This window comes from Rattus norvegicus, chromosome 20 (assembly GCF_021556685.1).
Source record: "Rattus norvegicus strain SHRSP/BbbUtx chromosome 20, alternate assembly SHRSP_T2T, whole genome shotgun sequence".
NCBI classification, from domain to species: Eukaryota; Metazoa; Chordata; class Mammalia; order Rodentia; family Muridae; genus Rattus; species Rattus norvegicus.
Window position 1 is genome coordinate 40,557,322 of NC_141553.1, and position 72,089 is coordinate 40,629,410.

The window sequence follows — 72,089 nt, forward strand, 5'->3', positions numbered from 1 at the left end:
TTTGCCTGGCCAGTTCCTGCCTGTCCCAGAAGCTCGGGTATTTGTTCTTGCTGAAAGCTGATAGCAGGGCCTTCCTTTGCCAGGCCTGCCAAACCGTCTTCCTGCGCCGGGATTCCCGCAGCACACAGCTGCTATCCACATTGCTTCCAGCTTCCATGCTCCTAAGGATTCGATGCCAGGAGTCCTCAAGCTGAAGAATATAGTCAGGACCGCTCCAGAGCAAGCGCAAGATTGAGCAAATGCCAGCCGTAGGGCTGGGACCCCTGCCCTTAAATACCTCTCTCTCTGCTCCCGGAGCTCCGCCCACTCGAAAGTAGCCGTGGGCTACAGTCGTCCTCCTTGAATCAAGGTCATGCCAGGAAGCTCTACACCTGCCAAGCCTCCCACCTGAGAACGGGAGACCCGGAACAAGACCTCAAGAAACCTATCAGACTCAGCAAAGTCTCTCCCAAAGTCTCGCAGTCCCTTGCATGCCATTCTGGACACAGAACAAGGAAGCACAATAAATGTCCTAGGAATCAAGAATCCAGCAGACAGATCGTCCAAGGAGGGAGCACCATAGGTCCTTCCTGGCTTTGGGCAGAGTATCCAGGAAATCGTGGAGGTGGTAAGCCGGCTTCAGAAGAGGAAGGCAGAGTGGACTGTGCCTTAGGTGGTATCACTAGCCAAGTTGAATCCGTGCTGATTTCATCCCATCTGGATCCACACAGGTTGGAAAGAGAAGACCCCCCAACTGAGGATCCCAACCACTTGTCCTGAGAACCAAGGATATCACTTCCAGGGGTCATGCAAGTCATGGCACTTCTTTCCTTCTTGTAGGGCTAGGTGGTAGTTGGGAGCAACAGAACTCTATTAAACCGAGAGAAGAGAATAGCACATGCAGAAAGAAAGTCTTTTACACAGGCAAATAGGCCAAAAACCACAATAGTTCATGTAGAGATTCGGGAATGCGCATTCATGCATTTCCTGTCAGAACAGTTGGGCCAGATTTTCAGGAATTCTCACCATTAACATGTTAAATGCAAACAAAGGTGCAAACACACACACACACACACACACACACACACACACACGCAAACACACACACAGACACATACAAATAACACAAATAGAAATAGCACACACACAACAAAGCACACACACGCACACACAAACACACACAGGCACACACAAACACACACATACAAACACAGAGATAACACAATTACAAATAAAACACACACAAAACAAGCACACACACACAGACACTCACACATGCACATGCAAACACACACAAATAACAGAAATACAAATAACACACACATACACATACACACTCAGACACACACACACACACACACACAAACACACACGAGCATACACAAAAACCGGGCCAGCAAGTCTGACTTGTGAATGTGGAACAAAAGACCCAAACCTGTGCTGAAAGACCTGTATAAGCCCTATGCTCCTTGAGGCAATGTGGCTGCATGCACCCAAGGACAACTGCCTACCTCTAGGCAATTGCAGTCTTCAGGTGGGTTTGGAGGGACCTCACATTAGGGAATGCAGGGCCGTGCTAGGCTTGGGAAACTAAAGGATAAAAGACGGATACCTGAGAGTGTGGGATACACCTCACTGTGGGAGGAGGAAGGTATTCGGCTTGTCTGATTGAATCAGTGTCAATCCTGGAATGAATTGTTCACGATACTTTGTTTGCACTCCATTTCCAGGATGATGTTCATTTACAGTTTTGTGGCCTTAACACACTCTTCTTTAGGTTGACATTTTCCCTGCTTGTTTGCTTTAGCAAACAGTGCCATGTCTGCATTGAACACAGATCAGCTTTCCTTGTTATTTCCCTTTCAGACCTCTCATCCTGCCTCACTGCCTTCCCAAGTCTTACCACCCTTTGAATTGGAAAGCTCATGCCTAAAGCAAACAGCCAATTCAACCACCCATACAAACACACAAGCAAACAAGCAAGCAAGCAAACAAACAAACAATGCAAAACTTTTTGAATGCAATGGGAAGTAGAACAAAGCAAGACAAAACAAAACAAAAGTAAACTAAACAAATGTGCTAGGAGTACATATAGAATGGGTGGTTTGTTAGTCAACTCACAGCTAAGCATAAGGCATTGGTAAGAAGTGCAGCAGTTCTTAGTCCCAAGGAAGAAGTCTTCATAACTCCTTCCTGGTTCAGTGTCCTGAGATGTGTAGCCTATACCTGGTGACCCATGAGATTTCCTGGAGTCTGCTGGAGCCAGTTCAGTGGTGTGTTCTGTCAGTTGGGCTTTTCATTAGGCCTCCTTGATGTTTTAGGAGTCCCTGGCGATCTTGCCCTGTGCTCCTTCAGCAGAATCCCATGCTCAGAGCCCGTTTCCGCATCCCAGGGTCCTCATGTAGGCACTGCACATGGAAAACCCACGTGCATTTCCTCCTTCTAGTAAGCAAGATGCCTTCCATCGAAAGCACCCACTGTAATAGGGGTTTTGATGCATATACTTTTTGGGCTGTCTACATTCTCAAGTGTTGATTGCGGGTGTCTTCTGGATAGGAGCTTCCAGGCTGGGACTCAGAGAATATCCAGCAGAGCCTCATATACTTCTTGAGAGAGAGGCAGCTCAGGTGTTGCATCCATTTGCTGAACTGCACCTTCCAGATGTACAGGGCCTGGGGAGAGCGTCTCCACTCGAACTTCCATCAGCAGTTGATCCAGGAAGAGTTCCAGAGGGCCCCTGTTGCATCCCTGAGTGAGAGCCTGTTCTTGGCCTTGTCCTTCAGGCTGTGCCCATTGTGGTAGCTGAGACTCTCTGGAGAAATTGGTTGGGTCGCTATAACTTGAGGATTCCTTGGAAACACAGTCCGTGGCAGCCAGTTGCAAGATGGTTTCCTGGACAACCCCGTGCTCCTTGCCACCAGGATTTCCATCCAGAACCACAGGGAATGGCCTGTCACCCTCCACTTGGTCTTCTTCCAGCAGTTCATCAAGGAGGAGTTCCAGAGTTCCTGGCACGTATGCTTGAGTGGCTGTCTGTGATTGGCCTCGTCCTTCGGGCAGTGCCACTTGGGGATGCTGGACTCTTTGTGGAAGTGGGGCTGGTCGCTGGAGCTCGAGTTCTCCATGCCCACACCTCCTGCAGCAGCCATCAATAACAGGTTGTCCGGTGTGCCTCATCCTTGCCACTGAGACCTCCAGTTGCCACATCCTGCACTTGTGAAGCAGGCACATCTTGATATGGAGCGCGGGCTTGCCGCGCTCTTCTGTTCTGAAACCATATGTGGATCGTGTCCTCATTCAAACCTGTCCTTTGGCCCAGCTGCTCCCTGGTAGCAAAGCCTGGCAACGGGTTCCTCTCAAAGGCTTGCACTAGGATCCTTCGCTGTTGCAAGTTGAGTCGAGTGCGAGGCCTTTTGCTGTCCGAGGGCATGCTGCTACCTTGTGACTTGGAGCCAAACCCTTCCTCGAGCTCTTGGGAGGCTAGCGGAATGGAGCCTCTGCTGGACCGCTTTGGGCCGTGCCTCACCTCTCCAGTGCGACTTCTTTGGTTCTGAAACCACACTCGGATGCGGGACGCAGGGAGCTGTTTTTGCCTGGCCAGTTACTGCCTGTCCCAGAAGCTCGGGTATTTGTTCTTGCTGAAAGCTGATAGCAGGGCCTTCTTTTGCCAGGCCTGCCAAACCGTCTTCCTGCGCCGGGATTCCAGCAGCACACAGCTGCTATCCACATTGCTTCCAGCTTCCATGCTCCTAAGGATTCGATGCCAGGAGTCCTCAAGCTGGAGAATATAGTCAGGACCGCTCCAGAGCAAGCGCAAGCTTCAGCAAATGCCAGCCGTAGGGCTGGGACCCCTGCCCTTAAATACCTCTCTCTCTGCTCCCGGAGCTCCGCCCACTCGAAAGGAGCCGTGGGCTACAGTCGTCCTCCTTGAATCAAGGTCATGCCAGGAAGCTCTACACCTGCCAAGCCTCCCACCTGAGAACGGGAGACCCGGAACAATACCTCAAGAAACCTATCAGACTCAGCAAAGTCTCTCCCAAAGTCTCGCAGTCCCTTGCATGCCATTCTGGACACAGAACAAGGAAGCACAATAAATGTCCTAGGAATCAAGAATCCAGCAGACAGATCGTCCAAGGAGGGAGCACCATAGGTCCTTCCTGGCTTTGGGCAGAGTATCCAGGAAATCGTGGAGGTGGTAAGCCGGCTTCAGAAGAGGAAGGCAGAGTGGACTGTTCCTTAGGTGGTATCACTAGCCAAGTTGAATCCGTGCTGATCTCATCCCATCTGGATCCACACAGGTTGGAAAGAGAAGACACCCAACTGAGGATCCCAACCACATGTTCTGAGACCCAAGGACATCACTTCCAGGGGTCATGCAAGTCATGGCACTTCCTTCCTGCTTGTAGGGCTAGGTGGTAGTTGGGAGCAACAGAACAATATTGAACCGAGAGAAGAGAATAGCACATGCAGAAAGAAAGTCTTTTACACAGGCAAATAGGACGAAAACCACAATAGTTCATGTAGAGATACGGGAATGCGTATTCATGTATTTACTGTCAGACCAGTTGGGCCAGATTTTCAGGAATTCTCACAATTAACATGTTCCATGAAACACAGGTGCAAACACACACACACACACACACACACACACACACACACACACAAACAGACACACATATACACACAAATAACACAAATAGAAATAGCACACACACACAACAAAGCACACACACACGCACACACAAACACACACACATACACACACAGAGATAACACAAATACAAATAACACACACACAAAACAAGCACACACAGAGACACTCACACATGCACATGCAAACACACACAAATAACACAAATACAAATAACACACACATACACACACACACTCACACACACACACACACACACACACACACACACACACACACACGAGCATACACAAAAACCGGGCCAGCAAGTCTGACTTGTGAATGTGGAACAAAAGACCCAAAACCTGTGCTGAAAGACCTGTATAAGCCCTATGCTCCTTGAGGCTATGTGGCTGCATGCACCCAAGGACAACTGCCTACCTCTAGGCAATTGCAGTCTTCAGGAGGGTTTGGAGGGACCTCACATTAGGGAATGCAGGGCCGTGCTAGGCTTGAGAAACTCAAGAATAAAAGACGGATACCTGAGAGTGTGGGATACACCTCACTGTGGGAGGAGGAAGGTATTCGGCTCGTCTGATTGAATCAGTGTCAATCCTGGAATGAATTGTTCACGATACTTTGGTTGCACTCCATTTCCAGGATGATGTTCATTTACAGTTTTGTGGCCTTACACACACTCTTCTTTAGGTTGACATTTTCCCTGCTTGTTTGCTTTAGCAAACAGTGCCATGTCTGCATTGAACACTGATCAGCTTTCCTTGTTATTTCCCTTTCAGACCTCTCATCCTGCCTCACTGCCTTCCCAAGTCTTACCACCCTTTGAATTGGAAAGCTCATGCCTAAAGCAAACAGCCAATTCAACCACCCATACAAACACACAAGCAAACAAGCAAGCAAGCAAACAAACAAACAATGCAAAACTTTATTGAATGCAATGGGAAGTAGAACAAAGCAAGACAAAACAAAACAAAAGTAAACTAAACAAATGTGCTAGGAGTACATATAGAATGGGTGGTTTGTTAGTCAACTCACAGCTAAGCATAAGGCATTGGTAAGAAGTGCAGCAGTTCTTAGTCCCAAGGAAGAAGTCTTCATAACTCCTTCCTGGTTCAGTGTCCTGAGATGTGTAGCCTATACCTGGTGACCCATGAGATTTCCTGGAGTCTGCTGGAGCCAGTTCAATGGTGTATTCTGTCAGTTGGGCTTTTCATTAGGCCTCCTTGATGTTTGAGAAGTCCCTGGTGATCTTGCCCTGTGCTCCTTCAGCAGAATCCCATGCTCAGAGCCCGTTTCCTCATCCCAGGGTCCTCATGTAGGCACTGCACATGGAATACCCACCTGCATTTCCTCCTTCTAGTAAGCAAGATGCCTTCCATCAAAAGCACCCACTGTAATAGGGGTTTTGATGCATATACTTTTTGGGCTGTCTACATGCTCAAGTGTTGATTGCGGGTGTCTTCTGGATAGGAGCTTCCAGGCTGGGACTCAGAGAATATCCAGCAGAGCCTCATATTCTTCTTGAGAGAGAGGCAGCTCAGGTGTTGCATCCATTTGCTGAACTGCACCTTCCAGATGTACAGGGCCTGGGGAGAGCGTCTCCACTCGAACTTCCATCAGCAGTTGATCCAGGAAGAGTTCCAGAGGGCCCCTGTTGCATCCCTGAGTGAGAGCCTGTTCTTGGCCTTGTCCTTCAGGCTGTGCCCATTGTGGTAGCTGAGACTCTCTGGAGAAATTGGTTGGGTCGATATAACTTGAGGATTCCTTGGAAACACAGTCCGTGGCAGCCAGTTGCAAGAAGGTTTCCTGGACAACCCCGTGCTCCTTGCCACCAGGATTTCCATCCAGATCCACAGGGAATGGCCTGTCACCCTCCACTTGGTCTTCTTCCAGCAGTTCATCAAGGAGGAGTTCCAGAGTTCCTGGCTCGTATGCTTGAGTGGCTGTCTGTGATTGGCTTCGTCCTTCGGGCAGTGCCACTTGGGGATGCTGGGACTCTTCGTGGAAGTGGGGCTGGTCGCTGGAGCTCGAGTTCTCCATGCCCACAACTCCTGCAGCAGCCATCAATAACAGGTTGTCCGGTGCTGCCTCATCCTTGCCACTGAGACCTCCAGTTGCCACATCCTGCACTTGTGAAGCAGGCACATCTTGATCTGGAGCGCGGGCTTGCCGCGCTCTTCTGTTCTGAAACCATATGTGGATCGTGTCTTCATTCAAACCTGTCCTTTGGCCCAGCTGCTCCTTGGTAACAAAGCCTGGCAACGGGTTCCTCTCAAAGGCTTGCACTAGGATCCTGCGCTGTTGCAAGTTGAGTCGAGTGCGAGGCCTTCTGCTGTCCGAGGGCATGCTGCTACCTTGTGACCTGGAGCCAAACCCTTCCTCGAGCTCTTGGGAGGCTAGCGGAATGGAGCCTCTGCTGGACCGCTTTGGGCCGTGCCTCACCTCTCCAGTGCGACTTCTTTGGTTCTGAAACCACACTCGGATGCGGGACACAGGGAGCTGTATTTGCCTGGCCAGTTCCTGCCTGTCCCAGAAGCTCGGGTATTTGTTCTTGCTGAAAGCTGATAGCAGTGCCTTCCTTTGCCAGGCCTGCCAAACCGTCTTCCTGCGCCGGGATTCCCGCAGCACACAGCTGCTATCCACATTGCTTCCAGCTTCCATGCTCCTAAGGATTCGATGCCAGGAGTCCTCAAGCTGAAGAATATAGTCAGGACCGCTCCAGAGCAAGCGCAAGATTGAGCAAATGCCAGCCGTAGGGCTGGGACCCCTGCCCTTAAATACCTCTCTCTCTGCTCCCGGAGCTCCGCCCACTCGAAAGTAGCCGTGGGCTACAGTCGTCCTCCTTGAATCAAGGTCATGCCAGGAAGCTCTACACCTGCCAAGCCTCCCACCTGAGAACGGGAGACCCGGAACAAGACCTCAAGAAACCTATCAGACTCAGCAAAGTCTCTCCCAAAGTCTCGCAGTCCCTTGCATGCCATTCTGGACACAGAACAAGGAAGCACAAAAAATGTCCTAGGAATCAAGAATCCAGCAGACAGATCGTCCAAGGAGGGAGCACCATAGGTCCTTCCTGGCTTTGGGCAGAGTATCCAGGAAACCGTGGAGGTGGTAAGCAGGCTTCAGAAGAGGAAGGCAGAGTGGACTGTGCCTTAGGTGGTATCACTAGCCAGTTGAATCCGTGCTGATCTCATCCCATCTGGATCCACACAGGTTGGAAAGAGAAGACCCCCCAACTGAGGATCCCAACCACTTGTCCTGAGAACCAAGGACATCACTTCCAGGGGTCATGCAAGTGATGGCACTTCTTTCCTTCTTGTAGGGCTAGGTGGTAGTTGGGAGCAACAGAACTCTATTAAACCGAGAGAAGAGAATAGCACATGCAGAAAGAAAGTCTTTTACACAGGCAAATAGGCCAAAAACCACAATAGTTCATGTAGAGATTCGGGAGTGCACATTCATGCATTTCCTGTCAGAACAGTTGGGCCAGATTTTCTGGAATTCTCACCATTAACATGTTAAATGCAAACAAAGGCGCAAACACACACACACACACACACACACACACACACACACACGCAAAGACACACACAGACACATACAAATAACACAAATAGAAATAGCACACACACAACAAAGCACACACACACGCACACACAGGCACACACAGGCACACACAAACACACACACATACACACACAGAGATAACACAAATACAAATAACACACACACAAAACAAGCACACACACAGACACTCACACATGCACATGCAAACACACACAAATAACACAAATACAAATAACACACACATACACACACACACTCACACACACACACACACACACACACGAGCATACACAAAAACCGGGCCAGCAAGTCTGACTTGTAAATGTGGAACAAAAGACCCAAAACCTGTGCTGAAAGACCTGTATAAGCCCTATGCTCCTTGAGGCAATGTGGCTGCATGCACCCAAGGACAACTGCCTACCTCTAGGCAATTGCAGTCTTCAGGTGGGTTCGGAGGGACCTCACATTAGGGAATGCAGGGCCGTGCTAGGCTTGGGAAACTCAAGGATAAAAGACGGATACCTGAGAGTGTGGGAAACACCTCACTGTGGGAGGAGGAAGGTATTCGGCTTGTCTGATTGAATCAGTGTCAATCCTGGAATGAATTGTTCACGATACTTTGGTTGCACTCCATTTCCAGGATGATGTTCATTTACAATTTTGTGGCCTTAACACATTCTTCTTTAAGTTGACATTTTCCCCGCTTGTTTGCTTTAGCAAACAGTGCCAGGTCTGCATTGAACACTGATCAGCTTTCCTTGTTATTTCCCTTTCAGACCTCTCATCCCGCCTCACTGCCTTCCCAAGTCTTACCACCCTTTGAATTGGAAAGCTCATGCCTAAACCAAACAGCCAATTCAACCACCCATACAAACACACAAGCAAACAAGCAAGCAAGCAAACAAACAAACAATGCAAACCTTTATTGAATGCAATGGGAAGTAGAACAAAGCAAGACAAAACAAAACAAAAGTAAACTAAACAAATGTGCTAGGAGTACATATAGAATGGGTGGTTTGTTAGTCAACTCACTGCTAAGCATAAGGCATTGGTAAGAAGTGCAGCAGTTCTTAGTCCCAAGGAAGAAGTCTTCATAACTCCTTCCTGGTTCAGTGTCCTGAGATGTGTAGCCTATACCTGGTGACCCATGAGATTTCCTGGAGTCTGATGGAGCCAGTTCAATGGTGTGTTCTGTTAGTTGGCCTTTTCATTAGGCCTCCTTGATGTTTTAGGAGTCCCTGGTGATCTTGCCCTCTGCCCCTTCAGCAGAATCCCATGCTCAGAGCCCGTTTCCTCGTCCCAGGGTCCTCATGTAGGCACTGCACATGGAAAACCCACGTGCATTTCCTCCTTCTAGTAAGCAAGATGCCTTCCATCGAAAGCACCCACTGTAATAGGGGTTTTGATGCATATACTTTTTGGGCTGTCTATATTCTCAAGTGTTGATTGCGGGTGTCTTCTGGATAGGAGCTTCCAGGCTGGGACTCAGAGAATATCCAGCAGAGCCTCATATTCTTCTTGAGAGAGAGGCAGCTCAGGTGTTGCATCCATTTACTGAACTGCACCTTCCAGATGTACAGGGCCTGGGGAGAGCGTCTCCATTCGAACTTCCATCAGCAGTTGATCCAGGAAGAGTTCCAGAGGGCCCCTGTTGCATCCCTGAGTGAGAGCCTGTTCTTGGCCTTGTCCTTCAGGCTGTGCCCATTGTGGTAGCTGAGACTCTCTGGAGAAATTGGTTGGGTCGCTAAAACTTGAGGATTCCTTGGAAACACAGTCCGTGGCAGCCAGTTGCAAGGTGGTTTCCTGGACAACCCCGTGCTCCTTGCCACCAGGATTTCCATCCAGATCCACAGGGAATGGCCTGTCACCCTCCACTTGGTCTTCTTCCAGCAGTTCATCAAGGAGGAGTTCCAGAGTTCCTGGCTCGTATGCTTGAGTGGCTGTCTGTGATTGGCCTCGTCCTTCGGGCAGTGCCACTTGGGGATGCTGGGACTCTTCGTGGAAGTGGGGCTGGTCGCTGGAGCTCGAGTTCTCCATGCCCACACCTCTTGCAGCAGCCATCAGTAACAGGTTGTCCGGTGCTGCCTCATCCTTGCCACTGAGACCTCCAGTTGCCACATCCTGCACTTGTGAAGCAGGCACATCTTGATCTGGAGCGCGGGCTTGCCGCGCTCTTCTGTTCTGAAACCATATGTGGATCGTGTCCTCATTCAAACCTGTCCTTTGGCCCAGCTGCTCCCTGGTAGCAAAGCCTGGCAACGGGTTCCTCTCAAAGGCTTGTACTAGGATCCTGCGCTGTTGCAAGTTGAGTCGAGTGCGAGGCCTTCTGCTGTCCGAGGGCATGCTGCTACCTTGTGACCAGGAGCCAAACCCTTCCTCGAGCTCTTGGGAGGCTAGCGGAATGGAGCCTCTGCTGGACCGCTTTGGGCCGTGCCTCACCTCTCCAGTGCGACTTCTTTGGTTCTGAAACCACACTCGGATGCGGGACGCAGGGAGCTGTATTTGCCTGGCCAGTTCCTGCCTGTCCCAGAAGCTCGGGTATTGGTTCTTGCTGAAAGCTGATAGCAGGGCCTTCTTTTGCCAGGCCTGCCAAACCGTCTTCCTGCGCCGGGATTCCCGCAGCACACAGCTGCTATCCACATTGCTTCCAGCTTCCATGCTCCTAAGGATTCGATGCCAGGAGTCCTCAAGCTGGAGAATATAGTCAGGACCGCTCCAGAGCAAGCGCAAGCTTCAGCAAATGCCAGCCGTAGGGCTGGGACCCCTGCCCTTAAATACCTCTCTCTCTGCTCCCGGAGCTCCGCCCACTCGAAAGGAGCCGTGGGCTACAGTCGACTCCAGACCCTTGAATCAAGGTCATGCCACGACGCTTTACACCTGCCACACCTCCCACCTGAGAACAGGAGACCCGGAACAAGACCTCCAGAAACCTATCAGACTCAGCAAAGTCTCTCCCAAAGTCTCGCAGTCCCTTGCATGCCATTCTGGACACAGAACAAGGAAGCACAAAAAATGTCCTAGGAATCAAGAATCCAGCAGACAGATCGTCCAAGGAGGGAGCACCATAGGTCCTTCCTGGCTTTGGGCAGAGTATCCAGGAAACCGTGGAGGTGGTAAGCAGGCTTCAGAAGAGGAAGGCAGAGTGGACTGTGCCTTAGGTGGTATCACTAGCCAGTTGAATCCGTGCTGATCTCATCCCATCTGGATCCACACAGGTTGGAAAGAGAAGACCCCCCAACTGAGGATCCCAACCACTTGTCCTGAGAACCAAGGACATCACTTCCAGGGGTCATGCAAGTGATGGCACTTCTTTCCTTCTTGTAGGGCTAGGTGGTAGTTGGGAGCAACAGAACTCTATTAAACCGAGAGAAGAGAATAGCACATGCAGAAAGAAAGTCTTTTACACAGGCAAATAGGCCAAAAACCACAATAGTTCATGTAGAGATTCGGGAGTGCACATTCATGCATTTCCTGTCAGAACAGTTGGGCCAGATTTTCTGGAATTCTCACCATTAACATGTTAAATGCAAACAAAGGCGCAAACACACACACACACACACACACACACACACACACACACACGCAAAGACACACACAGACAGATACAAATAACACAAATAGAAATAGCACACACACAACAAAGCACACACACACGCACACACAGGCACACACAGGCACACACAAACACACACACATACACACACAGAGATAACACAAATACAAATAACACACACACAAAACAAGCACACACACAGACACTCACACATGCACATGCAAACACACACAAATAACACAAATACAAATAACACACACATACACACACACACTCACACACACACACACACACACACACGAGCATACACAAAAACCGGGCCAGCAAGTCTGACTTGTAAATGTGGAACAAAAGACCCAAAACCTGTGCTGAAAGACCTGTATAAGCCCTATGCTCCTTGAGGCAATGTGGCTGCATGCACCCAAGGACAACTGCCTACCTCTAGGCAATTGCAGTCTTCAGGTGGGTTCGGAGGGACCTCACATTAGGGAATGCAGGGCCGTGCTAGGCTTGGGAAACTCAAGGATAAAAGACGGATACCTGAGAGTGTGGGATACACCTCACTGTGGGAGGAGGAAGGTATTCGGCTTGTCTGATTGAATCAGTGTCAATCCTGGAATGAATTGTTCACGATACTTTGGTTGCACTCCATTTCCAGGATGATGTTCATTTACAATTTTGTGGCCTTAACACACTCTTCTTTAAGTTGACATTTTCCCTGCTTGTTTGCTTTAGCAAACAGTGCCATGTCTGCATTGAACACTGATCAGCTTTCCTTGTTATTTCCCTTTCAGACCTCTCATCCCGCCTCACTGCCTTCCCAAGTCTTACCACCCTTTGAATTGGAAAGCTCATGCCTAAACCAAACAGCCAATTCAACCACCCATACAAACACACAAGCAAACAAGCAAGCAAGCAAACAAACAAACAATGCAAACCTTTATTGAATGTAATGGGAAGTAGAACAAAGCAAGACAAAACAAAACAAAAGTAAACTAAACAAATGTGCTAGGAGTACATATAGAATGGGTGGTTTGTTAGTCAACTCACTGCTAAGCATAAGGCATTGGTAAGAAGTGCAGCAGTTCTTAGTCCCAAGGAAGAAGTCTTCATAACTCCTTCCTGGTTCAGTGTCCTGAGATGTGTAGCCTATACCTGGTGACCCATGAGATTTCCTGGAGTCTGATGGAGCCAGTTCAATGGTGTGTTCTGTCAGTTGGCCTTTTCATTAGGCCTCCTTGATGTTTTAGGAGTCCCTGGTGAACTTGCCCTCTGCCCCTTCAGCAGAATCCCATGCTCAGAGCCCGTTTCCTCGTCCCAGGGTCCTCATGTAGGCACTGCACATGAAATACCCACGTGCATTTCCTCCTTCTAGTAAGCAAGATGCCTTCCATCAAAAGCACCCACTGTAATAGGGGTTTTGATGCATATACTTTTTGGGCTGTCTATATTCTCAAGTGTTGATTGCGGGTGTCTTCTGGATAGGAGCTTCCAGGCTGGGACTCAGAGAATATCCAGCAGAGCCTCATATTCTTCTTGAGAGAGAGGCAGCTCAGGTGTTGCATCCATTTGCTGAACTGCACCTTCCAGATGTACAGGGCCTGGGGAGAGCGTCTCCATTCGAACATCCATCAGCAGTTGATCCAGGAAGAGTTCCAGAGGGCCCCTGTTGCATCCCTGAGTGAGAGCCTGTTCTTGGCCTTGTCGTTCAGGCTGTGCCCATTTTGGTAGCTGAGACTCTCTGGAGAAATTGGTTGGGTCGCTAAAACTTGAGGATTCCTTGGAAACACAGTCCGTGGCAGCCAGTTGCAAGGTGGTTTCCTGGACAACCCCGTGCTCCTTGCCACCAGGATTTCCATCCAGATCCACAGGGAATGGCCTGTCACCCTCCACTTGGTCTTCTTCCAGCAGTTCATCAAGGAGGAGTTCCAGAGTTCCTGGCTCGTATGCTTGAGTGGCTGTTTGTGATTGGCCTCGTCCTTCGGGCAGTGCCACTTGGGGATGCTGGGACTCTTCGTGGAAGTGGGGCTGGTCGATGGAGCTCGAGTTCTCCATGCCCACACCTCTTGCAGCAGCCATCAGTAACAGGTTGTCCGGTGCTGCCTCATCCTTGCCACTGAGACCTCCAGTGCCACATCCTGCACTTGTGAAGCAGGCACATCTTGATCTGGAGCGCGGGCTTGCCGCACTCTTCTGTTCTGAAACCATATGTGGATCGTGTCCTCATTCAAACCTGTCCTTTGGCCCAGCTGCTCCCTGGTAGCAAAGCCTGGCAACGGGTTCCTCTCAAAGGCTTGTACTAGGATCCTGCGCTGTTGCAAGTTGAGTCGAGTGCGAGGCCTTCTGCTGTCCGAGGGCATGCTGCTACCTTGTGACCAGGAGCCAAACCCTTCCTCGAGCTCTTGGGAGGCTAGCGGAATGGAGCCTCTGCTGGACCGCTTTGGGCCGTGCCTCACCTCTCCAGTGCGACTTCTTTGGTTCTGAAACCACACTCGGATGCGGGACGCAGGGAGCTGTATTTGCCTGGCCAGTTCCTGCCTGTCCCAGAAGCTCGGGTATTGGTTCTTGCTGAAAGCTGATAGCAGGGCCTTCTTTTGCCAGGCCTGCCAAACCGTCTTCCTGCGCCGGGATTCCCGCAGCACACAGCTGCTATCCACATTGCTTCCAGCTTCCATGCTCCTAAGGATTCGATGCCAGGAGTCCTCAAGCTGGAGAATATAGTCAGGACCGCTCCAGAGCAAGCGCAAGCTTCAGCAAATGCCAGCCGTAGGGCTGGGACCCCTGCCCTTAAATACCTCTCTCTCTGCTCCCGGAGCTCCGCCCACTCGAAAGGAGCCGTGGGCTACAGTCGACTCCAGACCCTTGAATCAAGGTCATGCCACGACGCTTTACACCTGCCACACCTCCCACCTGAGAACAGGAGACCCGGAACAAGACCTCCAGAAACCTATCAGACTCAGCAAAGTCTCTCCCAAAGTCTCGCAGTCCCTTGCATGCCATTCTGGACACAGAACAAGGAAGCACAAAAAATGTCCTAGGAATCAAGAATCCAGCAGACAGATCGTCCAAGGAGGGAGCACCATAGGTCCTTCCTGGCTTTGGGCAGAGTATCCAGGAAACCGTGGAGGTGGTAAGCAGGCTTCAGAAGAGGAAGGCAGAGTGGACTGTGCCTTAGGTGGTATCACTAGCCAGTTGAATCCGTGCTGATCTCATCCCATCTGGATCCACACAGGTTGGAAAGAGAAGACCCCCCAACTGAGGATCCCAACCACTTGTCCTGAGAACCAAGGACATCACTTCCAGGGGTCATGCAAGTGATGGCACTTCTTTCCTTCTTGTAGGGCTAGGTGGTAGTTGGGAGCAACAGAACTCTATTAAACCGAGAGAAGAGAATAGCACATGCAGAAAGAAAGTCTTTTATACAGGCAAATAGGCCAAAAACCACAATAGTTCATGTAGAGATTCGGGAGTGCACATTCATGCATTTCCTGTCAGAACAGTTGGGCCAGATTTTCTGGAATTCTCACCATTAACATGTTAAATGCAAACAAAGGCGCAAACACACACACACACACTCACACACGCAAAGACACACACAGACACATACAAATAACACAAATAGAAATAGCACACACACAACAAAGCACACACACACGCACACACAGGCACACACAGGCACACACAAACACACACACATACACACACAGAGATAACACAAATACAAATAACACACACACAAAACAAGCACACACACAGACACTCACACATGCACATGCAAACACACACAAATAACACAAATACAAATAACACACACATACACACACACACACACACACACACACACACACACACACGAGCATACACAAAAACCGGCCCAGCAAGTCTGACTTGTAAATGTGGAACAAAAGACCCAAAACCTGTGCTGAAAGACCTGTATAAGCCCTATGCTCCTTGAGGCAATGTGGCTGCATGCACCCAAGGACAACTGCCTACCTCTAGGCAATTGCAGTCTTCAGGTGGGTTCGGAGGGACCTCACATTAGGGAATGCAGGGCCGTGCTAGGCTTGGGAAACTCAAGGATAAAAGACGGATACCTGAGAGTGTGGGATACACCTCACTGTGGGAGGAGGAAGGTATTCGGCTTGTCTGATTGAATCAGTGTCAATCCTGGAATGAATTGTTCACGATACTTTGGTTGCACTCCATTTCCAGGATGATGTTCATTTACAATTTTGTGGCCTTAACACACTCTTCTTTAAGTTGACATTTTCCCCGCTTGTTTGCTTTAGCAAACAGTGCCATGTCTGCATTGAACACTGATCAGCTTTCCTTGTTATTTCCCTTTCAGACCTCTCATCCCGCCTCACTGCCTTCCCAAGTCTTACCACCCTTTGAATTGGAAAGCTCATGCCTAAACCAAACAGCCAATTCAACCACCCATACAAACACACAAGCAAACAAGCAAGCAAGCAAACAAACAAACAATGCAAACCTTTATTGAATGCAATGGGAAGTAGAACAAAGCAAGACAAAACAAAACAAAAGTAAACTAAACAAATGTGCTAGGAGTACATATAGAATGGGTGGTTTGTTAGTCAACTCACTGCTAAGCATAAGGCATTGGTAAGAAGTGCAGCAGTTCTTAGTCCCAAGGAAGAAGTCTTCATAACTCCTTCCTGGTTCAGTGTCCTGAGATGTGTAGCCTATACCTGGTGACCCATGAGATTTCCTGGAGTCTGATGGAGCCAGTTCAATGGTGTGTTCTGTCAGTTGGCCTTTTCATTAGGCCTCCTTGATGTTTTAGGAGTCCCTGGTGATCTTGCCCTCTGCCCCTTCAGCAGAATCCCATGCTCAGAGCCCATTTCCTCGTCCCAGGGTCCTCATGTAGGCACTGCACATGGAAAACCCACGTGCATTTCCTCCTTCTAGTAAGCAAGATGCCTTCCATCGAAAGCACCCACTGTAATAGGGGTTTTGATGCATATACTTTTTGGGCTGTCTATATTCTCAAGTGTTGATTGCGGGTGTCTTCTGGATAGGAGCTTCCAGGCTGGGACTCAGAGAATATCCAGCAGAGCCTCATATACTTCTTGAGAGAGAGGCCGCTCAGGTGTTGCATCCATTTGCTGAACTGCACCTTCCAGATGTACAGGGCCTGGGGAGAGCGTCTCCATTCGAACTTCCATCAGCAGTTGATCCAGGAAGAGTTCCAGAGGGCCCCTGTTGCATCCCTGAGTGAGAGCCTGTTCTTGGCCTTGTCCTTCAGGCTGTGCCCATTGTGGTAGCTGAGACTCTCTGGAGAAATTGGTTGGGTCGCTAAAACTTGAGGATTCCTTGGAAACACAGTCCGTGGCAGCCAGTTGCAAGGTGGTTTCCTGGACAACCCCGTGCTCCTTGCCACCAGGATTTCCATCCAGATCCACAGGGAATGGCCTGTCACCCTCCACTTGGTCTTCTTCCAGCAGTTCATCAAGGAGGAGTTCCAGAGTTCCTGGCTCGTATGCTTGAGTGGCTGTCTGTGATTGGCCTCGTCCTTCGGGCAGTGCCACTTGGGGATGCTGGGACTCTTCGTGGAAGTGGGGCTGGTCGCTGGAGCTCGAGTTCTCCATGCCCACACCTCTTGCAGCAGCCATCAGTAACAGGTTGTCCGGTGCTGCCTCATCCTTGCCACTGAGACCTCCAGTGCCACATCCTGCACTTGTGAAGCAGGCACATCTTGATCTGGAGCGCGGGCTTGCCGCACTCTTCTGTTCTGAAACCATATGTGGATCGTGTCCTCATTCAAACCTGTCCTTTGGCCCAGCTGCTCCCTGGTAGCAAAGCCTGGCAACGGGTTCCTCTCAAAGGCTTGTACTAGGATCCTGCGCTGTTGCAAGTTGAGTCGAGTGCGAGGCCTTCTGCTGTCCGAGGGCATGCTGCTACCTTGTGACCAGGAGCCAAACCCTTCCTCGAGCTCTTGGGAGGCTAGCGGAATGGAGCCTCTGCTGGACCGCTTTGGGCCGTGCCTCACCTCTCCAGTGCGACTTCTTTGGTTCTGAAACCACACTCGGATGCGGGACGCAGGGAGCTGTATTTGCCTGGCCAGTTCCTGCCTGTCCCAGAAGCTCGGGTATTGGTTCTTGCTGAAAGCTGATAGCAGGGCCTTCTTTTGCCAGGCCTGCCAAACCGTCTTCCTGCGCCGGGATTCCCGCAGCACACAGCTGCTATCCACATTGCTTCCAGCTTCCATGCTCCTAAGGATTCGATGCCAGGAGTCCTCAAGCTGGAGAATATAGTCAGGACCGCTCCAGAGCAAGCGCAAGCTTCAGCAAATGCCAGCCGTAGGGCTGGGACCCCTGCCCTTAAATACCTCTCTCTCTGCTCCCGGAGCTCCGCCCACTCGAAAGGAGCCGTGGGCTACAGTCGACTCCAGACCCTTGAATCAAGGTCATGCCACGACGCTTTACACCTGCCACACCTCCCACCTGAGAACAGGAGACCCGGAACAAGACCTCCAGAAACCTATCAGACTCAGCAAAGTCTCTCCCAAAGTCTCGCAGTCCCTTGCATGCCATTCTGGACACAGAACAAGGAAGCACAAAAAATGTCCTAGGAATCAAGAATCCAGCAGACAGATCGTCCAAGGAGGGAGCACCATAGGTCCTTCCTGGCTTTGGGCAGAGTATCCAGGAAACCGTGGAGGTGGTAAGCAGGCTTCAGAAGAGGAAGGCAGAGTGGACTGTGCCTTAGGTGGTATCACTAGCCAGTTGAATCCGTGCTGATCTCATCCCATCTGGATCCACACAGGTTGGAAAGAGAAGACCCCCCAACTGAGGATCCCAACCACTTGTCCTGAGAACCAAGGACATCACTTCCAGGGGTCATGCAAGTGATGGCACTTCTTTCCTTCTTGTAGGGCTAGGTGGTAGTTGGGAGCAACAGAACTCTATTAAACCGAGAGAAGAGAATAGCACATGCAGAAAGAAAGTCTTTTATACAGGCAAATAGGCCAAAAACCACAATAGTTCATGTAGAGATTCGGGAGTGCACATTCATGCATTTCCTGTCAGAACAGTTGGGCCAGATTTTCTGGAATTCTCACCATTAACATGTTAAATGCAAACAAAGGCGCAAACACACACACACACACTCACACACGCAAAGACACACACAGACACATACAAATAACACAAATAGAAATAGCACACACACAACAAAGCACACACACACGCACACACAGGCACACACAGGCACACACAAACACACACACATACACACACAGAGATAACACAAATACAAATAACACACACACAAAACAAGCACACACACAGACACTCACACATGCACATGCAAACACACACAAATAACACAAATACAAATAACACACACATACACACACACACACACACACACACACACACACACACACACGAGCATACACAAAAACCGGCCCAGCAAGTCTGACTTGTAAATGTGGAACAAAAGACCCAAAACCTGTGCTGAAAGACCTGTATAAGCCCTATGCTCCTTGAGGCAATGTGGCTGCATGCACCCAAGGACAACTGCCTACCTCTAGGCAATTGCAGTCTTCAGGTGGGTTCGGAGGGACCTCACATTAGGGAATGCAGGGCCGTGCTAGGCTTGGGAAACTCAAGGATAAAAGACGGATACCTGAGAGTGTGGGATACACCTCACTGTGGGAGGAGGAAGGTATTCGGCTTGTCTGATTGAATCAGTGTCAATCCTGGAATGAATTGTTCACGATACTTTGGTTGCACTCCATTTCCAGGATGATGTTCATTTACAATTTTGTGGCCTTAACACACTCTTCTTTAAGTTGACATTTTCCCCGCTTGTTTGCTTTAGCAAACAGTGCCATGTCTGCATTGAACACTGATCAGCTTTCCTTGTTATTTCCCTTTCAGACCTCTCATCCCGCCTCACTGCCTTCCCAAGTCTTACCACCCTTTGAATTGGAAAGCTCATGCCTAAACCAAACAGCCAATTCAACCACCCATACAAACACACAAGCAAACAAGCAAGCAAGCAAACAAACAAACAATGCAAACCTTTATTGAATGCAATGGGAAGTAGAACAAAGCAAGACAAAACAAAACAAAAGTAAACTAAACAAATGTGCTAGGAGTACATATAGAATGGGTTGTTTGTTAGTCAACTCACTGCTAAGCATAAGGCATTGGTAAGAAGTGCAGCAGTTCTTAGTCCCAAGGAAGAAGTCTTCATAACTCCTTCCTGGTTCAGTGTCCTGAGATGTGTAGCCTATACCTGGTGACCCATGAGATTTCCTGGAGTCTGATGGAGCCAGTTCAATGGTGTGTTCTGTCAGTTGGCCTTTTCATTAGGCCTCCTTGATGTTTTAGGAGTCCCTGGTGATCTTGCCCTCTGCCCCTTCAGCAGAATCCCATGCTCAGAGCCCATTTCCTCGTCCCAGGGTCCTCATGTAGGCACTGCACATGGAAAACCCACGTGCATTTCCTCCTTCTAGTAAGCAAGATGCCTTCCATCGAAAGCACCCACTGTAATAGGGGTTTTGATGCATATACTTTTTGGGCTGTCTATATTCTCAAGTGTTGATTGCGGGTGTCTTCTGGATAGGAGCTTCCAGGCTGGGACTCAGAGAATATCCAGCAGAGCCTCATATTCTTCTTGAGAGAGAGGCCGCTCAGGTGTTGCATCCATTTGCTGAACTGCACCTTCCAGATGTACAGGGCCTGGGGAGAGCGTCTCCATTCGAACTTCCATCAGCAGTTGATCCAGGAAGAGTTCCAGAGGGCCCCTGTTGCATCCCTGAGTGAGAGCCTGTTCTTGGCCTTGTCCTTCAGGCTGTGCCCATTGTGGTAGCTGAGACTCTCTGGAGAAATTGGTTGGGTCGCTAAAACTTGAGGATTCCTTGGAAACACAGTCCGTGGCAGCCAGTTGCAAGGTGGTTTCCTGGACAACCCCGTGCTCCTTGCCACCAGGATTTCCATCCAGATCCACAGGGAATGGCCTGTCACCCTCCACTTGGTCTTCTTCCAGCAGTTCATCAAGGAGGAGTTCCAGAGTTCCTGGCTCGTATGCTTGAGTGGCTGTCTGTGATTGGCCTCGTCCTTCGGGCAGTGCCACTTGGGGATGCTGGGACTCTTCGTGGAAGTGGGGCTGGTCGCTGGAGCTCGAGTTCTCCATGCCCACACCTCTTGCAGCAGCCATCAGTAACATGTTGTCCGGTGCTGCCTCATCCTTGCCACTGAGACCTCCAGTTGCCACATCCTGCACTTGGGAAGCAGGCACATCTTGATCTGGAGCGCGGGCTTGCCGCGCTCTTCTGTTCTGAAAACATATGTGGATCGTGTCCTCATTCAAACCTGTCCTTTGGCCCAGCTGCTCCCTGGTAGCAAAGCCTGGCAACGGGTTCCTCTCAAAGGCTTGTACTAGGATCCTGCGCTGTTGCAAGTTGAGTCGAGTGCGAGGCCTTCTGCTGTCCGAGGGCATGCTGCTACCTTGTGACCAGGAGCCAAACCCTTCCTCGAGCTCTTGGGAGGCTAGCGGAATGGAGCCTCTGCTGGACCGCTTTGGGCCGTGCCTCACCTCTCCAGTGCGACTTCTTTGGTTCTGAAACCACACTCGGATGCGGGACGCAGGGAGCTGTATTTGCCTGGCCAGTTCCTGCCTGTCCCAGAAGCTCGGGTATTGGTTCTTGCTGAAAGCTGATAGCAGGGCCTTCTTTTGCCAGGCCTGCCAAACCGTCTTCCTGCGCCGGGATTCCCGCAGCACACAGCTGCTATCCACATTGCTTCCAGCTTCCATGCTCCTAAGGATTCGATGCCAGGAGTCCTCAAGCTGGAGAATATAGTCAGGACCGCTCCAGAGCAAGCGCAAGCTTCAGCAAATGCCAGCCGTAGGGCTGGGACCCCTGCCCTTAAATACCTCTCTCTCTGCTCCCGGAGCTCCGCCCACTCGAAAGGAGCCGTGGGCTACAGTCGACTCCAGACCCTTGAATCAAGGTCATGCCACGACGCTTTACACCTGCCACACCTCCCACCTGAGAACAGGAGACCCGGAACAAGACCTCCAGAAACCTATCAGACTCAGCAAAGTCTCTCCCAAAGTCTCGCAGTCCCTTGCATGCCATTCTGGACACAGAACAAGGAAGCACAAAAAATGTCCTAGGAATCAAGAATCCAGCAGACAGATCGTCCAAGGAGGGAGCACCATAGGTCCTTCCTGGCTTTGGGCAGAGTATCCAGGAAACCGTGGAGGTGGTAAGCAGGCTTCAGAAGAGGAAGTCAGAGTGGACTGTGCCTTAGGTGGTATCACTAGCCAAGTTGAATCCGTGCTGATCTCATCCCATCTGGATCCACACAGGTTGGAAAGAGAAGACCCCCCAACTGAGGATCCCAACCACTTGTCCTGAGAACCAAGGACATCACTTCCAGGGGTCATGCAAGTGATGGCACTTCTTTCCTTCTTGTAGGGCTAGGTGGTAGTTGGGAGCAACAGAACTCTATTAAACCGAGAGAAGAGAATAGCACATGCAGAAAGAAAGTCTTTTACACAGGCAAATAGGCCAAAAACCACAATAGTTCATGTAGAGATTCGGGAATGCGCATTCATGCATTTCCTGTCAGAACAGTTGGGCCAGATTTTCTGGAATTCTCACCATTAACATGTTAAATGCAAACAAAGGCGCAAACACACACACACACACACACACACACACACACAGACGCAAACACACACACAGACACATACAAATAACACAAATAGAAATAGCACACACACAACAAAGCACACACACACGCACACACAGGCACACACAGGCACACACAAACACACACACATACACACACAGAGATAACACAAATACAAATAACACACACACAAAACAAGCACACACACAGACACTCACACATGCACATGCAAACACACACAAATAACACAAATACAAATAAGACACACATACACACACACACTCACACACACACACACACACACACACACACGAGCATACACAAAAACCGGGCCAGCAAGTCTGACTTGTAAATGTGGAACAAAAGACCCAAAACCTGTGCTGAAAGACCTGTATAAGCCCTATGCTCCTTGAGGCAATGTGGCTGCATGCACCCAAGGACAACTGCCTACCTCTAGGCAATTGCAGTCTTCAGGTGGGTTCGGAGGGACCTCACATTAGGGAATGCAGGGCCGTGCTAGGCTTGGGAAACTCAAGGATAAAAGACGGATACCTGAGAGTGTGGGATACACCTCACTGTGGGAGGAGGAAGGTATTCGGCTTGTCTGATTGAATCAGTGTCAATCCTGGAATGAATTGTTCACGATACTTTGGTTGCACTCCATTTCCAGGATGATGTTCATTTACAATTTTGTGGCCTTAACACACTCTTCTTTAAGTTGACATTTTCCCCGCTTGTTTGCTTTAGCAAACAGTGCCATGTCTGCATTGAACACTGATCAGCTTTCCTTGTTATTTCCCTTTCAGACCTCTCATCCCGCCTCACTGCCTTCCCAAGTCTTACCACCCTTTGAATTGGAAAGCTCATGCCTAAACCAAACAGCCAATTCAACCACCCATACAAACACACAAGCAAACAAGCAAGCAAGCAAACAAACAAACAATGCAAACCTTTATTGAATGCAATGGGAAGTAGAACAAAGCAAGACAAAACAAAACAAAAGTAAACTAAACAAATGTGCTAGGAGTACATATAGAATGGGTGGTTTGTTAGTCAACTCACTGCTAAGCATAAGGCATTGGTAAGAAGTGCAGCAGTTCTTAGTCCCAAGGAAGAAGTCTTCATAACTCCTTCCTGGTTCAGTGTCCTGAGATGTGTAGCCTATACCTGGTAACCCATGAGATTTCCTGGAGTCTGATGGAGCCAGTTCAATGGTGTGTTCTGTCAGTTGGCCTTTTCATTAGGCCTCCTTGATGTTTTAGGAGTCCCTGGTGAACTTGCCCTCTGCCCCTTCAGCAGAATCCCATGCTCAGAGCCCGTTTCCTCGTCCCAGGGTCCTCATGTAGGCACTGCACATGAAATACCCACGTGCATTTCCTCCTTCTAGTAAGCAAGATGCCTTCCATCGAAAGCACCCACTGTAATAGGGGTTTTGATGCATATACTTTTTGGGCTGTCTATATTCTCAAGTGTTGATTGCGGGTGTCTTCTGGATAGGAGCTTCCAGGCTGGGACTCAGAGAATATCCAGCAGAGCCTCATATTCTTCTTGAGAGAGAGGCAGCTCAGGTGTTGCATCCATTTGCTGAACTGCACCTTCCAGATGTACAGGGCCTGGGGAGAGCGTCTCCATTCGAACATCCATCAGCAGTTGATCCAGGAAGAGTTCCAGAGGGCCCCTGTTGCATCCCTGAGTGAGAGCCTGTTCTTGGCCTTGTCGTTCAGGCTGTGCCCATTGTGGTAGCTGAGACTCTCTGGAGAAATTGGTTGGGTCGCTAAAACTTGAGGATTCCTTGGAAACACAGTCCGTGGCAGCCAGTTGCAAGGTGGTTTCCTGGACAACCCCGTGCTCCTTGCCACCAGGATTTCCATCCAGATCCACAGGGAATGGCCTGTCACCCTCCACTTGGTCTTCTTCCAGCAGTTCATCAAGGAGGAGTTCCAGAGTTCCTGGCTCGTATGCTTGAGTGGCTGTTTGTGATTGGCCTCGTCCTTCGGGCAGTGCCACTTGGGGATGCTGGGACTCTTCGTGGAAGTGGGGCTGGTCGATGGAGCTCGAGTTCTCCATGCCCACACCTCTTGCAGCAGCCATCAGTAACAGGTTGTCCGGTGCTGCCTCATCCTTGCCACTGAGACCTCCAGTGCCACATCCTGCACTTGTGAAGCAGGCACATCTTGATCTGGAGCGCGGGCTTGCCGCACTCTTCTGTTCTGAAACCATATGTGGATCGTGTCCTCATTCAAACCTGTCCTTTGGCCCAGCTGCTCCCTGGTAGCAAAGCCTGGCAACGGGTTCCTCTCAAAGGCTTGTACTAGGATCCTGCGCTGTTGCAAGTTGAGTCGAGTGCGAGGCCTTCTGCTGTCCGAGGGCATGCTGCTACCTTGTGACCAGGAGCCAAACCCTTCCTCGAGCTCTTGGGAGGCTAGCGGAATGGAGCCTCTGCTGGACCGCTTTGGGCCGTGCCTCACCTCTCCAGTGCGACTTCTTTGGTTCTGAAACCACACTCGGATGCGGGACGCAGGGAGCTGTATTTGCCTGGCCAGTTCCTGCCTGTCCCAGAAGCTCGGGTATTGGTTCTTGCTGAAAGCTGATAGCAGGGCCTTCTTTTGCCAGGCCTGCCAAACCGTCTTCCTGCGCCGGGATTCCCGCAGCACACAGCTGCTATCCACATTGCTTCCAGCTTCCATGCTCCTAAGGATTCGATGCCAGGAGTCCTCAAGCTGGAGAATATAGTCAGGACCGCTCCAGAGCAAGCGCAAGCTTCAGCAAATGCCAGCCGTAGGGCTGGGACCCCTGCCCTTAAATACCTCTCTCTCTGCTCCCGGAGCTCCGCCCACTCGAAAGGAGCCGTGGGCTACAGTCGACTCCAGACCCTTGAATCAAGGTCATGCCACGACGCTTTACACCTGCCACACCTCCCACCTGAGAACAGGAGACCCGGAACAAGACCTCCAGAAACCTATCAGACTCAGCAAAGTCTCTCCCAAAGTCTCGCAGTCCCTTGCATGCCATTCTGGACACAGAACAAGGAAGCACAAAAAATGTCCTAGGAATCAAGAATCCAGCAGACAGATCGTCCAAGGAGGGAGCACCATAGGTCCTTCCTGGCTTTGGGCAGAGTATCCAGGAAACCGTGGAGGTGGTAAGCAGGCTTCAGAAGAGGAAGGCAGAGTGGACTGTGCCTTAGGTGGTATCACTAGCCAGTTGAATCCGTGCTGATCTCATCCCATCTGGATCCACACAGGTTGGAAAGAGAAGACCCCCCAACTGAGGATCCCAACCACTTGTCCTGAGAACCAAGGACATCACTTCCAGGGGTCATGCAAGTGATGGCACTTCTTTCCTTCTTGTAGGGCTAGGTGGTAGTTGGGAGCAACAGAACTCTATTAAACCGAGAGAAGAGAATAGCACATGCAGAAAGAAAGTCTTTTATACAGGCAAATAGGCCAAAAACCACAATAGTTCATGTAGAGATTCGGGAGTGCACATTCATGCATTTCCTGTCAGAACAGTTGGGCCAGATTTTCTGGAATTCTCACCATTAACATGTTAAATGCAAACAAAGGCGCAAACACACACACACACACTCACACACGCAAAGACACACACAGACACATACAAATAACACAAATAGAAATAGCACACACACAACAAAGCACACACACACGCACACACAGGCACACACAGGCACACACAAACACACACACATACACACACAGAGATAACACAAATACAAATAACACACACACAAAACAAGCACACACACAGACACTCACACATGCACATGCAAACACACACAAATAACACAAATACAAATAACACACACATACACACACACACACACACACACACACACACACACACACACACGAGCATACACAAAAACCGGCCCAGCAAGTCTGACTTGTAAATGTGGAACAAAAGACCCAAAACCTGTGCTGAAAGACCTGTATAAGCCCTATGCTCCTTGAGGCAATGTGGCTGCATGCACCCAAGGACAACTGCCTACCTCTAGGCAATTGCAGTCTTCAGGTGGGTTCGGAGGGACCTCACATTAGGGAATGCAGGGCCGTGCTAGGCTTGGGAAACTCAAGGATAAAAGACGGATACCTGAGAGTGTGGGATACACCTCACTGTGGGAGGAGGAAGGTATTCGGCTTGTCTGATTGAATCAGTGTCAATCCTGGAATGAATTGTTCACGATACTTTGGTTGCACTCCATTTCCAGGATGATGTTCATTTACAATTTTGTGGCCTTAACACACTCTTCTTTAAGTTGACATTTTCCCCGCTTGTTTGCTTTAGCAAACAGTGCCATGTCTGCATTGAACACTGATCAGCTTTCCTTGTTATTTCCCTTTCAGACCTCTCATCCCGCCTCACTGCCTTCCCAAGTCTTACCACCCTTTGAATTGGAAAGCTCATGCCTAAACCAAACAGCCAATTCAACCACCCATACAAACACACAAGCAAACAAGCAAGCAAGCAAACAAACAAACAATGCAAACCTTTATTGAATGCAATGGGAAGTAGAACAAAGCAAGACAAAACAAAACAAAAGTAAACTAAACAAATGTGCTAGGAGTACATATAGAATGGGTGGTTTGTTAGTCAACTCACTGCTAAGCATAAGGCATTGGTAAGAAGTGCAGCAGTTCTTAGTCCCAAGGAAGAAGTCTTCATAACTCCTTCCTGGTTCAGTGTCCTGAGATGTGTAGCCTATACCTGGTGACCCATGAGATTTCCTGGAGTCTGATGGAGCCAGTTCAATGGTGTGTTCTGTCAGTTGGCCTTTTCATTAGGCCTCCTTGATGTTTTAGGAGTCCCTGGTGATCTTGCCCTCTGCCCCTTCAGCAGAATCCCATGCTCAGAGCCCATTTCCTCGTCCCAGGGTCCTCATGTAGGCACTGCACATGGAAAACCCACGTGCATTTCCTCCTTCTAGTAAGCAAGATGCCTTCCATCGAAAGCACCCACTGTAATAGGGGTTTTGATGCATATACTTTTTGGGCTGTCTATATTCTCAAGTGTTGATTGCGGGTGTCTTCTGGATAGGAGCTTCCAGGCTGGGACTCAGAGAATATCCAGCAGAGCCTCATATACTTCTTGAGAGAGAGGCCGCTCAGGTGTTGCATCCATTTGCTGAACTGCACCTTCCAGATGTACAGGGCCTGGGGAGAGCGTCTCCATTCGAACTTCCATCAGCAGTTGATCCAGGAAGAGTTCCAGAGGGCCCCTGTTGCATCCCTGAGTGAGAGCCTGTTCTTGGCCTTGTCCTTCAGGCTGTGCCCATTGTGGTAGCTGAGACTCTCTGGAGAAATTGGTTGGGTCGCTAAAACTTGAGGATTCCTTGGAAACACAGTCCGTGGCAGCCAGTTGCAAGGTGGTTTCCTGGACAACCCCGTGCTCCTTGCCACCAGGATTTCCATCCAGATCCACAGGGAATGGCCTGTCACCCTCCACTTGGTCTTCTTCCAGCAGTTCATCAAGGAGGAGTTCCAGAGTTCCTGGCTCGTATGCTTGAGTGGCTGTCTGTGATTGGCCTCGTCCTTCGGGCAGTGCCACTTGGGGATGCTGGGACTCTTCGTGGAAGTGGGGCTGGTCGCTGGAGCTCGAGTTCTCCATGCCCACACCTCTTGCAGCAGCCATCAGTAACAGGTTGTCCGGTGCTGCCTCATCCTTGCCACTGAGACCTCCAGTGCCACATCCTGCACTTGTGAAGCAGGCACATCTTGATCTGGAGCGCGGGCTTGCCGCACTCTTCTGTTCTGAAACCATATGTGGATCGTGTCCTCATTCAAACCTGTCCTTTGGCCCAGCTGCTCCCTGGTAGCAAAGCCTGGCAACGGGTTCCTCTCAAAGGCTTGTACTAGGATCCTGCGCTGTTGCAAGTTGAGTCGAGTGCGAGGCCTTCTGCTGTCCGAGGGCATGCTGCTACCTTGTGACCAGGAGCCAAACCCTTCCTCGAGCTCTTGGGAGGCTAGCGGAATGGAGCCTCTGCTGGACCGCTTTGGGCCGTGCCTCACCTCTCCAGTGCGACTTCTTTGGTTCTGAAACCACACTCGGATGCGGGACGCAGGGAGCTGTATTTGCCTGGCCAGTTCCTGCCTGTCCCAGAAGCTCGGGTATTGGTTCTTGCTGAAAGCTGATAGCAGGGCCTTCTTTTGCCAGGCCTGCCAAACCGTCTTCCTGCGCCGGGATTCCCGCAGCACACAGCTGCTATCCACATTGCTTCCAGCTTCCATGCTCCTAAGGATTCGATGCCAGGAGTCCTCAAGCTGGAGAATATAGTCAGGACCGCTCCAGAGCAAGCGCAAGCTTCAGCAAATGCCAGCCGTAGGGCTGGGACCCCTGCCCTTAAATACCTCTCTCTCTGCTCCCGGAGCTCCGCCCACTCGAAAGGAGCCGTGGGCTACAGTCGACTCCAGACCCTTGAATCAAGGTCATGCCACGACGCTTTACACCTGCCACACCTCCCACCTGAGAACAGGAGACCCGGAACAAGACCTCCAGAAACCTATCAGACTCAGCAAAGTCTCTCCCAAAGTCTCGCAGTCCCTTGCATGCCATTCTGGACACAGAACAAGGAAGCACAAAAAATGTCCTAGGAATCAAGAATCCAGCAGACAGATCGTCCAAGGAGGGAGCACCATAGGTCCTTCCTGGCTTTGGGCAGAGTATCCAGGAAACCGTGGAGGTGGTAAGCAGGCTTCAGAAGAGGAAGGCAGAGTGGACTGTGCCTTAGGTGGTATCACTAGCCAGTTGAATCCGTGCTGATCTCATCCCATCTGGATCCACACAGGTTGGAAAGAGAAGACCCCCCAACTGAGGATCCCAACCACTTGTCCTGAGAACCAAGGACATCACTTCCAGGGGTCATGCAAGTGATGGCACTTCTTTCCTTCTTGTAGGGCTAGGTGGTAGTTGGGAGCAACAGAACTCTATTAAACCGAGAGAAGAGAATAGCACATGCAGAAAGAAAGTCTTTTATACAGGCAAATAGGCCAAAAACCACAATAGTTCATGTAGAGATTCGGGAGTGCACATTCATGCATTTCCTGTCAGAACAGTTGGGCCAGATTTTCTGGAATTCTCACCATTAACATGTTAAATGCAAACAAAGGCGCAAACACACACACACACACTCACACACGCAAAGACACACACAGACACATACAAATAACACAAATAGAAATAGCACACACACAACAAAGCACACACACACGCACACACAGGCACACACAGGCACACACAAACACACACACATACACACACAGAGATAACACAAATACAAATAACACACACACAAAACAAGCACACACACAGACACTCACACATGCACATGCAAACACACACAAATAACACAAATACAAATAACACACACATACACACACACACACACACACACACACACACACACACACACGAGCATACACAAAAACCGGCCCAGCAAGTCTGACTTGTAAATGTGGAACAAAAGACCCAAAACCTGTGCTGAAAGACCTGTATAAGCCCTATGCTCCTTGAGGCAATGTGGCTGCATGCACCCAAGGACAACTGCCTACCTCTAGGCAATTGCAGTCTTCAGGTGGGTTCGGAGGGACCTCACATTAGGGAATGCAGGGCCGTGCTAGGCTTGGGAAACTCAAGGATAAAAGACGGATACCTGAGAGTGTGGGATACACCTCACTGTGGGAGGAGGAAGGTATTCGGCTTGTCTGATTGAATCAGTGTCAATCCTGGAATGAATTGTTCACGATACTTTGGTTGCACTCCATTTCCAGGATGATGTTCATTTACAATTTTGTGGCCTTAACACACTCTTCTTTAAGTTGACATTTTCCCCGCTTGTTTGCTTTAGCAAACAGTGCCATGTCTGCATTGAACACTGATCAGCTTTCCTTGTTATTTCCCTTTCAGACCTCTCATCCCGCCTCACTGCCTTCCCAAGTCTTACCACCCTTTGAATTGGAAAGCTCATGCCTAAACCAAACAGCCAATTCAACCACCCATACAAACACACAAGCAAACAAGCAAGCAAGCAAACAAACAAACAATGCAAACCTTTATTGAATGCAATGGGAAGTAGAACAAAGCAAGACAAAACAAAACAAAAGTAAACTAAACAAATGTGCTAGGAGTACATATAGAATGGGTTGTTTGTTAGTCAACTCACTGCTAAGCATAAGGCATTGGTAAGAAGTGCAGCAGTTCTTAGTCCCAAGGAAGAAGTCTTCATAACTCCTTCCTGGTTCAGTGTCCTGAGATGTGTAGCCTATACCTGGTGACCCATGAGATTTCCTGGAGTCTGATGGAGCCAGTTCAATGGTGTGTTCTGTCAGTTGGCCTTTTCATTAGGCCTCCTTGATGTTTTAGGAGTCCCTGGTGATCTTGCCCTCTGCCCCTTCAGCAGAATCCCATGCTCAGAGCCCATTTCCTCGTCCCAGGGTCCTCATGTAGGCACTGCACATGGAAAACCCACGTGCATTTCCTCCTTCTAGTAAGCAAGATGCCTTCCATCGAAAGCACCCACTGTAATAGGGGTTTTGATGCATATACTTTTTGGGCTGTCTATATTCTCAAGTGTTGATTGCGGGTGTCTTCTGGATAGGAGCTTCCAGGCTGGGACTCAGAGAATATCCAGCAGAGCCTCATATACTTCTTGAGAGAGAGGCCGCTCAGGTGTTGCATCCATTTGCTGAACTGCACCTTCCAGATGTACAGGGCCTGGGGAGAGCGTCTCCATTCGAACTTCCATCAGCAGTTGATCCAGGAAGAGTTCCAGAGGGCCCCTGTTGCATCCCTGAGTGAGAGCCTGTTCTTGGCCTTGTCCTTCAGGCTGTGCCCATTGTGGTAGCTGAGACTCTCTGGAGAAATTGGTTGGGTCGCTAAAACTTGAGGATTCCTTGGAAACACAGTCCGTGGCAGCCAGTTGCAAGGTGGTTTCCTGGACAACCCCGTGCTCCTTGCCACCAGGATTTCCATCCAGATCCACAGGGAATGGCCTGTCACCCTCCACTTGGTCTTCTTCCAGCAGTTCATCAAGGAGGAGTTCCAGAGTTCCTGGCTCGTATGCTTGAGTGGCTGTCTGTGATTGGCCTCGTCCTTCGGGCAGTGCCACTTGGGGATGCTGGGACTCTTCGTGGAAGTGGGGCTGGTCGCTGGAGCTCGAGTTCTCCATGCCCACACCTCTTGCAGCAGCCATCAGTAACAGGTTGTCCGGTGCTGCCTCATCCTTGCCACTGAGACCTCCAGTGCCACATCCTGCACTTGTGAAGCAGGCACATCTTGATCTGGAGCGCGGGCTTGCCGCACTCTTCTGTTCTGAAACCATATGTGGATCGTGTCCTCATTCAAACCTGTCCTTTGGCCCAGCTGCTCCCTGGTAGCAAAGCCTGGCAACGGGTTCCTCTCAAAGGCTTGTACTAGGATCCTGCGCTGTTGCAAGTTGAGTCGAGTGCGAGGCCTTCTGCTGTCCGAGGGCATGCTGCTACCTTGTGACCAGGAGCCAAACCCTTCCTCGAGCTCTTGGGAGGCTAGCGGAATGGAGCCTCTGCTGGACCGCTTTGGGCCGTGCCTCACCTCTCCAGTGCGACTTCTTTGGTTCTGAAACCACACTCGGATGCGGGACGCAGGGAGCTGTATTTGCCTGGCCAGTTCCTGCCTGTCCCAGAAGCTCGGGTATTGGTTCTTGCTGAAAGCTGATAGCAGGGCCTTCTTTTGCCAGGCCTGCCAAACCGTCTTCCTGCGCCGGGATTCCCGCAGCACACAGCTGCTATCCACATTGCTTCCAGCTTCCATGCTCCTAAGGATTCGATGCCAGGAGTCCTCAAGCTGGAGAATATAGTCAGGACCGCTCCAGAGCAAGCGCAAGCTTCAGCAAATGCCAGCCGTAGGGCTGGGACCCCTGCCCTTAAATACCTCTCTCTCTGCTCCCGGAGCTCCGCCCACTCGAAAGGAGCCGTGGGCTACAGTCGACTCCAGACCCTTGAATCAAGGTCATGCCACGACGCTTTACACCTGCCACACCTCCCACCTGAGAACAGGAGACCCGGAACAAGACCTCCAGAAACCTATCAGACTCAGCAAAGTCTCTCCCAAAGTCTCGCAGTCCCTTGCATGCCATTCTGGACACAGAACAAGGAAGCACAAAAAATGTCCTAGGAATCAAGAATCCAGCAGACAGATCGTCCAAGGAGGGAGCACCATAGGTCCTTCCTGGCTTTGGGCAGAGTATCCAGGAAACCGTGGAGGTGGTAAGCAGGCTTCAGAAGAGGAAGTCAGAGTGGACTGTGCCTTAGGTGGTATCACTAGCCAAGTTGAATCCGTGCTGATCTCATCCCATCTGGATCCACACAGGTTGGAAAGAGAAGACCCCCCAACTGAGGATCCCAACCACTTGTCCTGAGAACCAAGGACATCACTTCCAGGGGTCATGCAAGTGATGGCACTTCTTTCCTTCTTGTAGGGCTAGGTGGTAGTTGGGAGCAACAGAACTCTATTAAACCGAGAGAAGAGAATAGCACATGCAGAAAGAAAGTCTTTTACACAGGCAAATAGGCCAAAAACCACAATAGTTCATGTAGAGATTCGGGAATGCGCATTCATGCATTTCCTGTCAGAACAGTTGGGCCAGATTTTCTGGAATTCTCACCATTAACATGTTAAATGCAAACAAAGGCGCAAACACACACACACACACACACACACACACATACACACACGCAAACACACACACAGACACATACAAATAACACAAATAGAAATAGCACACACACAACAAAGCACACACACACGCACACACAGGCACACACAGGCACACACAAACACACACACATACACACACAGAGATAACACAAATACAAATAACACACACACAAAACAAGCACACACACAGACACTCACACATGCACATGCAAACACACACAAATAACACAAATACAAATAAGACACACATACACACACACACTCACACACACACACACACACACACACACACACACGAGCATACACAAAAACCGGCCCAGCAAGTCTGACTTGTAAATGTGGAACAAAAGACCCAAAACCTGTGCTGAAAGACCTGTATAAGCCCTATGCTCCTTGAGGCAATGTGGCTGCATGCACCCAAGGACAACTGCCTACCTCTAGGCAATTGCAGTCTTCAGGTGGGTTCGGAGGGACCTCACATTAGGGAATGCAGGGCCGTGCTAGGCTTGGGAAACTCAAGGATAAAAGACGGATACCTGAGAGTGTGGGATACACCTCACTGTGGGAGGAGGAAGGTATTCGGCTTGTCTGATTGAATCAGTGTCAATCCTGGAATGAATTGTTCACGATACTTTGGTTGCACTCCATTTCCAGGATGATGTTCATTTACAATTTTGTGGCCTTAACACACTCTTCTTTAAGTTGACATTTTCCCCGCTTGTTTGCTTTAGCAAACAGTGCCATGTCTGCATTGAACACTGATCAGCTTTCCTTGTTATTTCCCTTTCAGACCTCTCATCCCGCCTCACTGCCTTCCCAAGTCTTACCACCCTTTGAATTGGAAAGCTCATGCCTAAACCAAACAGCCAATTCAACCACCCATACAAACACACAAGCAAACAAGCAAGCAAGCAAACAAACAAACAATGCAAACCTTTATTGAATGCAATGGGAAGTAGAACAAAGCAAGACAAAACAAAACAAAAGTAAACTAAACAAATGTGCTAGGAGTACATATAGAATGGGTGGTTTGTTAGTCAACTCACTGCTAAGCATAAGGCATTGGTAAGAAGTGCAGCAGTTCTTAGTCCCAAGGAAGAAGTCTTCATAACTCCTTCCTGGTTCAGTGTCCTGAGATGTGTAGCCTATACCTGGTGACCCATGAGATTTCCTGGAGTCTGATGGAGCCAGTTCAATGGTGTGTTCTGTCAGTTGGCCTTTTCATTAGGCCTCCTTGATGTTTTAGGAGTCCCTGGTGATCTTGCCCTCTGCCCCTTCAGCAGAATCCCATGCTCAGAGCCCGTTTCCTCGTCCCAGGGTCCTCATGTAGGCACTGCACATGGAAAACCCACGTGCATTTCCTCCTTCTAGTAAGCAAGATGCCTTCCATCGAAAGCACCCACTGTAATAGGGGTTTTGATGCATATACTTTTTGGGCTGTCTATATTCTCAAGTGTTGATTGCGGGTGTCTTCTGGAAAGGAGCTTCCAGGCTGGGACTCAGAGAATATCCAGCAGAGCCTCATATTCTTCTTGAGAGAGAGGCAGCTCAGGTGTTGCATCCATTTGCTGAACTGCACCTTCCAGATGTACAGGGCCTGGGGAGAGCGTCTCCATTCGAAATTCCATCAGCAGTTGATCCAGGAAGAGTTCCAGAGGGCCCCTGTTGCATCCCTGAGTGAGAGCCTGTTCTTGGCCTTGTCCTTCAGGCTGTGCCCATTGTGGTAGCTGAGACTCTCTGGAGAAATTGGTTGGGTCGCTAAAACTTGAGGATTCCTTGGAAACACAGTCCGTGGCAGCCAGTTGCAAGGTGGTTTCCTGGACAACCCCGTGCTCCTTGCCACCAGGATTTCCATCCAGATCCACAGGGAATGGCCTGTCACCCTCCACTTGGTCTTCTTCCAGCAGTTCATCAAGGAGGAGTTCCAGAGTTCCTGGCTCGTATGCTTGAGTGGCTGTCTGTGATTGGCCTCGTCCTTCGGGCAGTGCCACTTGGGGATGCTGGGACTCTTCGTGGAAGTGGGGCTGGTCGCTGGAGCTCGAGTTCTCCATGCCCACACCTCTTGCAGCAGCCATCAGTAACAGGTTGTCCGGTGCTGCCTCATCCTTGCCACTGAGACCTCCAGTGCCACATCCTGCACTTGTGAAGCAGGCACATCTTGATCTGGAGCGCGGGCTTGCCGCACTCTTCTGTTCTGAAACCATATGTGGATCGTGTCCTCATTCAAACCTGTCCTTTGGCCCAGCTGCTCCCTGGTAGCAAAGCCTGGCAACGGGTTCCTCTCAAAGGCTTGTACTAGGATCCTGCGCTGTTGCAAGTTGAGTCGAGTGCGAGGCCTTCTGCTGTCCGAGGGCATGCTGCTACCTTGTGACCAGGAGCCAAACCCTTCCTCGAGCTCTTGGGAGGCTAGCGGAATGGAGCCTCTGCTGGACCGCTTTGGGCCGTGCCTCACCTCTCCAGTGCGACTTCTTTGGTTCTGAAACCACACTCGGATGCGGGACGCAGGGAGCTGTATTTGCCTGGCCAGTTCCTGCCTGTCCCAGAAGCTCGGGTATTGGTTCTTGCTGAAAGCTGATAGCAGGGCCTTCTTTTGCCAGGCCTGCCAAACCGTCTTCCTGCGCCGGGATTCCCGCAGCACACAGCTGCTATCCACATTGCTTCCAGCTTCCATGCTCCTAAGGATTCGATGCCAGGAGTCCTCAAGCTGGAGAATATAGTCAGGACCGCTCCAGAGCAAGCGCAAGCTTCAGCAAATGCCAGCCGTAGGGCTGGGACCCCTGCCCTTAAATACCTCTCTCTCTGCTCCCGGAGCTCCGCCCACTCGAATGGAGCCGTGGGCTACAGTCGACTCCAGACCCTTGAATCAAGGTCATGCCACGGCGCTTTACACCTGCCACACCTCCCACATGAGAACAGGAGACCCGGAACAAGACCTCCAGAAACCTATCAGACTCAGCAAAGTCTCTCCCAAAGTCTCGCAGTCCCTTGCATGCCATTCTGGACACAGAACAAGGAAGCACAAAAAATGTCCTAGGAATCAAGAATCCAGCAGACAGATCGTCCAAGGAGGGAGCACCATAGGTCCTTCCTGGCTTTGGGCAGAGTATCCAGGAAATCGTGGAGGTGGTAAGCAGGCTTCAGAAGAGGAAGGCAGAGTGGACTGTGCCTTAGGTGGTATCACTAGCCAAGTTGAATCCGTGCTGATCTCATCCCATCTGGATCCACACAGGTTGGAAAGAGAAGACCCCCCAACTGAGGATCCCAACCACTTGTCCTGAGAACCAAGGACATCACTTCCAGGGGTCATGCAAGTGATGGCACTTCTTTCCTTCTTGTAGGGCTAGGTGGTAGTTGGGAGCAACAGAACTCTATTAAACCGAGAGAAGAGAATAGCACATGCAGAAAGAAAGTCTTTTACACAGGCAAATAGGCCAAAAACCAGAATAGTTCATGTAGAGATTCGGGAATGCGCATTCATGCATTTCCTGTCAAACAGTTGGGCCAGATTTTCTGGAATTCTCACCATTAACATGTTAAATGCAAACAAAGGCGCAAACACACACACACACACTCACACACGCAAAGACACACACAGACACATACAAATAACACAAATAGAAATAGCACACACACAACAAAGCACACACACACGCACACACAAACACACACAGGCACACACAAACACACACACACACACAGAGATAACACAAATACAAATAACACACACACAAAACAAGCACACACACAGACACTCACACATGCACATGCAAACACACACAAATAACACAAATACAAATAACACACACATACACACACACACTCACACACACACACACACACACACACACGAGCATACACAAAAACCGGCCCAGCAAGTCTGACTTGTAAATGTGGAACAAACGACCCAAAACCTGTGCTGAAAGACCTGTATAAGCCCTATGCTCCTTGAGGCAATGTGGCTGCATGCACCCAAGGACAACTGCCTACCTCTAGGCAATTGCAGTCTTCAAGTGGGTTCGGAGGGACCTCACATTAGGGAATGCAGGGCCGTGCTAGGCTTGGGAAACTCAAGGATAAAAGACGGATACCTGAGAGTGTGGGAGACACCTCACTGTGGGAGGAGGAAGGTATTCGGCTTGTCTGATTGAATCAGTGTCAATCCTGGAATGAATTGTTCACGATACTTTGGTTGCACTCCATTTCCAGGATGATGTTCATTTACAATTTTGTGGCCTTAACACACTCTTCTTTAAGTTGACATTTTCCCCGCTTGTTTGCTTTAGCAAACAGTGCCATGTCTGCATTGAACACTGATCAGCTTTCCTTGTTATTTCCCTTTCAGACCTCTCATCCCGCCTCACTGCCTTCCCAAGTCTTACCACCCTTTGAATTGGAAAGCTCATGCCTAAACCAAACAGCCAATTCAACCACCCATACAAACACCCAAGCAAACAAGCAAGCAAGCAAACAAACAAACAATGAAAACCTTTATTGAATGCAATGGGAAGTAGAACAAAGCAAGACAAAACAAAACAAAAGTAAACTAAACAAATGTGCTAGGAGTACATATAGAATGGGTGGTTTGTTAGTCAACTCACTGCTAAGCATAAGGCATTGGTAAGAAGTGCAGCAGTTCTTAGTCCCAAGGAAGAAGTCTTCATAACTCCTTCCTGGTTCAGTGTCCTGAGATGTGTAGCCTATACCTGGTGACCCATGATATTTCCTGGAGTCTGATGGAGCCAGTTCAATGGTGTGTTCTGTCAGTTGGCCTTTTCATTAGGCCTCCTTGATGTTTTAGGAGTCCCTGGTGATCTTGCCCTCTGCCCCTTCAGCAGAATCCCATGCTCAGAGCCCGTTTCCTCGTCCCAGGGTCCTCATGTAGGCACTGCACATGGAAAACCCACGTGCATTTCCTCCTTCTAGTAAGCAAGATGCCTTCCATCGAAAGCACCCAATGTAATAGGGGTTTTGATGCATATACTTTTTGGGCTGTCTATATTCTCAAGTGTTGATTGCGGGTGTCTTCTGGATAGGAGCTTCCAGGCTGGGACTCAGAGAATATCCAGCAGAGCCTCATATTCTTCTTGAGAGAGAGGCAGCTCAGGTGTTGCATCCATTTGCTGAACTGCACCTTCCAGATGTACAGGGCCTGGGGAGAGCGTCTCCATTCGAACTTCCATCAGCAGTTTATCCAGTAAGAGTTCCAGAGGGCCCCTGTTGCATCCCTGAGTGAGAGCCTGTTCTTGGCCTTGTCCTTCAGGCTGTGCCCATTGTGGTAGCTGAGACTCTCTGGAGAAATTGGTTGGGTCGCTAAAACTTGAGGATTCCTTGGAAACACAGTCCGTGGCAGCCAGTTGCAAGGTGGTTTCCTGGACAACCCCGTGCTCCTTGCCACCAGGATTTCCATCCAGATCCACAGGGAATGGCCTGTCACCCTCCACTTGGTCTTCTTCCAGCAGTTCATCAAGGAGGAGTTCCAGAGTTCCTGGCTCGTATGCTTGAGTGGCTGTCTGTGATTGGCCTCGTCCTTCGGGCAGTGCCACTTGGGGATGCTGGGACTCTTCGTGGAAGTGGGGCTGGTCGCTGGAGCTCGAGTTCTCCATGCCCACACCTCTTGCAGCAGCCATCAGTAACATGTTGTCCGGTGCTGCCTCATCCTTGCCACTGAGACCTCCAGTTGCCACATCCTGCACTTGGGAAGCAGGCACATCTTGATCTGGAGCGCGGGCTTGCCGCGCTCTTCTGTTCTGAAAACATATGTGGATCGTGTCCTCATTCAAACCTGTCCTTTGGCCCAGCTGCTCCCTGGTAGCAAAGCCTGGCAACGGGTTCCTCTCAAAGGCTTGTACTAGGATCCTGCGCTGTTGCAAGTTGAGTCGAGTGCGAGGCCTTCTGCTGTCCGAGGGCATGCTGCTACCTTGTGACCAGGAGCCAAACCCTTCCTCGAGCTCTTGGGAGGCTAGCGGAATGGAGCCTCTGCTGGACCGCTTTGGGCCGTGCCTCACCTCTCCAGTGCGACTTCTTTGGTTCTGAAACCACACTCGGATGCGGGACGCAGGGAGCTGTATTTGCCTGGCCAGTTCCTGCCTGTCCCAGAAGCTCGGGTATTGGTTCTTGCTGAAAGCTGATAGCAGGGCCTTCTTTTGCCAGGCCTGCCAAACCGTCTTCCTGCGCCGGGATTCCCGCAGCACACAGCTGCTATCCACATTGCTTCCAGCTTCCATGCTCCTAAGGATTCGATGCCAGGAGTCCTCAAGCTGGAGAATATAGTCAGGACCGCTCCAGAGCAAGCGCAAGCTTCAGCAAATGCCAGCCGTAGGGCTGGGACCCCTGCCCTTAAATACCTCTCTCTCTGCTCCCGGAGCTCCGCCCACTCGAATGGAGCCGTGGGCTACAGTCGACTCCAGACCCTTGAATCAAGGTCATGCCACGGCGCTTTACACCTGCCACACCTCCCACATGAGAACAGGAGACCCGGAACAAGACCTCCAGAAACCTATCAGACTCAGCAAAGTCTCTCCCAAAGTCTCGCAGTCCCTTGCATGCCATTCTGGACACAGAACAAGGAAGCACAAAAAATGTCCTAGGAATCAAGAATCCAGCAGACAGATCGTCCAAGGAGGGAGCACCATAGGTCCTTCCTGGCTTTGGGCAGAGTATCCAGGAAATCGTGGAGGTGGTAAGCAGGCTTCAGAAGAGGAAGGCAGAGTGGACTGTGCCTTAGGTGGTATCACTAGCCAAGTTGAATCCGTGCTGATCTCATCCCATCTGGATCCACACAGGTTGGAAAGAGAAGACCCCCCAACTGAGGATCCCAACCACTTGTCCTGAGAACCAAGGACATCACTTCCAGGGGTCATGCAAGTGATGGCACTTCTTTCCTTCTTGTAGGGCTAGGTGGTAGTTGGGAGCAACAGAACTCTATTAAACCGAGAGAAGAGAATAGCACATGCAGAAAGAAAGTCTTTTACACAGGCAAATAGGCCAAAAACCAGAATAGTTCATGTAGAGATTCGGGAATGCGCATTCATGCATTTCCTGTCAAACAGTTGGGCCAGATTTTCTGGAATTCTCACCATTAACATGTTAAATGCAAACAAAGGCGCAAACACACACACACACACTCACACACGCAAAGACACACACAGACACATACAAATAACACAAATAGAAATAGCACACACACAACAAAGCACACACACACGCACACACAAACACACACAGGCACACACAAACACACACACACACACAGAGATAACACAAATACAAATAACACACACACAAAACAAGCACACACACAGACACTCACACATGCACATGCAAACACACACAAATAACACAAATACAAATAACACACACATACACACACACACTCACACACACACACACACACACACACACGAGCATACACAAAAACCGGCCCAGCAAGTCTGACTTGTAAATGTGGAACAAACGACCCAAAACCTGTGCTGAAAGACCTGTATAAGCCCTATGCTCCTTGAGGCAATGTGGCTGCATGCACCCAAGGACAACTGCCTACCTCTAGGCAATTGCAGTCTTCAAGTGGGTTCGGAGGGACCTCACATTAGGGAATGCAGGGCCGTGCTAGGCTTGGGAAACTCAAGGATAAAAGACGGATACCTGAGAGTGTGGGAGACACCTCACTGTGGGAGGAGGAAGGTATTCGGCTTGTCTGATTGAATCAGTGTCAATCCTGGAATGAATTGTTCACGATACTTTGGTTGCACTCCATTTCCAGGATGATGTTCATTTACAATTTTGTGGCCTTAACACACTCTTCTTTAAGTTGACATTTTCCCCGCTTGTTTGCTTTAGCAAACAGTGCCATGTCTGCATTGAACACTGATCAGCTTTCCTTGTTATTTCCCTTTCAGACCTCTCATCCCGCCTCACTGCCTTCCCAAGTCTTACCACCCTTTGAATTGGAAAGCTCATGCCTAAACCAAACAGCCAATTCAACCACCCATACAAACACACAAGCAAACAAGCAAGCAAGCAAACAAACAAACAATGCAAACCTTTATTGAATGCAATGGGAAGTAGAACAAAGCAAGACAAAACAAAACAAAAGTAAACTAAACAAATGTGCTAGGAGTACATATAGAATGGGTGGTTTGTTAGTCAACTCACTGCTAAGCATAAGGCATTGGTAAGAAGTGCAGCAGTTCTTAGTCCCAAGGAAGAAGTCTTCATAACTCCTTCCTGGTTCAGTGTCCTGAGATGTGTAGCCTATACCTGGTGACCCATGATATTTCCTGGAGTCTGATGGAGCCAGTTCAATGGTGTGTTCTGTCAGTTGGCCTTTTCATTAGGCCTCCTTGATGTTTTAGGAGTCCCTGGTGATCTTGCCCTCTGCCCCTTCAGCAGAATCCCATGCTCAGAGCCCGTTTCCTCGTCCCAGGGTCCTCATGTAGGCACTGCACATGGAAAACCCACGTGCATTTCCTCCTTCTAGTAAGCAAGATGCCTTCCATCGAAAGCACCCAATGTAATAGGGGTTTTGATGCATATACTTTTTGGGCTGTCTATATTCTCAAGTGTTGATTGCGGGTGTCTTCTGGATAGGAGCTTCCAGGCTGGGACTCAGAGAATATCCAGCAGAGCCTCATATTCTTCTTGAGAGAGAGGCAGCTCAGGTGTTGCATCCATTTGCTGAACTGCACCTTCCAGATGTACAGGGCCTGGGGAGAGCGTCTCCATTCGAACTTCCATCAGCAGTTTATCCAGTAAGAGTTCCAGAGGGCCCCTGTTGCATCCCTGAGTGAGAGCCTGTTCTTGGCCTTGTCCTTCAGGCTGTGCCCATTGTGGTAGCTGAGACTCTCTGGAGAAATTGGTTGGGTCGCTAAAACTTGAGGATTCCTTGGAAACACAGTCCGTGGCAGCCAGTTGCAAGGTGGTTTCCTGGACAACCCCGTGCTCCTTGCCACCAGGATTTCCATCCAGATCCACAGGGAATGGCCTGTCACCCTCCACTTGGTCTTCTTCCAGCAGTTCATCAAGGAGGAGTTCCAGAGTTCCTGGCTCGTATGCTTGAGTGGCTGTCTGTGATTGGCCTCGTCCTTCGGGCAGTGCCACTTGGGGATGCTGGGACTCTTCGTGGAAGTGGGGCTGGTCGCTGGAGCTCGAGTTCTCCATGCCCACACCTCTTGCAGCAGCCATCAGTAACATGTTGTCCGGTGCTGCCTCATCCTTGCCACTGAGACCTCCAGTTGCCACATCCTGCACTTGGGAAGCAGGCACATCTTGATCTGGAGCGCGGGCTTGCCGCGCTCTTCTGTTCTGAAAACATATGTGGATCGTGTCCTCATTCAAACCTGTCCTTTGGCCCAGCTGCTCCCTGGTAGCAAAGCCTGGCAACGGGTTCCTCTCAAAGGCTTGTACTAGGATCCTGCGCTGTTGCAAGTTGAGTCGAGTGCGAGGCCTTCTGCTGTCCGAGGGCATGCTGCTACCTTGTGACCAGTAGCCAAACCCTTCCTCGAGCTCTTGGGAGGCTAGCGGAATGGAGCCTCTGCTGGACCGCTTTGGGCCGTGCCTCACCTCTCCAGTGCGACTTCTTTGGTTCTGAAACCACACTCGGATGCGGGACGCAGGGAGCTGTATTTGCCTGGCCAGTTCCTGCCTGTCCCAGAAGCTCGGGTATTGGTTCTTGCTGAAAGCTGATAGCAGGGCCTTCTTTTGCCAGGCCTGCCAAACCGTCTTCCTGCGCCGGGATTCCCGCAGCACACAGCTGCTATCCACATTGCTTCCAGCTTCCATGCTCCTAAGGATTCGATGCCAGGAGTCCTCAAGCTGGAGAATATAGTCAGGACCGCTCCAGAGCAAGCGCAAGCTTCAGCAAATGCCAGCCGTAGGGCTGGGACCCCTGCCCTTAAATACCTCTCTCTCTGCTCCCGGAGCTCCGCCCACTCGAAAGGAGCCGTGGGCTACAGTCGACTCCAGACCCTTGAATCAAGGTCATGCCACGACGCTTTACACCTGCCACACCTCCCACCTGAGAACAGGAGACCCGGAACAAGACCTCCAGAAACCTATCAGACTCAGCAAAGTCTCTCCCAAAGTCTCGCAGTCCCTTGCATGCCATTCTGGACACAGAACAAGGAAGCACAAAAAATGTCCTAGGAATCAAGAATCCAGCAGACAGATCGTCCAAGGAGGGAGCACCATAGGTCCTTCCTGGCTTTGGGCAGAGTATCCAGGAAACCGTGGAGGTGGTAAGCAGGCTTCAGAAGAGGAAGGCAGAGTGGACTGTGCCTTAGGTGGTATCACTAGCCAAGTTGAATCCGTGCTGATCTCATCCCATCTGGATCCACACAGGTTGGAAAGAGAAGACCCCCCAACTGAGGATCCCAACCACTTGTCCTGAGAACCAAGGACATCACTTCCAGGGGTCATGCAAGTGATGGCACTTCTTTCCTTCTTGTAGGGCTAGGTGGTAGTTGGGAGCAACAGAACTCTATTAAACCGAGAGAAGAGAATAGCACATGCAGAAAGAAAGTCTTTTACACAGGCAAATAGGCCAAAAACCACAATAGTTCATGTAGAGATTCGGGAATGCGCATTCATGCATTTCCTGTCAGAACAGTTGGGCCAGATTTTCTGGAATTCTCACCATTAACATGTTAAATGCAAAGAAAGGCGCAAACACACACACACACACACACACACACACGCAAACACACACACAGACACATACAAATAACACAAATAGAAATAGCACACACACAACAAAGCACACACACACGCACACACAAACACACACAGGCACACACAAACACACACACATACACACACAGAGATAACACAAATACAAATAACACACACACAAAACAAGCACACACACAGACACTCACACATGCACATGCAAACACACACAAATAACACAAATACAAATAACACACACATACACACACACACTCACACACACACACACACACACACACACACACACACACACGAGCATACACAAAAACCGGGCCAGCAAGTCTGACTTGTAAATGTGGAACAAAAGACCCAAAACCTGTGCTGAAAGACCTGTATAAGCCCTATGCTCCTTGAGGCAATGTGGCTGCATGCACCCAAGGACAACTGCCTACCTCTAGGCAATTGCAGTCTTCAGGTGGGTTCGGAGGGACCTCACATTAGGGAATGCAGGGCCGTGCTAGGCTTGGGAAACTCAAGGATAAAAGACGGATACCTGAGAGTGTGGGAGACACCTCACTGTGGGAGGAGGAAGGTATTCGGCTTGTCTGATTGAATCAGTGTCAATCCTGGAATGAATTGTTCACGATACTTTGGTTGCACTCCATTTCCAGGATGATGTTCATTTACAATTTTGTGGCCTTAACACACTCTTCTTTAAGTTGACATTTTCCCCACTTGTTTGCTTTAGCAAACAGTGCCATGTCTGCATTGAACACTGATCAGCTTTCCTTGTTATTTCCCTTTCAGACCTCTCATCCCGCCTCACTGCCTTCCCAAGTCTTACCACCCTTTGAATTGGAAAGCTCATGCCTAAACCAAACAGCCAATTCAACCACCCATACAAACACACAAGCAAACAAGCAAGCAAGCAAACAAACAAACAATGCAAACCTTTATTGAATGCAATGGGAAGTAGAACAAAGCAAGACAAAACAAAACAAAAGTAAACTAAACAAATGTGCTAGGAGTACATATAGAATGGGTGGTTTGTTAGTCAACTCACTGCTAAGCATAAGGCATTGGTAAGAAGTGCAGCAGTTCTTAGTCCCAAGGAAGAAGTCTTCATAACTCCTTCCAGATTCAGTGTCCTGAGATGTGTAGCCTATACCTGGTGACCCATGATATTTCCTGGAGTCTGATGGAGCCAGTTCAATGGTGTGTTCTGTCAGTTGGCCTTTTCATTAGGCCTCCTTGATGTTTTAGGAGTCCCTGGTGATCTTGCCCTCTGCCCCTTCAGCAGAATCCCATGCTCAGAGCCCGTTTCCTCGTCCCAGGGTCCTCATGTAGGCACTGCACATGGAAAACCCACGTGCATTTCCTCCTTCTAGTAAGCAAGATGCCTTCCATCGAAAGCACCCACTGTAATAGGGGTTTTGATGCATATACTTTTTGGGCTGTCTATATTCTCAAGTGTTGATTGCGGGTGTCTTCTGGATAGGAGCTTCCAGGCTGGGACTCAGAGAATATCCAGCAGAGCCTCATATTCTTCTTGAGAGAGAGGCAGCTCAGGTGTTGCATCCATTTGCTGAACTGCACCTTCCAGATGTACAGGGCCTGGGGAGAGCGTCTCCATTCGAACTTCCATCAGCAGTTGATCCAGGAAGAGTTCCAGAGGGCCCCTGTTGCATCCCTGAGTGAGAGCCTGTTCTTGGCCTTGTCCTTCAGGCTGTGCCCATTGTGGTAGCTGAGACTCTCTGGAGAAATTGGTTGGGTCGCTAAAACTTGAGGATTCCTTGGAAACACAGTCCGTGGCAGCCAGTTGCAAGGTGGTTTCCTGGACAACCCCGTGCTCCTTGCCACCAGGATTTCCATCCAGATCCACAGGGAATGGCCTGTCACCCTCCACTTGGTCTTCTTCCAGCAGTTCATCAAGGAGGAGTTCCAGAGTTCCTGGCTCGTATGCTTGAGTGGCTGTCTGTGATTGGACTCGTCCTTCGGGCAGTGCCACTTGGGGATGCTGGGACTCTTCGTGGAAGTGGGGCTGGTCGCTGGAGCTCGAGTTCTCCATGCCCACACCTCTTGCAGCAGCCATCAGTAACAGGTTGTCCGGTGCTGCCTCATCCTTGCTACTGAGACCTCCAGTTGCCACATCCTGCACTTGGGAAGCAGGCACATCTTGATCTGGAGCGCGGGCTTGCCGCGCTCTTCTGTTCTGAAACCATATGTGGATCGTGTCCTCATTCAAACCTGTCCTTTGGCACAGCTGCTCCCTGGTAGCAAAGCCTGGCAACGGGTTCCTCTCAAAGGCTTGTACTAGGATCCTGCGCTGTTGCAAGTTGAGTCGAGTGCGAGGCCTTCTGCTGTCCGAGGGCATGCTGCTACCTTGTGACCTGGAGCCAAACCCTTCCTCGAGCTCTTGGGAGGCTAGCGGAATGGAGCCTCTGCTGGACCGCTTTGGGCCGTGCCTCACCTCTCCAGTGCGACTTCTTTGGTTCTGAAACCACACTCGGATGCGGGACGCAGGGAGCTGTATTTGCCTGGCCAGTTCCTGCCTGTCCCAGAAGCTCGGGTATTGGTTCTTGCTGAAAGCTGATAGCAGGGCCTTCTTTTGCCAGGCCTGCCAAACCGTCTTCCTGCGCCGGGATTCCCGCAGCACACAGCTGCTATCCACATTGCTTCCAGCTTCCATGCTCCTAAGGATTCGATGCCAGGAGTCCTCAAGCTGGAGAATATAGTCAGGACCGCTCCAGAGCAAGCGCAAGCTTCAGCAAATGCCAGCCGTAGGGCTGGGACCCCTGCCCTTAAATACCTCTCTCTCTGCTCCCAGAGCTCCGCCCACTCGAAAGGAGCCGTGGGCTATAGTTGTCCTCCTTGAATCAAGGTCATGCCAGGAAGGTCTACACCTGCCACGCCTCCCACCTGAGAACGGGAGACCCGGAACAAGACCTCAAGAAACCTATCAGAGTCAGCAAAGTCTCTCCCAAAGTCTCGAAGTTCCTTGCATGCCATTCTGGACACAGAACAAGGAAGCACAAAAAATGTCCTAGGAATCAACCATCCAGCAGACAAATCGTCCAAGGCCGGAGCAACATAGGTCCTTCCTGGCTTTGGGCAGAGTATCCAGGAAATCGTGGAGGTGGTAAGCCGGCTTCAGAAGAGGAAGGCAGAGTGGACTGTGCCTTAGGTGGTATCACTAGCCAAGTTGAATCCGTGCTGATCTCATCCCATCTGGATCCACACAGGTTGGAAAGAGAAGACACCCAACTGAGGATCCCAACCACATGTTCTGAGACCCAAGGACATCACTTCCAGGGGTCATGCAAGTCATGGCACTTCCTTCCTGCTTGTAGGGCTAGGTGGTAGTTGGGAGCAACAGAACTCTATTAAACCGAGAGAAGAGAATAGCACATGCAGAAAGAAAGTCTTTTACACAGGCAAATAGGACGAAAACCACAATAGTTCATGTAGAGATACGGGAATGCGTATTCATGTATTTCCTGTCAGACCATTTGGGCCAGATTTTCAGGAATTCTCACAATTAACATGTTCCATAAAAACACAGGCGCAAACACACACACACACACACACACACAAACAGACACACATATACACACAAATAACACAAATAGAAATAGCACACACACACAACAAAGCACACACACACGCACACACAAACACACACACATACACACACAGAGATAACACAAATACAAATAACACACACAAAACAAGCACACACACAGACACTCACACATGCACATGCAAACACACACAAATAACACAAATACAAATAACACACACATACACACACACACTCACACACACACACACACACACACACACAGGAGCATACACAAAAACCGGGCCAGCAAGTCTGACTTGTGAATGTGGAACAAAAGACCCAAAACCTGTGCTGAAAGACCTGTATAAGCCCTATGCTCCTTGAGGCAATGTGGCTGCATGCACCCAAGGACAACTGCCTACCTCTAGGCAATTGCAGTCTTCAGGTGGGTTCGGAGAACCTCACATTAGGGAATGCAGGGCCGTGCTAGGCTTGGGAAACTCAAGGATAAAAGACGGATACCTGAGAGTGTGGGATACACCTCACTGTGGGAGGAGGAAGGTATTTGGCTTGTCTGATTGAATCAGTGTCAATCCTGGAATGAATTGTTCACGATACTTTGGTTGCACTCCATTTCCAGTATGATGTTCATTCACAGTTTTGTGGCCTTACACTCACTCTTCTTTAAGTTGACATTTTCCCCGCTTGTTTGCTTTAGCAAACAGTGCCATGTCTGCATTGAACACTGATCAGCTTTCCTTGTTATTTCCCTTTCAGACCTCTCATCCCGCCTCACTGCCTTCCCAAGTCTTACCACCCTTTGAATTGGAAAGCTCATGCCTAAACCAAACAGCCAATTCAACCACCCATACAAACACACAAGCAAACAAGCAAGCAAGCAAACAAACATACAATGCAAACCTTTATTGAATGCAATGGGAAGTAGATCAAAGCAAGACAAAACAAAACAAAAGTAAACTAAACAAATGTGCTAGGAGTACATATAGAATGGGTGGTTTGTTAGTCAACTCACAGCTAAGCATAAGGCATTGGAAAGAAGTGCAGCAGTTCTTAGTCCCAAGGAAGAAGTCTTCATAACTCCTTCCTGGTTCAGTGTCCTGAGATGTGTAGCCTATACCTGGTGACCCATGATATTTCCTGGAGTCTGCTGGAGCCAGTTCAATGGTGTGTTCTGTCAGTTGGGCTTTTCATTTGGCCTCCTTGATGTTTTAGGAGTCCCTGGTGATCTTGCCCTCTGCCCCTTCAGCAGAATCCCATGCTCAGAGCCCGTTTCCTCGTCCCAGGGTCCTCATGTAGGCACTGCACATGGAAAACCTACGTGCATTTCCTCCTTCTATTAAGCAAGATGCCTTCCATCGAAAGCTCGCAGTGTAATAGGGGTCTTGATGCATATACTTTTTGGGCTGTCTACATTCTCAAGTGTTGATTGCGGGTGTCTTCTGGATAGGAGCTTCCAGGCTGGGACTCAGAGAATATCCAGCAGAGCCTCATATTCTTCTTGAGAGAGGGGCAGCTCATGTGTTGCATCCATTTGCTGAACTGCACCCTCCAGATGTACAGGGCCTGGGGAGAGCGTCTCCACTCGAACTTCCATCAGCAGTTGATCCAGGAAGAATTCCAGAGGGCCCCTGTTGCATCCCTGAGTGAGAGCCTGTTCTTGGCCTTGTCCTTCATGCTGTGCCCATTGTGGTAGCTGAGACTCTCTGGAGAAATTGGTTGGGTCGCTATAACTTGAGGATTCCTTGGAAACACAGTCCATGGCAGCCAATTGCAAGATGGTTTCCTGGACAACCCCGTGCTCCTTGCCACCAGGATTTCCATCCAGATCCACAGGGAATGGTCTGTCACCCTCCACTTGGTCTTCTTCCAGCAGTTTATCAAGGAGGAGTTCCAGAGTTCCTGGCTCGTATGCTTGAGTGGCTGTCTGTGATTGGCCTCGTCCTTCAGGCAGTGCCACTTTGGGATGCTGGGACTCTTCGTGGAAGTGGGGCTGGTCGCTGGAGCTCGAGTTCTCCATGCCCACACCTCCTGCAGTAGCCATCAATAACAGGTTGTCCGGTGCTGCCTCATCCTTGCCACTGAGACCTCCAGTTGCCACATCCTGCACTTGGGAAGCAGGTACATCTTGATCTGGAGCGCGGGCTTGCCGCGCTCTTCTGTTCTGAAACCATATGTGGATCGTGTCCTCATTCAAACCTGTCCTTTGGCCCAGCTGCTCCCTGGTAGCAAAGCCTGGCAACGGGTTCCTCTCAAAGGCTTGCACTAGGATACTGCGCTGTTGCAAGGTGAGTCGAGTGCGAGGCCTTCTGCTGTCCGAGGGCATGCTGCTACCTTGTGACCTGGAGCCAAACCCTTCCTCGAGCTGTTGGGATGCTAGCGGAATGGAGCCTCTGCTGGACCGCTTTGGGCCGTGCCTCACCTCTCCAGTGCGACTCCTTCGGTTCTGAAACCACATTCGGATGCGGGACGCAGGGAGTGTATTTGCCTGGCCCGTTCCTGCCTGTCCCAGAAGTCTTTTACATAGGCACATAGGCGGAAAACCACAATAGTTCATGTAGAGATTCAGGAATGCATATTCATGCATTTCCTGTCAATCTTCAACACCCAATTCTCGTCAATAGACAGATCATAGAAACAGAAACTAAACAGAGACACAGTACAACTAACCACAGTTATGAACCAAATGGCCTTAATAGATTCTTATAGAACATTTCATCGTAAAACAAAAGAATATACCTTCTTTTCAGTACCTCATGTTTCCTTCTCCAAAACTGGCCATATAATCAGTCATAAAACCTGCTTCAACAGATACAAGAAGATGGAAATAATCCCATGCATCCTATCAGATCACCATAGACTTCAATAACAGCAAAAATCACTTAGAGCACACATACACATGGAAGTTGAACAACTCTTTACTCAATGCTAACGTGGTCAAGGAAGAAATAAAGAAAGAAATTAAAGACTTTTTAGAATGTAATGAAAATGAAGGCACAACATAACCAATCTTATGGGACACAATGAAAGCAGTGCTAAGTGTAAAACTCATAGTACTGAGTGCTTCGAAAAAGAAACCAGAGAGAACATACACTACTATCTTAACAGCATACCTAAAAGCTCTAGAACAAAAGATGCAAATACATCCAAGAGGAGTAGATCGCAGGATATAATCAAACTCATGGCTGAATTCAACCAAGTAGAAACAAAAAGATCTATACAAAGTTCTTTGTTGATTAACAAAACCAGGAACTGGTTCTTTGAGAAAATCAACAAGATAGGTAAACCCTTAGCCCGTCTAACCAGAGGGCATAGAGTATCTAAATTAGAGAAATTAGAAATGAAAAGGGAGACATACCAACAGATTCTGAGGAAATTAGTGCAAAAGCCTATATTCAGCAAAACTGGAAAATCTGGAAGAAATGGACAATTTTCTAGACAGATACCAGATTTCCAAGTTAAATCAGGATCAGATAAACCATCTAAACAGCCGCATAACTCCTAAAGAAATAGAAGCTGTTCTTAAAAGTCTCCCAAACAACAAAAGCACAGTAACAGATCAGTTTAGTGAAGAATTATATTAGACCTTCGTAGAAGACCTAGTACTAATAGTGTCCAAAGTTTTTCACAAAGTAGAAACAGAAGAAACACTACCAAATTCCTCCTATAAAGTCACAATTCAGCTTGTACCAGACCATACAAAAAAGAGAACTTCAGGCCATTGTGCCAAAAGCAAACTACAGATTCGTTGCAATCTCCATCAAAATTCCAATTCTTCATGGCGTGAGAGCAATTTGCAAATTCATATGGAATAACACAAAAGCCAGGAGAGTGAAAACTATCCTCAAAAATAAAAGAACTTCTGGTGGAATCACTATCCCTGACCTCAAGCATTATTGCAGAGCAATAGTGATAAAACCGGTATGGCAACGGTACAGAGACAGGCAGGAAGATCAATTGGATAAAATTGTAGACCCAGAAATGAATCCGCACACCTATGGTCACTTGATCTTCGAGCTAAAACCATCTAGTGGAAAAAAGATAGCATTTTCAAGTAATGGAGCTGGTTCAACTGGAGGTCTGCAGGTAGAAGAATGCAAATGGATCCACTCTTGATATTTTTTTTGGAGCTGGGGACCGAACCCAGGGCCTTGTGCTTGCTAGGCAAGCGCTCTACCACTGAGCTAAATCCCCAACCCTTGGATCCATTCTTATTGCCTCATACAAGTGCAAGTGCAAGTGGATCAAGGACATTCACATAAAACCAGATACAGTGATACTAGTAAAAGAGAAAGTGGGGGAAAAGCCTAAAACACATGGGCACAGGGGAAGTTTTCCTGAAGAGAACATGAATGGCTTAAGGTCAAGAATTGACAAATATGTCCCCCTAAAATTACAAAGTTTCTGGAAGGCAAAGGACACTGGCATTAGGACAAAATGGCAACCAGAAGATTGAGAAAAGATCTTTACCCATGCTACACCAATAGAGGGCTAATATCCAATATGTACATAGAACTCAAGAAGTTAGACTCCAGAAAATCACATAACCCTATTAAAAATGAGGTACCGAACTGAACAAAGAATTCTCAGCTGAGGAATATCAAATGACTGAGAAGCACCTAAGGAAATGCTCAACATCCTTAGTCAAAAGTGAAATGCAAATCAAAACAACCCCGAGATTACACCTCATGTAAATCAGAATGACTAAGATAAAAACTCAGGTGACAACAGATGCTGGTGAGGATGTGAAGAAAGAGGAATACTCCTCCATTGTTGGTGGGATTACAAGCTGGTACAACCACTCTGGAAGTCAGTCTGGAGGTTCCTCAGAAAACTCAACATCGTAGTACCTGAGTAACCAGCTATTTCACTCCTGGGCATATAACCAAGATATGCTCCAACATATAACAAGGTCACATGTTCCACTATGTTCATAGCAGCCTTATTTATAATAGCCAGAACCTGGAAAGAACCCAGATGCCCTTCAACAAAGGAATTAATACAGAAAATGTGATATATCTACATAATGGAGTACTATTCAGCTATTAAAAACAATGACTTCATGAGATTTTTAGGTAAATGGATAGAACTAGAAAATATACTGAGTGAGGTAATCCAATCACAAAGACACATGGAATACACTCACTGATAAATAGATATTAGTTCAAAACCTCAAATTACCCAAGATACAATCCCCAGACCACATCAAGCTCAAGAAGAAGGATGACCAAAGTTTTGATTCTTCAGTCCTTCTTAAAAGGGGGAATAAAATATTTGTAGGAGGAGATATGGGACAAAGTTTGGACTAGAGACCAAAGGAATGGCCCTTCAGAGCCTGCTCCACCTGGGATTCCAACACATATACATACAGCCACCAAACTCAGAAAATATTGTTGATGCCAAGAAATGCATGCTGAAAGGAGCCTGATATAGCTGTCTCCTGAGAGGCTCTACGAGAGCATGACAAATACAGGGGCGAATGTTCACAGCCAATCATTAAACTGAGAATGGGGTCCCTATTGGAGGAGTTACAGAAAGGATTGAAGGAGCTGAAAGGGTTTGCAATGCCATAAGTACAACAATACCAACCAACCAGAGATCCCAGGGCCTAAACCACCATCCAAAGTGTACACACGAATAGATCCATGGCTCCAGCATATGTAGTAGATGATGATCTTGTTGGGCACCAAGGGGAGGAGAAGCCCTTGGTCCTGCTAAGGCTGGAGACCCCCCCACCCCCAGTGTAGTGGAATGTCAGGGCAGACAGTTGGGAAGGGGTGGGTGGTTGGGTGGGGAACACCCTCATAGAGGAAGGTGAGAAAGGGTTGGAATAGGGGGGTTATGGATCAGAAATCAGGAAAGGGGATAACATTTAAAATACAAATAAATAATATCCAATAAAAATTAGGGTTAAGTTAGTTATGTTCAGGGTTAGTTTTGTATTAATATTTTTAATAAATCCTAGCATGGATTTGTTTCCAGTTTTAATGATTCATGTTCCCAAATAAAAAACACATATTCAGGGTTTATATTTAATATGCCTTATGTATCACAATAGCTGGGAAACTGCCAAGCTTCCATGTTGCTAGAATCTATCTACTACTAATAATTTGAAGTTATTACTTACTAATGTCTATGCCCCATCTTGGCTGCTTCTGGCACAGTCGAGCAGCCATCTGTGCTGCACTCTCCTGGGCCCTTTTCATCGGGGCTCTATGTCTCTGTTCTGCATGTTCCTTAGGCATGGTGCCTCTCCTTTCTGTCCTCTCCCTCATGTTCCCAAACCAAGGAACCCTAAATCTTGCCACTCTCTTTCCTCCCCAGCTATTGGCTGTTGGCATCTTTATTTATGAATCAGAATTTGCAGGTTCCCATATAGCAGACCCTCTTGTGAAAAATAATTTGTTAGATCCAATTGCATTAGAAAACAAGCAGCTTCTTTTTGTCCAATTAAAAAGGCTCTTTACTCTCATATATATATTGAACACAGTTATAATAATTATACAAATTGTAAGGTATGATAGAACTTATAACATCTAATTCATGATGTTTGACAATTTAAATAAAATGTTCATCATCTATTCTAACCTAAAGAGTTTATAATTTTGTACCTCAGTTATGTTTAATTTTTAACTTACATTACCATCCTTTCAAATCTGGAACACCTTCCTTAATTTTAAACAGCTTAAGTTAAATTATGAGATTACAATTAGTCTTAAACCCCATCAAAGATCTGAGAGAATTAAATATTGCTTGAAAATGTAGGGAGTACAAAAACAAAGCTTGCAAAACTTGTACAGTTTGTAGAGATAGCTGACTTCCTGGAGAGTTCCCAATATTCCTGATACCGTTGAAGCATCTGTCTTCAACCTCTGGCCCATAATGATCTGACATACCTTAAGAGAAGCAGGAATTCTGAAGGACTAGATGACCCTCTATTGGCAGAGCTTAGCATGTATCCTTTAGTTTTTTTCTAAAACAGTATTTTGTCCAAAGATGAAATTAGGGTATTTCTTACCCAGTGGCTTGCTTCCACAATTTAAACAACTCCACCTGGAGGTAATGTTACTCAATATCTTCTTTGAAGTGGGATGGGGGTACTGGCAGGAGGAGACATATCTCCTAATCAACAGATATGTTAATAATAAAATGTTTTTAAAAGTCATATTTTGTGGCTCTCTGATGTTTTTGAAGACTGTCCGTAGATATATAGTATAACTAAATTGTTAAATATTGATTATTCTTAGCTATTTACTATATGAATAATCTTGAAAACATTTTATTGTAATTAATTCAGATTCTAATATGATCACGAGTTTATTATCTGAACATTAGCTTTATTTAATTATTCCAAATAGTTTTTAATAGCAGCTATTAGAAGGACTGGGTATAAGCTTTGTATTCTTTTTTTTTAAATTTATTTAATACTTAATAATAATTCTTTGGTTTCCGGGCAAACATCCCCCTCCCCCTCCCCTTCCTTATGGGTGTTCCCCTCCCAACCCTCCCCCCATTGCCACCCTCCCCCCAACAGTCTAGTTCACTGGGGGTTCAAATTAGCAGGATCCAGAGCTTCCCCTTCCACTGGTGCTCATACTAGGATATTCATTGCTACCTATGAGGTCAGCGTCCAGGGTCAGTCCATGTATAGTCTTTAGGTAGTGGCTTAGTCCCTGGAAGCTCTGGTTGCTTGGCATTGTTGTACATATGGGGTCTCGAGCCCCTTCAACCTCTTCCAGTTCTTTCTCTGATTCCTTCAACGGGGGACCTATCCTCAGTTCAGTGGTTTGCTGCTGGCATTCGCCTCTGTATTTGCTGTATTCTGGCTGTGTCTCTCAGGAGCGATCTACATCCGGCTCCTGTCGGTCTGCACTTCTTTGCTTCATCCATCTTGTCTAATTGGGTGGCTGTATATGTATGGGCCACATGTGGGGCAGGCTCTGAATGGGTGTTCCTTCAGTCTCTGTTTTAATCTTTGCCTCTCACTTCCCTGCAAAGGGTATTCTTGTTCCCCTTTTAGAGAAGGAGTGAAGCATTCACATTTTGATTATCCGTCTTGAGTTTCATTTGTTCTAGGCATCTAGGGTAATTCAAGCATTTGGGCTAATAGCCACTTATCAGTGAGTGCATACCATGTATGTATTTCTGTGATTGGGTTAGCTCACTCAGGATGATATTTCTAGTTCCAACCATTTGCCTACGAATTTCATAAAGCCGTTGTTTTTGATAGCTGAGTAATATTCCATTGTGTAGATGTACCACATTTTCTGTATCCATTCCTCTGTTGAAGGGCATCTGGGTTCTTTCCAGCTTCTGGCTATTATAAATAAGGCTGCGATGAACATAGTGGAGCACGTGTTTTTTTTATATGTTGGGGCATCTTTTGGGTATATGCCGAAGAGAGGTATAGCTGGATCCTCAGGCAGTTCAATGTCAAATTTTCTGAGGAACCTCCAGACTGATTTCCAGAATGGTTGTACCAGTCTGCAATCCCACCAACAATGGAGGAGTGTTCCTCTTTCTCCAAATCCTCGCCAGCATCTGCTGTCACCTGAGTTTTTCATCTTAGCCATTCTCACTGGTGTGAGGTGAAATCTCAGGGTTGTTTTGATTTGCATTTCCCTTATGACTAAAGATGTTCAACATTTCTTTAGGTGTTTCTCAGCCATTCGGCATTCCTCAGCTGTGAACTGTTTGTTTAGCCCTGAACCCCATTTTTTAATAGGGTTATTTGTCTCCCTGCGGTCTAACTTCTTGAGTTCTTTGTATATTTTGGATATAAGGCCTCTATCTGTTGTAGGATTGGTAAAGATCTTTTCCCAATCTGTTGGTTGCCGTTTTGTCCTAACCACAGTGTCCTTTGCCTTACAGAAGCTTTGCAGTTTTATGAGATCCCATTTGTCGATTCTTGATCTTAGAGCATAAGCCATTGGTGTTTTGTTCAGGAAATTTTTTCCAGTGCCCATGTGTTCCAGATGCTTCCCTAGTTTTTCTTCTATTAGTTTGAGTGTGTCTGGTTTGATGTGGAGGTCCTTGATCCACTTGGACTTAAGCTTTGTACAGGGTGATAAGCATGGATCGATCTGCATTCTTCTACATGTTGACCTCCAGTTGAACCAGCACCATTTGCTGAAAATGCTATCTTTTTTCCATTGGATGGTTTTGGCTCCTTTGTCAAAAATCAAGTGACCATAGGTGTGTGGGTTCATTTCTGGGTCTTCAATTCTATTCCATTGGTCTATCTGTCTGTCTCTGTACCAATACCATGCAGTTTTTATCACTATTGCTCTGTAATACTGCTTGAGTTCAGGGATAGTGATTCCCCCTGAAGTCCTTTTATTGTTGAGGATAGTTTTAGCTCTCCTGGGTTTTTTGTTATTCCAGATGAATTTGCAAATTGTTCTGTCTAACTCTTTGAAGAATTGGATTAGTATTTTGATGGGGATTGCATTGAATCTGTAGATCGCTTTTGGTAAAATGGCCATTTTTACTATATTAATCCTGCCAATCCATGAGCATGGGAGATCTTTCCATCTTCTGAGGTCTTCTTCAATTTCTTTCTTCAGTGTCTTGAAGTTCTTATTATACAGATCTTTTACTTGCTTGGTTAAAGTCACACTGAGGTACTTTATATTATTTGGGTCTATTATGAAGGGTGTCATTTCCCTAATTTCTTTCTCGGCTTGTTTCTCTTTTGAATAGAGGAAGGCTACTGATTTATTTGAGTTAATTTTATACCCAGGCACTTTGCTGAAGTTGTTTATCAGCTTTTGTAGTTCTCTTGTGGAACTTTGGGATCACTTAAATAAACTATCATATCATCTGCAAATAGTGATATTTTGACTTCTTCTTTTCTGATCTGTATCCCCTTGACCTCCTTTTGTTGTCTGATTGCTCTGGCTAGAACTTCAAGAACTATATTGAATAAGTAGGGAGAGAGTGGGCAGCCTTGTCTAGTCCCTGATTTTAGTGGGATTGCTTCAAGTTTCTCTCCATTTAGTTTAATGTTAGCAACTGGTTTGTTGTATATGGCTTTTACTATGTTTAGGTATGGGCCTTGAATTCCTGTTCTTTCCAGGACTTTTATCATGATGGGGTGTTGAATTTTGTCAAATGTTTTCTCAGCATCTAATGAAATGATCATGTGGTTTTGTTCTTTCAGTTTGTTTATATAATGGATCACGTTGATGGTTTTCCGTATATTAAACCATCCCTGCATGCCTGGGATGAAGCCTACTTGATCATGGTGGATGATTGTTTTGATGTGCTCTTGGATTCGGTTTGCCAGAATTTTATTGAGTATTTTTGCGTCGATATTCATAAGGGAAATTGGCCTGAAGTTCTCTTTCTTTGTTGGGTGTTTGTATGGTTTAGGTATAAGAGTAATTGTGGCTTCATAGAAGGAATTCGGGAGTGATCCATCAGTTTCAATTTTGTGGAATAGTTTGGATAATATTGGTATGAGGTCTTCTATGAAGGTTTGATATAATTCTGCACTAAACCCGTCTGGACCTGGGCTCTTTTTGGTTGGGACACTTTTAATGACTGCTTCTATTTCCTTAGGAGTTATGGGGTTGTTTAACTGGTTTTTCTGTTCCTGATTTAACTTCGGTACCTGGTATCTGTCTAGGAAATTGTCCATTTCCTGTAGATTTTCAAGTTTTGTTGAATATAGGCTTTTATAATAAGATCTGATGATTTTTTGAATTTCCTCTGAATCTGTAGTTATGTCTTCCTTTTCATTTCTGATTTTGTTAATTTGGACACACTCTCTGGGTCCTCTCGTTAGTCTGGCTAAGGGTTTATCTATCTTGTTGATTTTCTCAAAGAACCAACTTTTGGTTCTGTTGATTCTTTCTATGGTCCTTTTTGTTTCTACTTGGTTGATTTCAGCTCTGAGTTTGATTATTTCCTGCCTTCTACTCCTCCTGGGTGTATTTGCTTCTTTTTGCTCTAGAGCTTTTAGGTGTGCTGTCAAGCAGCTGACATATGCTCTTTCCTGTTTCTTTTTGCAGGCACACAGCGCTATGAGTTTTCCTCTTAGCACAGCTTTCATTGTGTCCCATAAGTTTGGGTATGTTGTACCTTCATTTTCAATAAATTCTAAAAAGTTTTTAATTTCTTTCTTTATTTCTTCCTTGACTAGGTTATCATTGAGTAGAGCATTGTTCAATTTCCACGTATATGTGGGCATTCTTCCCTTATTGTTATTGAAGACCAGTTTTAGGCCGTGGTGGTCTGATAGCATGCATGGGATTATTTCTATCTTTCTGTACCTGTTGAGGCCCGTTTTTTGACCAATTATATGGCCAATTTTGGAGAAAGTACCATGAGGAGCTGAGAAGAAGGTATATTCTTTTGCTTTAGGATAGAATGTTCTATAAATATCCGTTAAGTCCATTTGGCACATGACTTCTCTTAGTCTGTCTATGTCTCTGTTTAATTTCTGTTTCCATGATCTGTCCATTGATGAGAGTGGGGTGTTGAAATCTCCCACTATTATTGTGTGAGGTGCAATGTGTGTTTTGAGCTTTAGTAAGGTTTCTTTTACGTATGTAGTTGCCCTTGTATTTGGGGCATAGATATTTAGGATTGAGAGTTCATCTTGGTGGATTTTTCCTTTGATGAATATGAAGTGTCCTTCCTTATTTTTTTTGATGACTTTTTTTTAAGCTTTGGACCACAATCAAACACAGCATCCTTTTCAACAGAAGCAGAAGCTCATCTGAATATGCTCAAGGATGCTGACATCAACATTTAATCATCTCCTCACTCATCCAGGAAGAAGGGGAGATCAGTTACTACTGTACTTTATTGTGTTCAACCAAATCACCATGTTACAAAAATAGCAAGCTGCCATAATAAAAAATAAGACTCCTCTATCCAGAACCAGAGAGCATCATTTTACTTTCAAGGCTAGAAATTGCACACTTGTATATAAACCAACCGAAGATGAGGATTGAGAGTTCATCTTGGTGGATTTTTCCTTTGATGAATATGAAGTGTCCTTCTTTATCTTTTTTGATGACTTTTAATTGAAAATTGATTTTATTTGATATTAGAATGGCTACTCCAGCTTGCTTCTTCAGACCATTTGCTTGGAAAGTTCTTTTCCAGCCTTTCACTCTGAGGTAGTGTCTGTCTTTGTCTCTGAGGTGTGTTTCCTGTAGGCAGCAGAATGCAGGGTCCTCATTGCGTATCCAGTTTGTTAATCTATGTCTTTTTATTGGGGAGTTGAGGCCATTGATGTTGAGAGATATTAAGGAATAGTGATTATTGCTTCCTGTTATATTCATATTTGGATGTGAGGTTATGTTTGTGTGCTTTTCTTCTCTTTGTTTTGTTGCCAAGATGATTAGTTTCTTGCTTCTTCTAGGGTATAGCTTGCCTCCTTATGTTGGGCTTTACCCTTTATTATCCTTTGTAGTGCTGGATTTGTAGAAAGATATTGTGTAAATTTGGTTTTGTCATGGAATATCTTGGTTTCTCCATCTATGTTAATTGAGAGTTTTGCAGGATACAGTAACCTGGGCTGGCATTTGTGTTCTCTTAGGGTCTGTATGACATCTGTCCAGGATCTTCTGGCCTTCATAGTTTCTGGCGAAAAGTCTGGTGTGATTCTGATAGGTCTGCCTTTATATGTTACTTGACCTTTTTCCCTTACTGCTTTTAATATTCTTTCTTTATTTTGTTCGTTTGGTGTTTTGACTATTATGTGACGGGAGCTGTTTCTTTTCTGGTCCAATCTATTTGGAGTTCTGTAGGCTTCTTGTATGCCTATGGGTATCTCTTTTTTTAGGTTAGGGAAGTTTTCTTCTATGATTTTGTTGAAGATATTTACTGGTCCTTTGAGCTGGGAGTCTTTACTCTCTTCTATACCTATTATCCTTAGGTTTGATCTTCTCATTGAGTCCTGGATTTCCTGTATGTTTTGGACCAGTAGCTTTTTCTGCTTTACATTATCTTTGACAGTTGAGTCAATGATTTCTATGGAATCTTCTGCTCCCGAGATTCTCTCTTCCATCTCTTGTATTCTGTTGGTGAAGCTTGTATCTACAGCTCCTTCTCTTTTCTTTTGATTTTCTGTGTCCAGGGTTGTTTCCATGTGTTCTTTCTTGATTGCTTCTATTTCCATTTTTAATTCCTTCAACTGTTTGATTGTGTTTTCCTGGAATTCTTTCAGGGATTTTTGCGATTCCTCTCTGTAGGCTTCTACTTGTTCTCTAAGGGAGTTCTTTATGTCTTTCTTGAAGTCCTCCAGCATCATGATCAAATATGATTTTGAAACTAGGTCTTGCTTTTCTGGTGTGTTTGGATATTCCGTGTTTGCTTTGGTGGGAGAATTGGACTCCGATGATGCCATGTAGTCTTGGTTTCTGTTGCTTGGGTTCCTGCGCTTGCCGCTCGCCATCAGATTATCTCTAGTGTTACTTTGTTCTGCTATTTCTGACAGTGGCTAGACTGTCCTATAAGCCTGTGTGTCAGGAGTGCTGTAGTCCTGTTTTCCTGTTTTCTTTCAGCCAGTTATGGGGACAGAGTGTTCTGCTTTCGGGCGTGTAGTTTTTCCTCTGTACAGGTCTTCAGCTGTTCCTGTGGGCCTGTGTCTTGAGTTCACCAAGCAGGTTTCTTGCAGGGGAAAATTTGGTCCTACCTGTGGTTCCAAGGCTCAAGTTTGCTCGTGGGGTACTGCCTAAGTCCTCCCTGCGGCGGCAGCAACCGGGTAGATCTGTGCTGCTCTTTCCGGGAGCCTCCGTGCACCAGGGTTCCAGATGACATTTGGTGTTTTCCTCTGGCATCTGGATGTGCACAGAGTGCAGTCTCTTCTGGTTTCCCAGGCGTGTCCGCCTCTCTGAAGGTTTAGCTCTCCCTCCCACGGGATTTGGGTGCAGAGAACTGTTTATCCAGTCTGTTTCCTTCAGGTTCCGGCGGTGTCTCAGGCACAGGGGTCCTGCCGCTCCCGTGCCCTCCCCTACCGGAACCCAGAGGCCTTATACAATTTCCTCTTGGTCCAGGGATGTTGGCAGGGGTGGGCAGTGTTGGTGGTCTCCTCTGCTCTGTAGCCTCAGGAGTGCCCCTTTTGATGACTTTTAATTGAAAATTGATTTTATTTGTTATTAGAATGGCTACTCCAGCTTGCTTCTTCTGACCATTTGCCTGGAAAGTTCTTTTCCAGCCTTTCACTCTGAGGTAGTATCTGTCTTTGTCTCTGAGGTGTGTTTCCTGTAGGCAGCAGAATGCAGGGTCCTCGTTGCGTATCCAGTTTGTTAATCTATGTCTTTTTATTGGGGAGTGAGGCCATTGATATTGAGAGATATTAAGGAATAGTGATTATTGCTTCCCGTTATATTCATATTTGGATGTGAGGTTATGTTTGTGTGCTTTCATTCTCTTTGTTTTGTTGCCAAGACGATTAGTTTCTTGCTTCTTCTAGGGTATAGCTTGCCTCCTTATATTGGGCTTTACCCTTTATTATCCTTTGTAGTGCTGGATTTATAGAAAGATATTGTGTAAATTTGGTTTTGTCATGGAATATCTTCGTTTCTCCATCTATGTTAGTTGAGAGTTTTGCAGGATACAGTAACCTGGGCTGGCATTTGTGTTTTCTTAGGGTCTGTATGACATCAGTCCAGGATCTCCTGGCCTTCATAGTTTCTGGCGAAAAGTCTGGTGTGATTCTGATAGGTCTGCCTTTATATGTTACTTGACCTTTTTCCCTTACTGCTTTTAATATTCTTTCTTTATTTTGTGCGTTTGGTGTTTTAACTATTATGTGAAGGGAGCTGTTTCTTTTCTGGTCCAATCTATTTGGAGTTCTGTAGGCTTCTTGTATGCCTATGGGTATCTCTTTTTTTTAGGTTAGGGAAGTTTTCTTCTATGATTTTGTTGAAGATATTTACTGGTCCTTTGAGCTGGGAGTCTTCACTCTCTTCTATACCTATTATCCTTAGGTTTGATCTTCTCATTGAGTCCTGGATTTCCTGTATGTTTTGGACCAGTACCTTTTTCTGCTTTACATTATCTTTGACAGTTGAGTCAATGATGTCTATGGAATCTTCTGCTCCTGAGATTCTCTCTTCCATCTCTTGTATTCTGTTGGTGAAGCTTATATCTACAGCTCCTTGTCTCTTCTTTTGGTTTTCTATATCCAGGGTTGTTTCCATGTGTTCTTTCTTGATTGCTTCTATTTCCATTTTTAATTCCTTCAACTGTTTGATTGTGTTTTCCTGGAATTCTTTCAGGGATTTTTGTGTCTCCTCTCTTTGGGCTTCTACTTGTTTATTTATGTTTTCCTGGAATTCTTTCAGGGATTTTTGTGTCTCCCCTCTATGGGCTTCTACTTGTTTATTAATGTTTTCCTGTGTTCCTCTAAGGGAGTTCTTCACATCTTTCTTGAAGTCCTCCAGCATCATGATCAAATATGATTTTGAAACTAGATCTTGCTTTTCTGGTGTGTTTGGATATTCCATGTTTATTTTGGTGGGAGAATTGGGCTCCGATGATGCCATGTAGTCTTGGTTTCTGTTGCTTGGGTTCCTGCACTTGCCTCTTGCCATCAGATTATCTCTAGTGTTACTTTGTTGTGCTATTTCTGACAGTGGCTAGACTGTCCTATAAGCCTGTGTGTCAGGAGTGCTGTAGACCTGTTTTCCTGTTTTCTTTCAGCCAGTTATGGGGACAGAGTGTTCTGCTTTTGGGCGTGTAGTTTTTCCTCTGTACAGGTCTTCAGCTGTTCCTGTGGGCCTGTGTCTTGAGTTCACCAGGCAGCTTTCTTGCATCAGAAAATTTGGTCTTACCTGTGGTCCCGAGGCTCAAGTTCTCTCGTGGGGTGCTGCCCACGGGCTCTCTGCAGCGGCAGCAACCAGGAAGACCTGTGCCGCCCCTTCCAGGAGCTTCAGTGCACCAAGGTTCCAGATGGTCTTTGGCTTTTTCCTCTGGCGTCCGAGATGTGTGTGCAGCGAACAGTCTCTCCTGGTTTCCCAGGCTTGTCTGCCTCTCTGAAGGTTTCGCTCTCCCTCACACGGGATTTGGGTGCAGAGAACTGTTTATCCAGTCTCTTTCCTTCAGGTTCCGGCGGTGTCTCAGGCAGCGGTGCTGCCGCTCCTGGGCCCTCCCCCACGGGAGCCCAGAGGCCTTATACAGTTTCCTCTTGGGCCAGGGATGTGGGCAGGGGTGAGCAGTGTTGGTGGTCTCTTCCGCTCTGCAGCCTCAGGAGTCCCTCCTTCTCTTTCATTCAGTTATTTATAGATCGTATGTGAAGAAGATGGATTTGAGACTCCTGTTGAAGCTAGGGGAGGAAATAGAATTTATTTATTTCAATATGTTCAGAACCCACAAGAGGATACAACCAGAAAAGTGAAACCATCTAACTTGAGATAGGTAATCATGGAACATGTGAGTAGTAATGTTTTTCAGACTCTTCTAGACACCCCTGCCACTTCCATGTAGAATCTAGGAGTTATCAGTCCTATATTGTCATTTTGGTCGAGATTCCAATGTTACATGCAATGATAGACCTCAAATCTTACCAGCATCCCACCATTCTGCTGTGCAATACATTAGTACACAAGGCTGGGTATAAATCATGGCTGCAAATTTGAAGGACTTTGGGGCAACAATACAGGTGAAAGAGTGAGGCTTCATACCATGCACAATATACAGCTCAAGACTAGAGGGTCTAGAAATATATAACATACAGCAGTGGATAGGGTCTCAGGTAGGTGTACAACAGGACTTGAAATCAAGCAGTATGTTCCAGGCATAAAGAAGGGGATGGAGTGTTTAGGGTGCTAGATAAATAGTAGTGCACAAGGGTATTTTGCAACAAGATTGGAGGGGTCTAATAAAACCTATAGTGGGGGAAGATCCTGATACTGAGATAATTCTATGCAGGATTATCAAAGAGATATTCTGTAGTGTCTTATGAACACAGCAGTGTGTGTTGTGTGACAACTATAGGAGGATGTCTGGTTCCAGGACCACATGACACATAACAATAGCAGTTTATGTGGAACAGTGGTGATGATGTCAATGTTATACAGAGCAATGTGTGTGTGTGTGTGTGTGTGTGTGTGTGTGTATAACATGCTGACTTGCCTTAACCTGCAGTGAATGTGAAGTCTGGTGTATTGTAGATAGCAGGGCATTTTAGATTACATCAGTGAATTAATTTAGTGTTGTTTATATCCTGATATCAAGAAGTATATCCAAGCTTGGAAAGCAGTTGAATAGACTGTAGTCTGTGTGAATTTAGCTGTGTTTCTATGGAATATGAGCTGTCAAAGCCTGATAACTAGAAATTCATATGTATTTGAAAATACCCACATAAAATGCTAGGTTTCTCACAGCCATATGCATCCAGCACCTGCAGTACTACATTCACTAAGTCATAGGCCCTCCATCACAACAAACCACTGCTAACACATAGTGTTCAGTATAAGCTCCATTTGTCATCTCTGGCACCAATGTGGATATATTACATTGTTCCTTGCTGAACAAATGCATCTCACATCTGTAGAACTTCACATGTAATGGAATGTGGGGGACACACTTAGACTGGACCTTCTAGGTCCAGTATTCCCAGCTAGATAAAAGAACATACTGGAAACCACTGGTTGGGACATGTAGGCCCAGACGTAAATAGGTGTCAGTTTTTTCTAGTTGTTCTGTGCCTTAGAGATAAAGCTGCAGATACACTGCAATGGGTCAGGTCATGCTAATGTACCTCCTAAAACCAAGTACTCATACAGGTCTACGTAGCCAATTTCTCTCTGTCTGCCCCAACTCTAGTTAAAGCCACAAACAAATGACTATCAGGTTATCCTATATGTGCTCCTGTATTCAAAGACTTACATAAACTTCTAGGTATAAGGTACCTTCCACACAGTAAAACACACACACACACACACACACACACACACACACAAAGACCACATAGGCATCCCTTGCCTTAGTTCTTCGTACCTACTAGGTAGCCTCTTCTCTCTTACAACAAAAGCCCAAAATGCACATACAATTCTGTGTATAAGATACTGCTACAAGATTTTCCCATCTATCTGAAACCCACATATAAATTATCAATCAGGTGTGAGAACCTTCTAACCCCTTCTTGAATATCATAGCTCTCCAAATTCATACAAGACAAAGGTCAGGTTTTGTTATTTCTTTCCTCCATTTTAAACAAAGCTTCACAGTACGGGCATGGTTCTGTGTTTGTTCCTACACAGTAGCCCATACTCTACATCAAAAAATCTATGATCACATAATAAGCCAGTGTCTAGTCCTACTATGTGTCTCCTCAACTACACTGTACCTCTCACTCACAGATGTGTCTGTTCCAGCTAGGAACATACTTCCCTATTATGGAAGCACATATACAGAAATTCTTATGCAGAAGGAGAGATGCTCTTATTGCAAGCTATCAGGTTGTGCTAGACACAAATTTCCTTGTAAGGACACACATACATACCTAAAGACATGATTACCTTTCTGGTCCTGTTTGTACAAAGGTTTTCATAGACACACACATACCAACAAACAAACAAGTATACACACATACATATTTACAGGGAGGTATCAGTTACTGCTAGATAGATTCCCATTCAATTAATGTTCCACATTGGCATATAGATGGGGTCTAGGTGTCTATTCCTCTGTATCTAAAAGTCTCATACAATAAATGTCTCTGTCTGCTTCTCTGTAGTGTTTCCTCCATAACAGCCAAAGACACATATAACATATACAGAGTTCAGGTTCAGCTCCTGCTAGTACCCAATTTTCTTACAGGAAATGCCTATATACCATTGCAATCCTAGTTATCCATTCCTGCTTGGTAGTCTCTACTCTACAGCAAAAAAGGTTAAAAATACAAAAAGCAGTGTCCAGTTGTCAAGTCCTGTTAGTTAGCCCCTCTACTATCTGTTTATCCATATATTATATAAACATCTAATGATTGCTCTCTCTCTCTCTCTCTCTCTCTCTCTCTCTCTCTCTCTCTCTCTCTCTCTCTGTGTGTGTGTGTGTGTGTGTATGCAGAAAATATAAAATATTTATGGTGTTTTTCTGTGTATGTCTCTGCCACCTGAGTTAGTATAACGTTTTCCTCATGTATCCATTTACTGACAACCCTGGCTCACAAACTAAGAGGTTTAATTGGCTGAGTGTCTGAAAATAGGCTAAGAATTTGCAGTTAGTGGAGCGTTATAGGACCCATTGTCTTGATTAATGATATGGGAGATACCAGCCCGCCTTGAGTGGCTCCAACTCTTAAAGTTGGTCCAGAGTTGTATATTTATATGTAAAGCAACCCAGCCATGAATAGAAAGTGAGAAGCCAGCATTTCCTCTATGTTCTCTGCCTTTCCTCCTGCTTAAATCCCTGGCCCAACATCCATTAATGAAGGCATTGATCACCACAGGTAGGACAAATAAAAATAAAATCTTTAAGCCCCCCATTGATTTTTGTTATGATGTACAGATAAGGACAAACAATACCAGTCTCAATTTGGGAATCCTGTGCTCCAACATATGAGTGCTGGTTCACAGCTATATACTATAGCACTACATATATAAATAGAAATCTGAAGATGAAATAGATGTCCTGGTGAAAAATTAAGGTAAGTCAATTTCTTGGGAGAAAAGATTTACAGGGTGAGTATGCTTCTTTATTTCCATGCATTTTTATTTATGTCCTGATGGTTGTTTTCCCTCCCTTTTCTCCTCTCAATCTTACTTCCAAAATCCCTTCTTACCATGCCTACACACATTCTGTTTCTCTCCACAAAAGGCCAGCTTTCCTATATCAACCTGCCATGACAGGTTTCTGGCACTCCAGACAGAGTCACAGTGAGCTCCCCCTCATAGCATGGATATAAAGGTGAACCAGTCAAGGGTTGTTCATTCCCACAATATCTTTACCAACTTTAACCAGCACATTCTTGTAAGCAAGACAAATTGAAGATTGAAGGTTTTATGGCTGGCTTGGTGTTCAATACATCCACTGCAAATTTTGGCTGGTTATTGGAGATAACCAGTTCAGGGTTTACATACTCATTCCTAAGACTCTTAGACAGAGTTACCCTCATGGATATCTGAGAGTTTCCATTTCCCTAGGATTCAAAATTGTCTCAGAGGTGAGCAAAGCTCCCATTCCAATGGTCTCTTTCAGTACTCTCTCCCTCAGTCCTCCCCACACCTGATCCTCCCTATTCCCATCCCCAAACCTATACATACGCAGCTCACTTTCCTCATGGACCTGGTCTGTCTATTTTGGTTTCTCTTCTTAGTGAGAATCATGTGTCCCCAGGGGAGTCATCCTTGTTACTTAGGTCCTTTGGGTCTTTGGATATTAATATGGTTATTACTTTAAGGATAATATCCACTTACAAGTGACTAGTACCTTCTTTATTAATGTTCATTCTTTTGCTGGCAAGTTTCATGTTGGTGTTGTTTTTAACAGTTGACTTATGCATCATTCGGTAAATTTATCATATTTCATTCATCCATCTTTCCATTGAGGGGAAATATAAGTGATTTCCAGTTTCTGGGTATTATGAATAAAGCTGCTTTGAACAAGTTGAACAAGTGTCCTGATGGTATTGTAGAGTGTTATTTGTGTATATACATAGTAATGGTATACCTGGTCTTGAGGTAAATAAATTCCCAATTTTTTGAGAACATGCCATATGATTTCCAAAGCGACAAGCACTAACATATATAGGATCCAATTTTTCTTAATATCCATTAGATGGTTTACCAGAGATTATTATCTTATGCGTATTTTGACTCTGTCCTCTTCCTCCAACCATTTTGAAATTTATGCCCATAAATTTATTGTTTGTTACAAGTGTTCATATTGAAAATTTTGTGAAACCAGTTTCTCCTTATTTCTATTGATATGTGCTATCTCTGACCTTCAAGTTATACCTAATGCCAGATGAACTTTGATTGTTTCAATTCCTCATAGCAGTTGTGACTGCTATTATCCGTAAGTCTATTATCCATAAGTTGCTGACTGCTGGAACATTTGCTTTTAACATCACCTCTTTGATTTATCAGCTTTCTGCACAAGGTAGTGTTTCTACACTTAGGTTATTTATAGGAATACTTTCCCATCTTTTTTTGCTTCAAAATTAAGTGAAAATTCATTTTTAGATTGAGAGGATGCTTGTTACAATAAAAACTTTGATTTAAATATGGAAATGCTCTCGGGTATATTTATTTCCTTCTATTTTAGAAATTGGTAATTATTTGTATTAATGTATTTGTGATATATCACATATTTAATTGGAGTATGAATTATTGATAAGGCATTTTATTCAAAGCAAAATTATACTATGCCCTCAGTATTGTTTTGAAATGTTTCATGTACTTGAGAATTTGGCAGCTTGCTTTGGATACTTTTGAATTTTTTTTACTAAAAGATGCAGAGATAATATTTGTCTCTGATATAGTTGCATCACAATGAATGCAAAATGGAAGATGCAGCAGTACAAGAGTCTATGTCAGAAAATACACAAACAAAGCAGACAATAATGTTGCAGAATACAAGTGTAGTGGTACAGATGCACTTGGGTAGATCTTACAAGGCAATGGACTGTCAACATTTTCTGAGTCTACTTGGAAATAAATATGAACTAAATATCATGAAGATGCATCTATGTATGAACACATTCAGGCTTATGTTTCCCCTGTGAGAATGAAGGAATATCTTCCCCGACTGTACCTTTCTTCCCTTAGGAAAGATATAAGATTCTGACAGATTTGACTGTGAATATCTGCAGTTGAATACTTACATAAAAACTTTAATACATACATTTTAAAATCCATCTTGAAAAAATTGAAGGTATTTAAATCACTCTTTTTGCAATGTCTTCCAATCCATTTGCGGTGTTTCTAAAGTCTGATGCTTCATCAACAAGAGCCTATTAGTATGCAAGAATAAGCAGCACTCACAACAATACACTACCTTTCAAACATTTAATTAGAAGTCTACTTTAGACAAGATAGTTCCTGTCCAGAAGGCTAAAGCTCATACAAGCTTTATAAATAATAGCCAGAAATTGGAAAAAGCCTACATTTCCCCTCAGTGGAAAGATGGATAAAGAAAATGTGCCAAATTTATAGAAAGAAGCATAAGTCAACTGTGAAAAACAACAACAACAAATTTGCCAGCAAAAGAATGGACACAGATAGATAAAGAACATATTAGTCATTTTTAAATGGATATTACCCTTAAAGAAAAGCACAACCATGATTTGTGTGTAGCAGCAGACTTCGCCATTTAAGTGTAAATGAATTTGCCATTAAGGGAAGGACTATATTGCTATATGTGATAGGTAGTGCTGTTTGCAGGTGTGTGTTTTACCTATATGGAGGCGATACCAAACCAGTACTCACAACTCCAAACCTAAAGACATATCCCTCAAACACATATATGACTAAGAGTAAGATGTACTAGATAAATCATCCATTACTCTCATCTAGAGTGAGATGCAGCTTGGGTATTGTGTCCATTTGCTACCTTGTATTTCCAGATCCAAAGGACTGGGGCATACTTCTCAACTTGGACTTCAGTCAGCAGCTGAACAGGGAGGGGTGAGGAGGGCCACTGTTGCATGCTTGAGTGAGAGGCTGTGTTTAGCCTGGTCTTTTTGACTGTGCTGAGACTATCTGCAGAAAGTGGATGGGTCGCGAGAACTCGAGTTTTCCATGGAAACACAATCCTGGGCACAGGTTGCAAAAGATTTCCTGACACCCTCGTGCTACTTGCCACCAGAACTTCCATCCAGATTAAGAGAGAGTGGCTCATGATCCTCCACTTGACCTACTTCCAGCAGTTCATAAAGGAGGAGCTCTGGAGGGACTGAGCGGTTTGCTTGAGTATATGTCTCTGCTTGGCATGGTTCTTCTGGCTGTGCCATTGGGAATGGTGGGATTCTCTGCAGGAGGTGGGCAGTTCACTAGAGCTCGAGTACTCCATGACCATACAACCTGCAGCAGCAAGTGGAAACAAGATATCCTGGGCTGCCTAATGATCCCTGCTACTGAGACCTCCAATGCCATATCCTGCACTGCTGAAGCAGGCAGAACTTGATCTAGAGCTCGGGCATGCCGCGCTCTTCTGTTCTGAAACCATATGTGGATCGTGTCCTCAGGCAAACCTATCCTCTCACACAGCTGCTCCCTGGTAGCAAAGCCTGCTATCCCCATTGCTTCCAGCTTCCATGCTCCTAAGGATTCGATGCCAGGAGTCCTCAAGCTGGAGAATATAGTCAGGACCGCTCCAGAGCAAGCACAAGCTTCAGCAAATGCCAGCCGTAGGGCTGGGACCCCTGCCCTTAAATACCTTTGCCTCTGCTCCCGGAGCTCCGCCCACTCGAAAGGAGCCGTGGGCTACAGTCGACTCCAGACCCTTGAATCAAGGTCATGCCACGACGCTTTACACCTGCCACACCTCCCACCTCTTCGTGGAAGTGGGGCTGGTCGCTTGAGCTCGAGTTCTCCATGCCCACACCTCCTGAGATAGCCATCGATAACAGGTTGTCCTGTGCTGCTTCATCCCTGCCACTGAGACCTCCAGTTGCCACATCCTGCACTTGTGAAGCAGGCACATCTTGATCTGGAGCGCGGGCTTGCCGCGCTCTTCTGTTCTGAAATCATATGTGGATAGTGTCCTCAGACAAACCTGTCCTCCTGCAGCAGACATCAATAACAGGTTTCTCTCTGGAGAAATTGGTTGGGTCGCTATAAATCGAGGATTCCTTGGAAACACAGTCTGTGGCAGCCAGTTGCAAGATGGTTTCCTGGACACCCTCGTGCTCCTTGCCACCAGAATTTCCATCCAGATCCACAGGGAATGGCTGTCACCCTCCACTTGGTCTTTTTCCAGCAGTTGATCAAGGAGGATTTTTAGAGGTCCTGCCTCGTATGCTTGAGTCGCTGGCTGTGATGTGCCAATTGGGGTTGCTGGGACTCTTTGTGGAAGTGGGGCTGGTCGCTGGAGCTCGAGTTCTCCATGCCCACACCTCCTGAGATAGCCATCGATAACAGGTTGTCCTGTGCTGCTTCATCCCGGCCAATGAGACCTCCAGTTGCCACATCCTGCACTTGTGAAGCAGGCACATCTTGATCTGGAGCGCGGGCTTGCCGCGCTCTTCTGTTCTGAAATCATATGTGGATAGTGTCCTCAGACAAACCTGTCCTCTGGCCCAGCTGCTCCCTGGTAGCAAAGCCTGGCAATGGATTCCTCTCAAAGGCTTGCACTAGGATACTGCGCTGTTGCAAGTTGAGTCGAGTGCGAGGCCTTCTGCTGTCCGAGGGCATGCTGCTACCTTGTGAACTGGAGCCAAACCCTTCCTCGAGCTGTTGGGAGGCTAGCAGAATGGAGCCTCTGCTGGACCGCTTTGGGCCGTGCCTCACCTCTCCAGTGCGACTTCTTTGGTTCTGAAACCACACTCGGATGCGGGACGCAGGGAGCTGTATTTGCCTGGCCAGTTCCTGCCTGTCCCAGAAGCTCGGGTATTGGTTCTTGCTGAAAGCTGATAGCAGGGCCTTCTTTTGCCAGGCCTGCCAAACCGTCTTCCTGCGCCGGGATTCCCGCAGCACACAGCTGCTATCCACATTGCTTCCAGCTTCCATGCTCCTAAGGATTCGATGCCAGGAGTCCTCTGCTGGAGAATATAGTCAGGACCGCTCCAGAGCAAGCGCAAGCTTCAGCAAATGCCAG